This window comes from Phaseolus vulgaris, chromosome 6 (genome assembly GCF_000499845.2).
Source record: "Phaseolus vulgaris cultivar G19833 chromosome 6, P. vulgaris v2.0, whole genome shotgun sequence".
In the NCBI taxonomy this organism is placed as follows: Eukaryota; Viridiplantae; Streptophyta; class Magnoliopsida; order Fabales; family Fabaceae; genus Phaseolus; species Phaseolus vulgaris.
The window spans coordinates 28,054,962-28,110,572 of NC_023754.2; the positions used below are offsets into that span (position 1 = coordinate 28,054,962).

At 31.1% G+C, this 55,611-nt stretch overlaps 10 protein-coding genes and 1 non-coding gene across 13 annotated transcripts; 4 read left to right on the plus strand and 7 right to left on the minus strand.

Annotated features, from left to right (window-relative positions):
- Positions 1–1,194: 1,194 nt before the first annotated feature.
- LOC137833176 (signaling peptide TAXIMIN 1-like) lies at positions 1,195–1,977 on the minus strand. The gene is made up of 2 exons (XM_068641536.1): positions 1,508–1,977; positions 1,195–1,379 (listed from the first exon to the last, which is right to left on the minus strand). The coding sequence occupies exons 1-2, from the start codon at positions 1,621–1,623 to the stop codon at positions 1,256–1,258; spliced, it is 240 nt and encodes a 79-aa protein (XP_068497637.1). The 5' UTR covers positions 1,624–1,977; the 3' UTR covers positions 1,195–1,255.
- Positions 1,978–4,855: 2,878 nt separating this feature from the next.
- Positions 4,856–7,056, minus strand: LOC137832516 (pentatricopeptide repeat-containing protein At1g28690, mitochondrial). Of its 2 annotated transcripts, XM_068640714.1 has the most exons (2): positions 6,452–6,983; positions 4,856–6,367 (listed from the first exon to the last, which is right to left on the minus strand). In XM_068640714.1, the coding sequence occupies exons 1-2, from the start codon at positions 6,843–6,845 to the stop codon at positions 5,268–5,270; spliced, it is 1,494 nt and encodes a 497-aa protein (XP_068496815.1). In that variant the 5' UTR covers positions 6,846–6,983; the 3' UTR covers positions 4,856–5,267. The 2 variants fall into 2 exon arrangements, with proteins under 2 accessions (XP_068496815.1, XP_068496814.1); XM_068640713.1 differs by having other exon boundaries at positions 4,856–7,056.
- Positions 7,057–8,197: 1,141 nt separating this feature from the next.
- LOC137832518 (THO complex subunit 7A-like) lies at positions 8,198–11,444 on the minus strand. The gene is made up of 3 exons (XM_068640716.1): positions 11,367–11,444; positions 10,611–11,212; positions 8,198–8,519 (listed from the first exon to the last, which is right to left on the minus strand). The coding sequence occupies exons 2-3, from the start codon at positions 11,202–11,204 to the stop codon at positions 8,388–8,390; spliced, it is 726 nt and encodes a 241-aa protein (XP_068496817.1). The 5' UTR covers positions 11,205–11,212; positions 11,367–11,444; the 3' UTR covers positions 8,198–8,387.
- A 1,732-nt stretch (positions 11,445–13,176) lies between these two features.
- Positions 13,177–16,506, plus strand: LOC137832517 (GDSL esterase/lipase At5g45920). The gene is made up of 5 exons (XM_068640715.1): positions 13,177–13,424; positions 13,536–13,772; positions 15,377–15,444; positions 15,587–15,742; positions 16,129–16,506. The coding sequence occupies exons 1-5, from the start codon at positions 13,323–13,325 to the stop codon at positions 16,283–16,285; spliced, it is 720 nt and encodes a 239-aa protein (XP_068496816.1). The 5' UTR covers positions 13,177–13,322; the 3' UTR covers positions 16,286–16,506.
- Positions 16,507–22,257: 5,751 nt separating this feature from the next.
- LOC137832519 (tetrahydroanabasine acetyltransferase) lies at positions 22,258–24,422 on the plus strand. Its single transcript, XM_068640717.1, has 2 exons — positions 22,258–23,143; positions 23,803–24,422. Exons 1-2 carry the CDS (start codon positions 22,305–22,307, stop codon positions 24,341–24,343), a joined length of 1,380 nt encoding a protein of 459 aa, XP_068496818.1. The 5' UTR covers positions 22,258–22,304; the 3' UTR covers positions 24,344–24,422.
- Positions 24,423–26,685: 2,263 nt separating this feature from the next.
- LOC137832520 (magnesium-chelatase subunit ChlI, chloroplastic) lies at positions 26,686–29,185 on the plus strand. The gene is made up of 3 exons (XM_068640718.1): positions 26,686–26,990; positions 27,193–27,290; positions 27,923–29,185. Exons 1-3 carry the CDS (start codon positions 26,888–26,890, stop codon positions 28,973–28,975), a joined length of 1,254 nt encoding a protein of 417 aa, XP_068496819.1. The 5' UTR covers positions 26,686–26,887; the 3' UTR covers positions 28,976–29,185.
- An 867-nt stretch (positions 29,186–30,052) lies between these two features.
- LOC137832521 (nudix hydrolase 15, mitochondrial-like) lies at positions 30,053–32,544 on the minus strand. The gene is made up of 4 exons (XM_068640720.1): positions 32,285–32,544; positions 32,061–32,203; positions 30,654–30,773; positions 30,053–30,526 (listed from the first exon to the last, which is right to left on the minus strand). The coding sequence occupies exons 1-4, from the start codon at positions 32,490–32,492 to the stop codon at positions 30,284–30,286; spliced, it is 714 nt and encodes a 237-aa protein (XP_068496821.1). The 5' UTR covers positions 32,493–32,544; the 3' UTR covers positions 30,053–30,283.
- A 2,412-nt stretch (positions 32,545–34,956) lies between these two features.
- LOC137832522 (nudix hydrolase 15, mitochondrial-like) lies at positions 34,957–36,638 on the minus strand. Its single transcript, XM_068640721.1, has 4 exons — positions 36,316–36,638; positions 35,976–36,118; positions 35,447–35,566; positions 34,957–35,375 (listed from the first exon to the last, which is right to left on the minus strand). Exons 1-4 carry the CDS (start codon positions 36,584–36,586, stop codon positions 35,166–35,168), a joined length of 744 nt encoding a protein of 247 aa, XP_068496822.1. The 5' UTR covers positions 36,587–36,638; the 3' UTR covers positions 34,957–35,165.
- A 5,469-nt stretch (positions 36,639–42,107) lies between these two features.
- On the minus strand, positions 42,108–46,686 carry LOC137832523 (protein IQ-DOMAIN 9-like). 2 transcript variants are annotated; one of them, XM_068640722.1, is made up of 6 exons: positions 46,218–46,686; positions 45,509–45,618; positions 44,583–44,750; positions 43,568–43,795; positions 42,934–43,047; positions 42,108–42,840 (listed from the first exon to the last, which is right to left on the minus strand). In XM_068640722.1, exons 2-6 carry the CDS (start codon positions 45,578–45,580, stop codon positions 42,502–42,504), a joined length of 921 nt encoding a protein of 306 aa, XP_068496823.1. In that variant the 5' UTR covers positions 45,581–45,618; positions 46,218–46,686; the 3' UTR covers positions 42,108–42,501. The 2 variants fall into 2 exon arrangements, with proteins under 2 accessions (XP_068496823.1, XP_068496824.1); XM_068640723.1 differs by having other exon boundaries at positions 46,110–46,220.
- A 327-nt stretch (positions 46,687–47,013) lies between these two features.
- TRNAI-UAU (transfer RNA isoleucine (anticodon UAU)) lies at positions 47,014–47,087 on the minus strand. Its single transcript has one exon. It is a non-coding gene; the product is annotated as a tRNA-Ile (tRNA).
- Positions 47,088–48,408: 1,321 nt separating this feature from the next.
- Positions 48,409–49,589, plus strand: LOC137832524 (RING-H2 finger protein ATL39-like). The gene has a single exon (XM_068640724.1). The coding sequence runs from the start codon at positions 48,724–48,726 to the stop codon at positions 49,405–49,407; it is 684 nt and encodes a 227-aa protein (XP_068496825.1). The 5' UTR covers positions 48,409–48,723; the 3' UTR covers positions 49,408–49,589.
- The last annotated feature ends 6,022 nt before the right edge of the window (positions 49,590–55,611 follow it).

Consider the following 55,611-nt stretch of genomic DNA (forward strand, 5'->3'; position numbering starts at 1 on the left):
TATTATGTTTTTTTTATTTGATTATTCTTTTTATATAAATTTGTTTGGTTTGACTCATTTCATATCTATTAAGTTCATTTCGATCTTCATATATTGTTTTCATTTTTCTTTTTATATATTTCTAAAATATATATTTGACCATTTTGTTTATTTTCTAATATTTTATTTATTATAATATCTAGCAATCAGTTTTGAATATCAATTTTTAATGTTAAATCATGTTAACTTATTTATTAGGTCATCTAAAAAAAAATTGTCTTTAGTTCTTAATTTCGTTTTATTTAAAGAAGTTTTTATTATATCAAATGATAATTTTTCTATTACGTTTTATACTTATTTATGATATATATTTTGTACATATACTACCAAGCTAATTAGTCATCTAGTGATTTTATGGTTGGTAATAACTTACACGGTATTGGCTTCAAATCCTAAATTGATGTTTTGTTTTGACTTTTCAAAATACAATACTTGGAGATAAACTATAAAGATCCGAAATTATTGCACGACAAGTAGACCAATTTCAATGCAAATAAAATCTAAATGTTAAGTATTTAAAAGGACTTTTATTTATTAGCAATGTTTAATCTGTTGAAAGTGAATTAATAATTAATGTAGTTTATTTAAATTTAAAAGGTTAGCATATATATATATATATATATATATAGTATATAATCTATAATAATATATAATATGAACTTTCTAATACATAAATTATGTTTTTATTTTATTTGTACTAATAATAATGGTATGAAGATGATGGGTGAAACCCGTCACTGTTATTAGTGTTTTTCATTTATTTTTAATTTGAAAATGTAAATAATTTTATTAAATTCGTTCGTATGTATAGTCTTCCATCATCTAAACCACTAATTTTAGATTGAATAACTACAAAGTTGTTGGCCGACATAACTATTTGATAGAAGAAAAATGTTTGTTTCACACACTATTGCTTACTTTACCCTAAACCTTACTTTACACTCCATTAAATATTAATATTTTAATTTTTTAATTTTAAAAATTATTTTAATATTTATTTATATTTTCATTAAAAATATTTTTTATTTTTTAAAAATATATTTATTATAAATATTAATATTTTATTGTAAGTGTAAAGTGAAGTAAGATATGAAAATATTATCACCCTTAATAAAATTGAATGAGTGTTGCAGGTATTATCTTAAAAAGTACATAAAATGTAGAAGTGGTGTAGAAGAGGAAGAAATGTAACTTATTTAATTGACATACATAATTTTTAACAGGGAATCTTGGAGATGAACCACTCCATAACAACAATTGGAGCCTTGATGAGTGCCAGAGCAAACTCTATTATGATAGTCACGCAAAGGCAACACGGACATATGCATGTCAAAATCAACCTGCCACGGGATCACACACAAAACTTTTGAATCAAAGAACCAAAATTAAGAGGGTATTTAAAACTTCCATTGTAGTCTAATTCAAAATTTAGAAGGAAGTAAAGAAGAAGAGGAAAAAAGAAGTTTACCCAACTATCCAAACAAGCACACCCAGAAGGGAGATGAGAAGAGATAAGAAGGCAAAAGGCAGGCCCAGCAAGAACCCAAGGGGCCTGCATTTACAGTCTTCAGAGCAGCAGCACATGGTTTAATAATATCTTCTTAATTCATCTTCTCATATTGCTTTTTATATATATCTTGAAGCTTTTGTGTTAAGCAGAAGCCAAATGCAACACAAACTCATGCTGTTGCTACAAAGAATAGGGTTGATTACCAATACCAGAACGTGGCACTTTCAAATAGTTGACTGTGTTGAGACCTGTCTGCGTTGCCAACTTCCCATGCTAAGATTCAATCACTCAGTCATGTGTCTACTGGGGGGCTATTATCTGAATCAAACATCTCTGGAATTCGATTCACCAATTTCTTAAAATAATTGTTAGTCAACAATACTAATAAATTACGTCTAATCAATACATAAATTATTGGGATGCACTATTCTAAAATTTAAACCATTACATGAAAGGTACCAGAAATTTAAGTGTGACAATAAATTATTTAGACATGTAAGGTACGGGAAATTTAAGTGTGAAGTTGGGGGTTGTAAAATTTGAGTACTTTCTAGTGTGAATTTAAGTTATCGTGTTAAAAAAGTTTAAGTCTTGTATCGGTATGAGTGGAGATCGACCTGATCGAGATCTGGAAATTCTGGTTGAGATCAGGGAAATCTGACCAAGACCAGGGAAATCACCACGGACGGTTCGGTCGATCGACACATAAATTCATTAACGCTCAAACCAATGTCAGTGATGTTAATCTGTCATTAAGTATTAGGTAATACATTCATAAGTGTGATCCATTCAACTAATCAGGCCCAACAAGCATTAAAATAATATAAATAGCACACATTCCAAAGAGAATGGTACGACATTTATTACTGTGCACCTAACTGGATACCGATCACCCGTTTTACTGACTTAAGCGTCAGAGTGTTTTCCGCACGTACCCCATTCGGTGTTCACCCGAGACCAAGAGCCGAAGGAGAAACATAAATACGAGAAAGATCTCAGTCAAGCACTTAACCACCTGCCGACCAAAGGAGGAGGACGAAGACTTCAATAGTTCTCTAGGTCTCATCTTTCTAATAGGAAAAAATCTTATTTATTAGAAGATTGAATTATAAAAGAAAGATTTATAAATTTATTAGTGTGAAGTTCGAGACGGTGTTATAATTTTTTATAATCTTTTTATAATATAAGAGTTGATTCAACATGCCAAATAAAAAAGTTATAAATTTGTAATTTTCTTAAATAAAAAAGTCTTCTTGATAGAATTTCAACATGCCAAATAAAAATAAAATGACATTATAAATAAAAGTCATCCAGAGATATTCGTGGTTAGGAATACTTTCACTATTCAAGAAAAAATATATCATTGGTGTTGCATATGACTTATTTAACCTCTATTTGAATAGTATTCTTTTAAAAAAAATTTAAAAAATGGTAATTTAGATCAAACTTATTCAATTTCCATATACCTCCTGTAAACTTTTATTTTTGGATAAAGGCGGTGAATAACTCTTATTTTTTTAATATCAAGTTCTTTTTTAAATTAATTCAAATAACCATTTTAATAATTTTCTTTTAAAATATATTACAAAAAGTAATTGAATTTTAAAAAGAGGGGATGTTTTTAACTTTTGTTTGATTTAATTCAACATTATTGTTAAAACATGTGGGTGTCAACTATTGTTTGAATCAATTATTGCCGAAACTGAGAGTTTAACAACAACTGTTCCTTAAGGCAGATTCTTCCTGCATCATATCATTTTGGACTGCACTCAATATACACAAAAAAAAGACTAAAATATGCTTAATGAAAAGAAAATTAGGATTTAGATAATATGTGCACCCAACCCACATCCAACTCACCCAGCAGCCTTGCACCCTTCATTTTTATTCTTGCCGTCACTGTGGCTGCCGGAACTCGGAGCAACATTGAGACACTGCGACGACAGCAAATGAAGCCACCGGAGAAGGAGATGAAGTCACCGGAAAAGGATTGAAGCCACCAGAGAAGGAGACAAATCGCAGTATGTGAGTTTTGAGGTTGCCAGTGAGTTCCGCACTTTTATCTTGAAAGTGTAAAAAGAGAAGAATGTCACAACGATAATCTTTGGGAATGTCAATTGATGTCGTCGCGGTGCCTCTGCTGTTTTCGAGTTCCATTGCTGCAACAGTCACGACAAGAACAAGAATGAGGGTGTTTGGGTTGCTCTATGTTTAAGTTTCAAAGCTTTTGTGCGTTGCCTCACATTGACCACCGAAAAATTAAGGGTGCAAGACTGCTGGGTGGGTCGGGTGGACATTTTACCTAAACACTAATTTTCATTTCATTAAAGATATATTAATCTTTTTCTGGGTGTATATTGAGTGCAGTCCAAAATGATATGGTGCAGGGGAGAATCTGCCGTTCCTTAATTGCCTTCTTCTTCTTATTTTTTTGTGTAGCATATATCGCTTTTTTCTTTTGTTTGACATCAGTGACCTTTTTCTTTTCAAGAGAAAAAAGAAAACTCACATGTCTTTGAATTTTTTTGACTGAAATAATATTATTTTCAAATTTAATACCTCAAATAGCCCCCAAAGAGGAATATTCCCCCAACTACCTAAGGGAATTCGGTCCTAATTTCGGGAAGGGTTTTTTTTTATTTAAATATGGGTAGAGGGAATGTAATTGGAAAAAGAAAAATAAATAAAGGAAATTGAATTTATAGTAGGAAAAAATAGTTAAAAAACATTAATTAAAAATGTTGAGAATAAAATTTGATTGGATTTAGAAAGGGAAATATAAAAAATTATTTAAACGTGAAAAAATGGTTTTTTTAATATTGATTTTGTAGTATTATTTGAAGATTTTTTTTATTAATGTAGTGATTTATAGAAAAAATTAATTAGAAGAAATACCGATAGTTATTTCTGTAACTCATTCCAATGAGTCGTAGGGTAAATTTTCTATCTAGCATCATTTGCATTTTTATTTTTCCATCTAGTTTATATATATTTTTAGAATTAATGTTTTTTATCGTTTTTAAATTTGTGCTTTTTATATTATATTTTAATATTATAACTCTCGATAAAGGAGAAATAAGTAAGGATGAAAAAAAAGAAATAAAATATTAATGAGCACCTTTTCAAGAATTCCCTGTCCGAGTAATAAAACATTGTTTTCAAAATGTTATTATGCTGAAAGAAACCTCTACTGTAGCTACTGTGGCAGAACAAATTTTGCCTTTGCATCCGTGTGTGGCAGAACATTATATATGATGAAAAGAATAGATTCCTCTAAAGTTAACCATCTAATAATAGAGAGTAAAATGAAGAGTTGTGAAATTGATTTTATTGATTGAAAAAATGAAGTTGTGTAAAGTAGGTGAGTCATTCACTTATACTGAGGCAATCTCCCTATATTCTAATCACTCAGCAGGAGATGATAATTGATGAATTCCTACATCCAAGCCAAACAAAAATCACCTTATCTCTTAAGCAGCCGGGCTTGACTTCAACCTTGCTAAAAATAGTTTTTCTTCTTTTTGGTCAATTGGTATTAACCTCCCCCTGACAACACTTTCTGCAACTTCCTCAAAAGCCACCATGGCAAATTCATTTCATCAAACATATTGTTTTATTTTTCTTTAAATGCTTTACATTATTGTCAGAGGCACAAGAAGACATGAGTAGCAATCAAGAGGGATAATCTCGTTTAACAGAAAAATGCCGTTGTGCATCCCTAAAAGACATTATCAGCTCCAACCCAACTCCGGCCAGTGTCCTTGGATATTCCTCTCGCCTTCATTGTTTCTCTAAGCTCAGTTACACTTTCCCATTTGCCAGCATCTGCCAAAGTATTAGATAGTGCAACATATGCCCCTGGTCTTCCAGTAGCATTCAGCTTAAAAAGTTCATTTGCAGCTAATTTTGCCATCTCTATATTACCATGGAGTCTGCAAGAACTAAGTAGAGCAGCCCACACATCCGAATTCGGTCTCTCGGGCATCCTCATGACGAATTCCCAAGCCTGATTCAGCCTCCCTGCTCGTCCTAACAAATCAACCATGCACGCATGATGCTCCATCCCTGGCTTTACCAGGTAATCATTCTCCATCCTCTGAAAGATCTCCCAGCCCTTGTCCACAAGTCCAGCATGTGCACAAGCTGAGAGAGCACTAAGGCATGTCACGTAATTGGGTACAATGCCATATTCTTTTTGCATTTTTCCAAATAGCTCAAGTGCTTCTTCAGGGAACCCATTCTTCCCGTATCCATCAATCATAGATGTCCATGAAAAAACGTTCTTCACACGCATGTGGCAAAAAACTCTCAGAGCATCTGAGACTCTTCCACACTTTGAATACATGTCTATAAGGGCACTTCCCAGTTTAATGTCAGCATAAAAAGGAGTCTTCATAAGCTGATTTTGTACTTGTTGCCCAATTTCGAATGCCGCAAGCATGGAACAGGCACCAATTACACTAGCAAATGTAGAAACGTTTGGCCTAAACTTCAACCTTTGCATATCAATGTAAACTTCAATAGATCTACTCGCATATTCGGATGTCTTGCTGTAACCTTCTATCATGGCATTAAATGCTACCACATCCTTGCCCAATGTTTTCTTAAATATACGTTCAGCATCTTCAAAATACCCTTGATTCATGTAACCAGAGATGAGGGATGTTGAGCATACAACGTTCTTCTCTGACATCACGTCAAACACAGTCCTCGCGTAAGCAATCCTTCCATTCTTTACATAAGAGTCAATCAGTGCAGTACAAAGAACTTCATCTCTCTCAACATCAGATTTGAGGATCTGGGTATGCACCATTCTACCTAGATCACCAAGCAACGCAACATTACACCCAGAAGTAGACGCCTTTAAAATCATAGAAAAAGTAAATCCATCAGGCTTCTCACCAGACACTAAAAGCCTACGCACCAAACCAAGAGACTCTTCAACCTGACATTGTTTGATATAGCCACTAATCATATAATTATAAGCAGATAAACTTCTGTCCCGCAAGTCATCAAACACCTGGCGTGCATATCTCAAACAGTTGCATTTCAGGTACAAAATAAGTAGCTTGATGGAAATATTGGTGTTTGGAACAAACCCAGATTTAAGAATACGAGAATGGATCTTTTGGCCGTGGGTAGGAGTCTGGGAATTAATGTAATGCTGCAGAGCAGTGGATAACAAAGTAGAGGGAGAAGCAAAGTCATTATTTTGAGGAAATGGTCGATGGGGTGAGATGAGCGAAGTGCAGAAGGCACGTGACGAGAAGAAGGGTCTGAATATTTCATTGTTCATCCTCTCATTGACATCGCCAGAGCCAAGTTAAGCAAACTCTCGTTGAAAATACAATGGAACATAGTAAACTATTTCTAGTAGTCGCAGGTGCACGTAAGATCAATTGGCATAGCTTTCGTCTAAAACTATGTTTTTTTTTCAAAGTACGAAAAAAAGAGGGAGAGAGAGAAATTTCTCCTCATTATTGAAAGCATATTAGTTTGAATGAAAATAAATTACAGAGAAAACTTCTACTTTCATTTTTTAGTAATTTCATCATTTAAAACTTAATGAATTATCACATTACTTATCTCAGAAAATAATTATGGAATTAATTCTTTTAAAAACTTAAATTATTATTATATTAAATTTTAAAATTTATTACCATGGCATGACATTTTAGCATATTATTGTTTTTATAATAAATATTAATAATAAAGTTTGAACTTAGAATCTCATACAAATTATTTAAATTTTCACTAATTGACTAATAGTAGTGGATACAATATATTATACTATATATGACAAATCAAATTTTCAAAAAACTATTTTCATGATAAAACCATTTTACATTTTTTAAATAACTAGTTTAATAAACAAACTAAAATACGTATTCGTGTAATTTTAAGCTTATGAGCCAAATGCGAAATTCTAAGTCCAAATTTACCCATACTCCACACCTAGTAAACATCCCTGGATCCCTGCTATGTTTTATGTAGAAATTTGTTTATAAGATTTTGATACCAAACACTTGGTTTGATTTCTAATTCTAAATTTTGTTTTTATCTTTTAAAATACAATTAAACAAGGTTAGTTTGATATTGGGGTTTGGGGGAGGGAGATGATGTAAGCTGCAAAGCGTTTAGGCAGGAACTGTTGAACAATTTGAAAACACGAAATGAAAAGAAAATGAAAAACAATATCTTCCAATTGTCACTGGAGTTTTTTGTTAATTGAGAAAACTAAATACGCAGTTTCAACATTTTCTTTGAAAGTTTAACCGGTTTTTATTATGGTTTAAAATTTATTAAATAAATAAAATCTAAGAAATATATTATTTTCAATATATTTCAGTCTGTAATAAAAAGTTTCTTCAACAGAGTATGCTTCACAAAATTATATTTCTAGCATTGATCAAATTATAACAAACAAATACAAAAAAAAATCAATATTTCATCAGTAATATCTACCATAATTATATTCTTTTTTAATAATTGTCAAATCCCAGTCTGTATGGTTTTGACAGTGGTACGCCATACAAATACCTTACCAGTTACAAGTATACATTACTTTCTTTTGCTAAAAAACAATAAAAAAAATAAAAATATGGAGTGGACAAAACCCCAACTATAACAAAGGAATAGCTACACAAATTTTGATAGAAAAATCCAAACAAAATGCATTTAGTATTACTTTTTTTCATCAAAAATGCATTTAGTATTACTAAGGTCTAAGCATTGGCATAATAGTATTGATGTTTCATTTACATATAGTTCCTAATAACAGAGAAAAAAAAAAAGCAAGACTGAAATGTTACAACAGGAAGATTGAAGTTCGATTTAGTTACTGGTCAATTGCCATTGCTTCCGCCCCACTTGTGTCCTCCAGCCCATTCTTAAGCTCCTCTGTTGCCATTCTCATCTCTTCAACTAGGCTCTTCTGCTCCTCCTCAATTGTGTTTTGCAACTCATCCACCTGCAAGGATAGGAAGCAGAATAAATATTATCCTCAACAGTCAGTCAACATAGCCGATGAAGACCACAACATACAATATCACTAACAATAGCCTTGTGTCAATTTACAGTCAACAATTACAGATACTAAACAAGATATTTCACCTGTCCCAGTTTTAGAAATCGTGATGGTTATATTCATAAGATATATAGGCTGTGAAACACAGAACAGAGTGAAGAACACAGTTCATGTGACATGGGACATTATAACCAAATAGAAAATACACAATAATAACATATGATATGAAGATATCCTTGAACCAAAGAGATATAATAGCACTTGCCATAACAGAGATATAAATATTTCATTACACAAGTCAACAAATAAAAATATGAAAAGCAACACTCTTAGGAAGCTATAAATGGCTACAATATTCTAAAATAGCTAAATTGATATTTTTCATTCCTTTTATAATAGGTAAGAAGGAATACACTTTTATAACCTAAAAGATACCAACAACTGCCCTACATTTATCATCATCTAACTTTGGGGAATTAAAATATATACTTAATATTATAAATATTCTATTTATAACCTACAAAATCTTTTAACCATTTAATTTTCTTTTCCCATCTTATCAAACACAAACCAAAAAGAAGCAAGGATGAGAATGAGAGATTGGAACTCTTTTTTAAAATGCAGCATATGGGTCATTTTTGGAGAAAATCACACGGTCACAATTTAATACCAAGGGCAATTAGGGAAATTGAAATATGTTCACACTGAAGTCCCTAGTAAAACACTCCAAAGAGAAAATACAGCAGAATGGTTTCATTATCAGCACATTTTACAAGACAACTTCATGAGTTTCAAAGCAATTTTACATGATAAATTTTAAAATTGCAACTTTTTTCCAGTCCAGAGCGACTGGTGTATTCATATGATTATACAATTTTCATCCTAATCGCCAATGTAAATGTTGCATGCCTCAATGAAATAACCCCGAAATACAGTTTTGTTAGCTCAAGTTACCCTTTCAAATGTATTCAAACCATGCATTCTCTCGTTTCTCTTTACTTTTCTAAGTTCTAAGGCACACAAATAAGTTCCATGTTTTGGTCATCAGGCTATCATGTCACAACTTCTACTTTTGTTACAGAATGAACTCAACCAATAATATTAGGGGACCAGCTGCTTGAACTGCAGAGGTAGTCCTCTGGTTCATTGAAATTCAAATGCAGAAAACGGTAAGAAAACATAACCCAAACAGAGACACAAAGGCTTCACCAGATACCGGAGAAGTCTTGTCTGTCTACCCTCACTTTCCCCCTCTACTCAATCCCCTCCTCACACCCTCCCTTCAAAAAATCTTCTTCAATTGTTCCTTTTTCGCTCTCATTTTGCCAGCTGTCCATTTGCAAACTAGTTCATCCTTCTTTCCCCAACCATCCATTCCAAACCCAGTCACTAATGGCAAGCCTTTCCCATTTCAGACCTCCTTTTGTATAGATGTCTTAGAGGTCAGCTCAAGGGCATATCACCTTCTTATACCACATTTTTATTTTTCAGTTTATACAATGTTCTCTATATATGTTTTTGCATTCTTTTCTCTTTACTTTTAGGTTTCGTCACTTGCAAAACGAGATCTATCTCTAAAAATAATTAGACCCAAATTAAAAGAGCTACACTATACACGCCCGCTTCTCACCACATAAAACAGCATGCAAGTTCTAAGATACCACTTGCAACTTGTAAGCATGTGATGAGATGTCAATTGAATTGTATGAAAAAGATACATTTTCAGTGTGAGTGCAGTTTTTCATATACATCAGTGGTTGCATCTAAATATTTATATCATTTTAATCAAAATCTAAATATCAGACAAATCTAGAGGGTGTTCGATTTTGTAAAATGGCATGCCATCCACTAAGTTCTATTCCATACTTGTAGCACCACTACTCTCCCTTCTCATTATAAGCACACTATTCATAACATCGGTTGCATTCTATCAATCTACTACACTAGCCCAATAATTCCCGAAGCAAAACTCCTCAACAATCACATTATATAATAACAGCATAAGCATTAAGCGAGCTTCAAAATTACACATACCACATGTAACAACAATGCAAATTGCTTCTTCCTGAGCTCCAACAACCTGGAACCAGCCGTGTTCTCCGTGTCCAGCGCCGCAATTTCCTTCTCCAACTCCGAAATAACCTTCATTGTCTCCGACCTGGGTGGCTGCAGCGCAATCAACTTCCTAATAGCCTCGCACTCCTCCTTGTGCCGCCTCTCGACCTTGCTCTCCTCCAGCTGCTTCTTGAGATCCTCAATGTCGGCCTGCGCCTGCAGGATCTGGCGATTCATCTCCTCCTTCAACTCGTTGAAATTCTCCTTCTCCCTAACGTTGGCCTCCACAATCGCCTTGCTCTTCAGAAGCGGAATCTCGAAGGTCGTCAGCTCCTGCAAGAAGGCTCTGGCGAGTTTTTCGCAGTCGTTGTAGTTACCTTCGTCTTTATCAACTTCCGAGACGAACGAGGTGAACTTCTTTTGGAGCTTCTTCAACGGAGGGTCGCCCCTGGTGGTCGTCGTGCGCGTGAGAAGCCGGTGTTTGATGATTGCGTCATCTTCCGCAGGGCCAAACGCGTAGTTCGCTGCTACGGCCTCGCCACGCGCCGAAACCTTCCTCGTCTTTCCTAGCATAGCGATCCCTGAAATCAATACAGCGATTATTTGCTATAATTGCGCCGAATTGAGAAATTTAAATTAAATTAAATAATTGAGCATGAAATGACTGCTTGTTGATGAGGTTTTGTTCTGTATATGGGGGAAAGTGGAAAAAGGAGTAAGAAGGTTAGAATGAACCTTTGTGGGTGCACGGTGGTGTTCTGATGCCTTCACCTTCGCTGCGGAGAATGGTCAGAGCGGTTTTGCGCTGCTTTGAGTGCGGGAGAAAAAGAAGAAACGGGCCTTTTGTTTAATTTTTACTCGGCCCAATTGTTTAAGGTTGTTTCTTCCTGCACCCTTACAAATTTCTTCCTGCACCCTATCATTTTCGTAGAAGAGTGTTTTATTACACATTTTAAAAATGACTTTCGACCTGTTCTTTCCAAATTATTTTTGGAACATATTCTTTAGAATATATTTTATTAATTCCGTATTTACCAATTCAGAAATTAAAAAAATATATTTTGGAATGATTTTTTTGTCTTCTGGATTTCCTAATTTAGAAACACTATTTGTTTACAGAATCTCTATTCCCGAAACACCTTTTGCTTATGGAACTCTATTCCAAAATCACATAAAAACTGTAAAAAGGGTAATTTCGGTATTTTAATCATGTAAGGTGCAGAAAGAAAAATGTAGGGGTGCAGGAAGAAAGTGCCATTGCATTCTGATTGTTTCTTCCTGTACCTCTATATCTTCTTCTGCCACCTCTACATTTTCTTTTACCACCTCCATACACAACATGAAAATACATTTTTATCCTTTCTTGTGTCATCCCATGGAGTAGTTTCTAGATTATATAATCCAGAAAGTAATCATGCATCTGAAGAAAGGCTTCCGGATTATGTAATTTAGAAGTTAATTACAAATTTAAAAAATAACTTTCAGATTACGTAATCCATAATATTATAGCGAGGCATTGGAAATTCAAAAATTTATGAAAGTGAGATAAGAAGTTACGGAGGTATAGAAAGAAATAGTCTTGCATTCTGCACCCTTATGGATTGAAGTTGCACCCAAAACTTGGTTTTTTATCCCAAAACTATTATCCAAGGGGCTAGGACGGCACAAAAAATGTTGAATGAGCCACGTCATATGTGAATATCTTAAAACAAACATTCAAAAAGGATCGGGGAATTTTAATGGTATCTAAATTATTAACTAAAGTTAGTTAATTAATGACTAATACAAGATAGAAGTCTGTGAATATCATTCAAAATCTATTTGAAACGTTAGTTACAATACTTAAAGGGGTGATTAAAATATAATAAATATTTGTAGTGTAACAGGGATATCTCATAAAATAATTATTACAATAATATATCATCTTACAGAACCTTCTTATTAAAGAATATATTACTTTCAATTATAAGTTATAAATAAATACATTTTTATCGTCATTGGATGTAAATACTTAATTTATTAATACTGAAAAAATTATTAAACTGATTAATAATAGCTAATAATCCCAGATTTTAACTTTATTTTAAAATATCTATATATTTTAAAGAACGGCAGTATATTTTTTATGGTTAAGATAAAAATTTCTTGTACGATGAAAGGTAATATTAAATAAGGAAAAACTACGTTTTTTTGGAAAGAAAAAATAACTATATCTTAAAATATAGAAAACTGTAATATTTATTATACCATAAACCACGTCATTAATGTTAAAACTGTAATATTTATTATACCATAAACCATATCATTAATGTTAGTAAACAAGAACCGGTAATATAACATTCATGTTAGTTAAAAATTAATTAAAAATTATAAAAATTTGAAATAACTAAATAAATGAAATAACGTTAAAAAAGTGAGAAGTGGCGAGCCCCATCTGTCCCTGTCGCTCGCCGCCCCTGGCAGTGTCTCTGTCAGCACATGCCTTTTTAGTGCAATGCAATGAATTGGGTGCATTTAAATATTTGCAGCCTTTTTCCACCCAAACCTAAAAACCATTGTCAGCTTTATTTAATCCCAAATGCATCAACATCGTAGCACCCCAAACGCAATCCAATCTGCATTCTCCACTCGCTACTCTCTTCTTCTTCACCCGCACCTAACAAAACCACTCTTTTCCTCTCACCAAAAAACATGACAAGGCCAAAGATTTACCTCTTCGGTGATTCAATCACCGAAGACTCTTTCTCACCAGGTGGCTGGGGTGCTTCTCTCGCCCACCATTTCTCTCGGACGGTATTCCTTCTGCCCTTAACTAATAACCAACCCTGTTGTTTCATTTTTTGTCAGTTTGAACATTCCATGGTAAAGTTCACTTTTTTTGCAAATGGGGTTGTTGTTGTCCAGGCCGATGTGGTGCTGAGAGGTTACAGCGGGTACAACACGCGGTGGGCGTTGAAGGTGTTGGAGAGGGTTTTCCCGGCGTCACAGGGCGGTGACGGTGGAACTGAAACAGCGCCTATTGCTGTGACTGTTTTCTTTGGGGCCAACGACGCTTGCCTTCCTGATAGATGTTCTGCTTTTCAGCACGTGCCTCTCCATGAATACAAGCGGAACCTTCATTCCATTGTTTCCTTCTTCAAGGTAAATTAGCCTCTGTTGCAGTTAGCAAGTGTTTTAGAATAAATGATCAAGGGAAAAGTTGTATGGTGTTGAAACCCAGAAAAAGTGTCACTAACACAGTGGCACTGTTTTTAAGAGATGTGGAAAGTTTTTATTTATTTATTTTAGAGTTTTGACTATTGCGGGTTGATAAGCGTGGTTTTGTTGTATTATGTTGCATGTCGTAGAGGGGGGTTAATTATTTGAGTTTTGGTGGGGTAGAATGTTATGATGATTTTGTTTGTCTTGGGTGGTCAGAATTGAGAAATGAGAGGTGGTTTCTGGTCTCACACGTGCGACGCCGTGGGAATGGGAAATGTGTTTGGTTTTCTTTGCCACTTGATCATGTTACCCTGTCAAAAGGGGCCCTCCTTTGCTTTTTTATGATTTTTTTTTCTCCCATGGCAGTGGAGTTTGCACGAGACCTTTGTGTAAAGGTCCAATTTTTTATTGGTTTTCTTTTGGGGAAACTGAGAAGTGTTAGTTGAAGGGAGCCTACGCTGTTTTCACGACCAAAACCCTTTCGTGTCTTCTTTCTCGTGTCTTTTCTGTGGCTTCCATGCAATTATATTATTCTGCTCGGTCGACTATGAGCTGTTAGGTATGAATGTTAAATAGGATTACGTGGAAGACCCGCATTTAGGACTGCAAGAATTTGGTGCTTCTCCTTAAGGACCAAGACATCATCATCTCTTACCAAAAGTTACTTGGTACAAACGGTTTCACACTTCAGTTTTCTTAGTGGCTAATGACGTGGCCCACGAAAGAGGAAGGTTATTGAGCCTTGCGCGGGACACGGTGTAATGAATGCTTACACTTGTTGTATGATATGAGTATTTTTTAGTTTAATGGGAAGATACATGTGTAGAATGAACGTATGGACTATATTGATCGCCAAAAGTTTGAAAGGATGTTGTAGAGAAAAGTAGATGCCAGCAATGGAGTACAAGTAATAAGAATTTAATTCCTCTCAAGTGATAAGATGTGTAGATGTGTAAAGCAATAAACTAAATAAGGATGTATCTGTCCTTGCCTACACATTCAACTATAAGAGCCATCTTAATTCAAATTACGTGTGAACATGCCTTTAGTTTTTGTGTTTGCTTTATGCATCTCTCATTTTAAAGGAACAAAACATTGTAACTGCATCATAAAAGGGTTCTTAAATTAGTGGTCGAAATGTAAGCTAAAAATATAAGGCATGTGGAATGCATGCATAATATTTTATTGAAGTCGATAAAAGAATAATTAAAAGAAATTTAATTTCTTTGAGAATTAGATGATCCAGGCATTCAGTCCTCTTGCATGCTTCTGGACTTTACCTCTGTTTCATTTTTTGTACTTGTCTGACTCCATGTTTTTGTCATCCATTATCTGCTGCATTTAGGGTGAAAGTTATCATAAAAGGCATGACCAAGAACCCTGCCTCACTTTTTTTCTACATCATGTGTAGCTTTTTGTTGACCGGGTAGACTAGGACCAACTTATACATTTCAATTCAATGTTGGTAACATCAATATACGTGCATGTTACATCAACACATGTCTGTTTCAATTAAATATTGCAAGTTTTCCTTTCAAATGTAGAAGCGATGGCCCACAACTTCTGTTCTCCTCATAACTCCTCCTCCAATTGATGAGGATCTACGTTGTAGGTAATGTTTTATTGGCCCTTTGTTCTTCATATTGCTACTGATTCTATTGGATTCTCTCCCTTTATATGATACAGGTAGAGATACAGATACAGTAGAATAGAGGTTAAACCTGAATAAATTAATTTCCATAAATGCATTGTAGACATCCGTATGTAGAAAATCCACAGGGTCTTTCTGAAAGGACAAATGAAGCAGCTGGTGAGTATGGTAGAGCATGCATTGCGGTGGCTGGAGAATGTGGGATACCTGTGGTTGATCTATGGAACAAAATGCAACACCGGAAAAGAGATTATCTAAGGTCTCACAAAAGTTTTACCTTTTTGTTTTCTCTTACATCATTTTTTGCATCTTTCTATATCTTGTACTTTTTACTATAGTTTCCACTTAAATTTTTTAAATGCCGACAAAGATGATGATTTTGTCTTGTCATATATGTTGTACACCTTTTGTGTCGTATTTTACTGTTATAAACTATAACTATTATTTCTCTCTCACAATCTTATTTATACTTTCTAAATGTGCTTTGAATTGTCATTACAGCATACATATTTAAGAGAGTTATGAGGTTTTGATTGCTGAGTTGTGTCTTGTTTTTTTCTAAGATTATGAATCGAAGAGTGATATGTGTGATTATTTATATCTTTGATTCGGTATGAATTTATGGTTTTGGTGACTGAAATGTAGTGATGGTTTGCATCTGACTGAAAGTGGCAATGAAGTTGTTTTTGAGGAAGTAATGACAAAGCTGAGAGACGAAGGGTTGAGTCTGGAATCTATAGCAGTTGATCTCCCACTTATTGCTGATATTGACCCTAATGACCCCCTCAAAGCTTTTCTGTAGTAACAGAACGATGCATTACAAAAGGAGTGTCTTTTTGGGGTTATGGTGCTTTTATTGATACAGTATTACCCATAGTATTTTGATCGTCCTTTTGTTTGTAGCTCTATTATGTGGAAAACAATATGTATTTTTTGTAGTAACTTTTCATTTTATCGGCTTGAATGTGAATGACCTAATATATGAAGTGTTTGTATAATGCAAGATACGTTCACATTGGTCAACTTTCTGGTTTTCAGATCATCAAGGTCAAATGAGTCTCATCTGGAATTAGTGCTAATAAAAACACGAAATGTATACTACTTGTTATGCTGAATTAATTAATTACTCTATAATGTATGTTAATAAATAAAAGTAAACTTATATCAATTCTTATTGTGTTTGTAAACCTCAGTTTTATGAGTATTATAGACTTAATTTTGAGTTATTTTTTGGAAAATTTTCCTTACAGAAGTTTTATAATATTTATATATAATTTATTTTTTCAAAATATAAAAAGATTTTTTTTTTTAATTTTTATGATTCAAAATCTTATTTAATCTTATAAGTATGAGATCTAGATTATAAAAAGATAGAAAAAAAAATACCTTGCTTCAATGAGTTGTATATTTTACAATTTACATTAAAAATCCTGTAACTATTGCATAAATATTAAATTACAATATTAAATAGACATAATATTGATGATAAATGTTGATGATACCTAAGAAGATATAACAGTCTAGAAAAATACTTCTTAGTGACTCAACATTTTATCTTTGTTAATTACAATGCTTTATTTTCTTTCAATTTCCGGTATTATTTTTAATGTTCTTTTCTTAAATAAAAAATTATCTAAGAATTTACACAAAATATCCAATTTTGCATCAAATGGTTTCGTTTTCCTTTTTTAAAACATGTATTCTTTTAATGAAACAATAATTAGCATTGTTAAAATTTTGATACTTGAAGACTTAATTATTTAGAAAAAATATATATTAAACTGCACTTCTGTTTTAGTTTATGTTTTAAGAATAATTTTTTTTGTAAATAAAATTGAATTAAAGTATGACTTATAAACAAAGAAACATGTTTTAAAATTATATTTGTATTAATATAATAATAATTTAAATAATTAAAATTGTTCAAAATCAATTTAAAATAGTTTAAATAAATTTAATTCAACTAGACTATGATATAAATCAGTTCGTATAAAACTATTATACGGTTCAATTTTATAAAATTATTTTAAAGTTGAGTTTAGATATAAACTAATTTGATTTAGTTGATATATTTTGTTCACTGCTGGAAGTAGTAGTTTATATCTCCTTCTAGCTCTTTTTAAACTCTCTCAACAATTTTCTTAGCCACAAACAACGTAACATGTAGTTGCAACCCAACCATATACACGTAACTTCACAATTAAAATGTGTAAGCACATGGACCAAATTGATTCAATTATTTTAGGTTAAAGGTTTGTGTTCTAAGAACATTTTCCATGGAAAATTGCTTCCTGGATTTCTGTTTTTTATTTACGCACCTCCTATTTATAATAATATAATAATGAAAATAAATTCACTATAGTCTGAAATATTCACTATAGAAACATAATACTTAAAAATATTCTGAAATGTTTTATTAAAAAAAAATTAAAAACTTTTATGAGATGTTTTATTCTGAATGCTTCTTTGATAGAACAAAAAAATAAGACGTTTTCAGTTATTATTTATTTAGTTGATATCTGCTTTAAAAAATGAAGGGAGGTGAAAATAAAGCAATGCATCACCATCATTCAACTATGCACCTAGTCTAACTTCAATACCAATCAAAATGGCCTTCAATAATATACCAAAATGATAAAGCACCTAACACTGAGAAGGAAATTTACCTCCACTAGTAAGTGGAGTTTTCTTTGCACTTTCTTTTGTTGATTTTTCATGAAAACGGTGCAATTATTTTTAGAATTTACTGGTTTGGGTAATCTTTACAAAAATAAAATTTGATAAGTTGTATTTGGAGGTACAATTTCATTGTGAAGAAAATAAGTTGTTACTAAAATGACTACTTTAGTATTTTTTATTTTCTTCTTATTAAAAAGTTTATATTAATAAAATGATTTTATTTTTATTTTTTAAAATAATCTTCATATGATAATTTTAACTTTTTTTAAAGTGAAGTTTTCACGTATCTAACTACGTGAAGTCTTCATATAAGTCAAGATTCCATTTTTTTTAAGCGGAGTATCAAGAAACTTTTTTTTTACGTTTTTACATTAAACGGTTTTCTTAATACGTTTATAACCCGTTCTGATTAGATTTGAAACCTACTTGGACTACATAATTATCATATATATAATTAAATCCATGCTTTGTCAAAAAGATTGCAAATTAATTAGCATACGACATGTTAAAGAACGAAAGCATATAAAGCCAGCTATCTATCATATGTGCTCGTGCATCATGCAATCATGGTTCTTGTGCTAACGTGGTTTACACGTATCATCATCCATCACTTTGCTAAACACGATTACAAATACTTTAAATTTTCCTTTTCGACAAAAAAACGCTTTGTCGTTTGCAACGTTTGACTAGGCGCTATTTCGATTCCTTCGGCCTTTTGTTTCTGTCGTCATCTTCTGAATATGCATCATGCCTTTTTTAGCCATTTCTTGGGTGCAAAATGGGTTTAATAATTTGGCTTCATTTTTTTAATCTTGGATATTATGAGTCTATACTTTCAGTTTAACAAGTTTAACTACATTAATTTTTGAAGATACCACGTCGAGTAGAGGTAAGAGTGTTTTATTATATATAAGTGCAAATCTCAACCTCATAAACCAGTTTTATAAGATTAAATTAAACTTAAAATCTACTTCATAGTATGATATTAGAACCATTTTGAGTCTATCCAGATGTTTGTTGGACTTACCAGACCACCCGCTATCAGACCGTTATCAGACCACCCATAATTAATTGAATTGTGTGTGTCTCATTATAACTTTATGCAATATTAATAAATTTAATTTACACACCAAAAGATACTCGATATAACAAAGAATAAATATAAAATACTAATATTATCATAGAACGTCATGATTTTATTAAGACATTTAAATTATTGATTTGTAAAGTTTATTATTTGATTGAATTTTAAAAGAAAAGTGATTATAGGTAAATAATTTAGACGAATTTTCTTAATGAATTAAGTGTTGGCGATTTTTTGTATAGAAAAGAGAATATAGTAAAATTTCAATACTCATGTCTTTTTTTAATATATTAGTAAACTTTTTTCACGTATATTCAATCTATACTTTTAACTCAGTTGTATTTCCAACCGTGTGAGTTGAAGTTTTACCATAAATTTTTATCATAATAAAATATACTTACATTCCTAATTCATTTTAACACGTGCATCGATGAAAAATAATGGATTATAATGGCATAAAATATAACTTTAATTGTTGTATTTCCAACAGCAACAGACAATAAAAGAGTTGCATTCATTATGAACAAATCAATATGGTTGACGTTATTGTAAATGATAAGAATACTTGAGGAATTTAATTAACTCAAATTGCAATGTAGAAACCAGAATTATACATTCACCGTACTTACTCAAAGAGCTAAAAATAAAATTATTTAATCAAGTCATATACCTAAATGCACCCATAATTTATTATACATATTGTGTAAATTATTATTTTTAAGGAAAACTTAAATTATTAGTACGTAGAGCAACGAACTAATTTCTCTCCCTTACCAATAGCAAGCAACCCAAACGTTGAGATAATTCCATTTAATATAAGAAAAAGTCAATAAAATATAAGATAATTTGTTATTTTTGAAAGTACAGGGGGTGCAGAAAGAAAATACGAAAGGCGCAGAAAGATTTTGTCTTCTCCAATCGCTAAACTCCTAGAGTTTATCAATGGTGCTTTGGGTCTGGGCCTTGAGGGGCAAGTCTTGCAGGCTTAAGTGGGCTTTCTTGAAATTCGGAGAAGACGAGCCTGACATTAGAACGGGCCTGGGCTCCGTAGCTTGAACGTTGGGGTAGAAAGGTGTTGAAAGTAAGTGGAGTTTGGAGTGGACGAGATTCAGTGGTTAATAAGAGGAGCAGAAACACAAGGCAGAAGAAGAAGAAGGGTTTGGATTTGAACATGTTGACGGAATGAATAATGTGTGTGTGTACGAGAATGTGTGAGACGGTGCAGAGGTAGAAAGTATTTATAGCGAGAGATTAGGAGGTGTGAGAGAAATTGAGAGTTATATTTTAGTATGAGTTTAGGAAAATTCCAAGCTCTCAAACTCATCTAAAATAATTTTGTTGTGTTCCCATCCAGTGATGATGGTTTTTGGTAGTTTGATGACTGGGTGAATACTAGGACAACACCACATTACCAAATTCTACTTCTATTCTTCATTTCTTCACTTCTATTGGCTCCTGCTGACTCCTGCAGACTTCCAAATAATCCCCATACTTTGTCATTTATCACCCTGTCAACTTTCCAGACATGCCTCGGGACATAATCAAAAAGCAACTCAGATACCATAAATCCATAACCCTTCTCATGCTGTCAAGATTTCATCATTCTTTTTTACATGTTCAAAAACTAAAATATTTGCCCTCTTTCGTCATTGCCATTGTTTGAGAAAGAAAGAGACATCAAAAAGCTAGTGACGCGCTACTTTCTTTGCGTCAGTTTTTGTTGATCCCAAAGAGTTGGTTTTACACAGTCAAAGAATTAAATTACTCTTGTTTTTACTGGTTTAAGAAACAATTAGTTTTTTTTTCTCTTCTTGATCTTTCGGATTCTTATTGGGCTTCTAAGTATCAGAACTACTGGAGTTCATTTTCAGTTGTTGTTTGGATGTATTCTCTCACTCAACTCATGACCAATTCTTGACTTCTTGTTCAAAGGTTATTTTTAGCAAGTGCATATCTATAAAGTGTTCCGATGATAAAATTAGAATAATTTGTTTAATGATTAGATAAAATCACTCTTTTGAAAATATCACCTACTTATTATTGAATTTTGATTTGTTTAGACTTTTATCTTTCACCTTGTAAATTTGTTTAGATTTTTACTTTTTCACCTTGTAATTATTAAATATATTTTAAGTATTTTACTATTCTTGTTTATTTGTCTCTTTCTATCAGTTTACTATTTTATTATTTATTTATTTTATTTTAATTTTTATCATGTTGATCACTCTCTTATACATTAAAAATATAAATTACAAAAAGAAATATATTTTTTAGAGGTTTTATAAATATATTTTTTTTTGTTAAATAACACGACCTTTTCAATATTACAATTTTTATTTTATTATAATTTTATCTTTTAACATATTATCATGTAATACTATTAGAATTATAATAATTTTTAATCCGAGTTATTAAATTTTGAATTTGATACACATTATGTCAAAAAGGAACTATAGTTTGATTCAAATATCGTTTTAAATTTTTCCATCAAATTTAAAGTTCTTATATTTTTAATATAACATTATTAGTATCATAACTTTTTTACTATCAATAACAGTATTTACTGTTTTTTATTTATTTTTATCGATACAACTATTTAAATATAAAAACATGTATATGATGAATGGAAATTTGTTAAAAATAATGCATTTTTTTATTAACTTGATTAGAAAAAGTATGAATTAGTTAGTAAGGTGTTATATTTGTGTATCCATGGAACATATTTAAGAGTTTAGAAGAGGTGAATGATCTGATTATGAGTGTGGGGTTGGTGCGTAGTGTGTTTGGTGAGAACATGGGATGCAGCATGCTCCACGTCCCCTATCTTCTTCTACTTCCTCTTGCATGCCTTCCAGCTTTAAAAATTAAATTTTAATTATGGAGGATTTTTAGATTTTAAAATTTCATAAATTTATACCAGTTTCTTATGTCAATTCTATATTTAAAAAATTGAAAAATATAATTATTATATCATTACCTATATCTATTTTTGTTTTTGTTGAGAACAATGAATTAAAACTCCAAAACCTCAACCATAAAAGAAGCAGAAAGAAGAAGAATGGAAGAAGATCAGAGAAAAAACATGGAAAGGGTAAAAAGGTCAGAGCACAGTGTCATAATGCCTTCTCACCCTCCCTTCCTTCAGGATCACTCCCTCCCTCTCTCCCACCTGGACACGGACCCCAACCTCCACCTCACCTTCCGTTACCTCCGCGTCTACACTTCAACCGCTGCACCAACCACCCTCGACCCCTTCCACGTCATCTCCTCCTCCCTCTCCCACGCGCTAACCCAATTCTACCCCCTCGCCGCCATGCTTCGCCGCCGCCCAACCTCCCCCCACCGCCTCGAACTCTGGTGTGCCGCTGGCCAGGGCGTCCCCCTCGTCCGCGCCTCCGCCGACTGCACCCTCCACTCCGTCAACCACCTGGACGACCCGGCCTCGCCTCTCGCGGAGCAGTTGGTGCCCGACCCGGGTCCCGAGGAGGGGCTGGAGCACCCCTGCATACTCCAGGTGACGGTCTTCGCGTGTGGTGGGTTCGTCCTTGGCGCCGCCATTCACCATTCGCTGTGCGACGGCATGGGTGGCACGCTCTTCTTCAACGCGGTGGCGGAGCTGGCGCGTGGGGCCGCGCGGATGACGGTGGAGACGGTGTGGGAGCGTGACAGGTTGTTGGGTCCCAGGGAGCCGCCAAGAGTGGATTCAGCGTTGATCGACGAGTTTCTGCGTTTGGAAAAAGGGGCTTTGCCGTACGAAGAGGGTGTTGGTAGGGTTGCGAGAGAATGCTTTCATGTGAAGGATGAGAGCATGCACATGTTGAAGAGATCCTTGTCGGAGCAATCTGGGTTGAACTTCACCGTTTTTGAGGCTCTTGGAGCCTACATTTGGAGAGCCAAGTAAGTGTCACATTAGTTTAAATTAATTTTTAAGAGTTAACATCTGCATGAGTAAAATTCATTAGAAGGACAAATAACATAGTTTGATATTTTTTAGTAAAGGAGTAGATACTTATATAGTACTATAAGATAAGATTGGCTTTACTCTCAAATTATTTCATAAAGTAACTTAATTTTATAAATCTGGTTCAGTTGCATCCACATCCACTTAAATAGGGCGATCTTAAAAAAATTTCTGGATCTATATATTATATAGTTATAAATTATATAAATTAACAATAAAGATTTATATACGTAATATAATATGTTTCAGATTATTTACAAGAATTTGTTTTTTATTTTTATAATCATAATAATAATTTATAAAAAAAAAATTAAATTTTTAAAAATTAATATATTTTTTTTAAATTGTGTTAGAACGTTATTAAAATTGTTAGAAATCTAACAAATACTTTTTAAATTAGACACTTTATAAATACGTGTCCTACAAGTGTCATACGAATGTCGAAAGTGAGTATCCGAGCTTCATAGATAGATACACAAGTCTTTTTTTGTTCCGTTTGGTTGAATTGTCCCTTGTTTCTAATAACGTGGAGAGATGTGCGAAGTAGTATTAGAATTGAAAGTTTTGACGATGATATGAAGACTGTTGGTGACAGGGTGAGGACCTCTGGAATCCATGGTGAGGAGAAGGTGAAGTTTGCATATTCAATTAACATACGGAGAGTGGTGAAGGCAGCAATCCCTGATGGGTATTGGGGCAATGGTTGTGTTCCAATGTACGTGGTGATGAGTGCGAAGGAGTTGATAGAGAGACCCATTTGGGAAACTGCAGAGCTGATAAAAAAGAGTAAAAGTAATGTGAGTGATGAGTATGTGCAGTCGTACATAGATTATCAGGAGCTGCATTTTGGTGATGGGATAACAGCAGGAAGAGAGGTGAGTGGCTTCACTGATTGGAGGCATTTGGGGCATTCAACTGTGGATTTTGGGTGGGGAGGCCCAGTTACTGTTTTGCCCCTTGGGAGGAACCTGCTTGGGAGTGTTGAGCCTTGTTTCTTTTTGCCTTATTCAACTGCTTCTGCTCACAACAAAGATGGCTTCAAGGTTTTGGTCACTCTCAGAGACTCTGCATTGCCTGCTTTCAGACAAGCCATGCAACTGCTTTCCACTACCCAACACACAAGTCAAGACTTATAAAAATCTTGTTCAAACAAAACTTGTATGTAAGATCAAGGTTTTATATCCAAGAATAAAAAGGTAATCATTATAATAATAATTGTTTAATTATATATAAAGAATTAAAATTCAGATTCTAAAAATTATAAATGATAAATATGAGTAGACTTCATTTAAACAAAACTAAAAAACAGCAGTTTTAGAATAAAAAGAAAGAGTTTTGATAATATAACATAATATGATGGGATTCAATAGTAAAATAAAACTTTGGGTCACTTTGGGTCGATCGAGTCCATATATATATCGAAATGGTCTTAATAAAAGAAAATTATATATTTTTCATAAAGAAGAGTTCACAATATATTATGGAAGGTTTGTTAACATAGATATATAGAATTAATAAAAAAAATCTATTAACTTTTAATAAAGTTGAGATAATAATATATTATGGATGATTCGATAGTTCGTGTGTGAGACAATATATTATAAGTGTTTCGATAATGATTTGATAAATCTAACAAATAATCTTTAGAATATGTTCAAAATGACTATGATGTCATATTAAGAGGTAAACTTTAAATTTAATTCAACCTAAAATCTCATAAAATCGATTTATAATATGAGATTTGCACTCATTTGTATATTATAAAATACTTTAATCTCTAATTGATGCGAGATCTCCAATAAAACAAACAAAAACATTAATTACTAAAATGGTTAAAATACATTAATTACTAAAATAGTTAAAATTGGTTGGAAATACGTGATAGATATTGTAGTTAAGAGACATCTTTGACTAAAAATAAATCTATGTTTTAAAATAAATAATTGATCTCAAAATGTCAAAGTAATTAAAAAAGTAGTAATTATATTGCTTAGACATTCATCATTATGAATGTGTTGACACCAACCATTGATTTTTATTTTATTAACGAATTGATTACTTATTCTATTTTTGTTTAGTTTGAAACAGTCAAATCTGTATAAAAAGCATAAATAGTTTCATACGGTGCAGTGGTGTTATATGATTAAAAACAAGTTATATCGAAAAAAAAAATGGTTCAAAATCTGAGGATCTGTAGATATACTGATGACCGTAATTGTACCTCACTAAAATCTCACTCCTACAAATATCGAATTCACCTTAGTTCATTCTTAGTTTACTTAATTTACTATTGATTTAATCATACGTTTTATTTGTATGTATTTAATACTTTATCCACCGAACCCAATATTACAACACAAGTTTCATATGGATCTGAAATGAAGGAAAGCATAAGTGAAGGTATTGAATATTCGAAAAGAAAAAATAGAAAAGAACCTTACAAGTGATGAAAAATATGCATGATAAAAAGAGAAAAAAGAAATGTGAGAGATCCTTAAAATAACACTTCATTTTTCAACATTGGTATCAAACTTTATTCTTTATTATCACCCATTGTAGTGACATGATTGGAGAACATAAACCCTTTGTCCCTTCTGTAAGCAATTTCTTCCATCTTGCATCTAATCCATTTGAAATTGACTTCCAGGTTTGCTGGGATTGCCTTAGGGTCCATGAATTCAGGTTCAAATGAATGGAAAATAAGAAGGCCATGCAATATATATTATTACGTAAATATATATTTTCATATCATTTTTAGTAAAAAAAGAGAGAGAAGGTCACGTAATTCCAGTGCTTTTGTGCAAGAATATTTAGTGTAATGACCACACAATTTATGTGTCAAGTTTTGAATTTAATTGAATGTACATGTTTATTAAATTTTACCGTATGTATAATGACCCAATGTTCGTAACAGACTCTATTTGCTATTAACAAAAATACATAAGCATTTAATTTAAGAGGAGAATATTAGGAAGTTGATCTAGTTATTTTGGGCCTTAATAAAAATGTAATGCGAGAGCTATCTAGCACAAATACGGATACAGGATACGTATAATCTTTAAAATATAGGCTACGAACAAAAATATATATTTTTATAATTTTAAATTATATAAATTGAAAATAAATATTTATGTGCAAAAGTATGTTTGAGATTCTTTTGGGAGCATGAAGATATTTTCCATGACGAGTTCAAAAGAATTTGTTTCTTATTTTTATAATCATAATAAAAATTTATACAATAAATTTGAGTTTTTAGAAAATTATTTTATTTATACCTTTTAAAATTATGTTAGAACCGTGCTAGAATTTTCAAAAAATCTAACAAATATTTTTTGAATTGAACACTTTATCAGTATCTTACGAGTGTCCTATGAGTGTCGACACCGATACACGTGTCCTACACGGATACACCATTTAAGAGAAAGTGTCTGATATGTGAGATTACATGCTATTTTAAGAAAATATTTGAAAACTTGAAGGAATTATTAATTTAATTGAATTAATTTTGTAAGTAAAAGAAGAAGAAGAAGGAGAGAGAGAAAGAAGAATGAAATCTATCTATCTTCTTATCCAAAGGCTGGGAGGCCAATAGGAGGCATGCCAGCTGCTATGAATGGTCGATAAAGGACAAAACAAACAATCTGCTTCACAGAGCTAACACTCCTTTCTCTTCTCCGTCTATGGCGTCCACCACGTTGGGCACTTCTTCAATTGCTCTTCTGCCTTCTCGCTATTTCTCTTCTTCTTCCAAGCCTTCCGTTCACACTCTCTCTCTAACCTCAGGTACATTGCTTTGCAAGCTCTATGTTTTTTTTTTTTTTCTATTGGAGGGTGTGCGGCAGACCCATTTCATACAAGTTATTTCTCTCTGCCAAATTTGTGAATTTGTTTCTCCTTGGGGAGTTTGTAGCTGGAAATGGATCGCGGGTCCTTGTGGGCATTGTGTGATTGTTAGAATCTAAGTTGAGTTGTTGTGACTTTGCAGGGCGGAAGTTTTATGGAGGAATCGGAATTCACGGAATAAAGGGAAGGTCTCAGTTCTCAGTTTCCAGTGTTGCCACTGAAGTTAACTCTGTAGAACAGGTTGGTAGAATATTCGGTTTTTGAGGTCTGGATGTTCTTTCTGTGTCTTTGTTTGTGTTTTGGATTGCATTATATAGAGATAATGGATGGACTCTAGATTAATTGCTGTAAAGATTTCCATTCGTTTCTGCGTGTGCGTTGAGTCATTGAGACTCTTAATGATTTTTTAACAAATTTTGGGTTGAAGGCACGATTTTCAGACTATATTGTGATAATTTTCTTTAGTTTAACTAGCATGTACTGTGATTGTAAAAGATTTTTTCAAACAGAAATCATCTTTTGTGTGTCACTGTAAAATGTTTTACACTGTTGATCAATTAGATAGATATTAAAAAAGTTAAACTCTACAGGAAATGAATAATAGTATTTACCTGTGAGTGCATACATTATAAAGCCTACATGGTTTCTGTTACACTTGCACATATGCGCATTTAGAGTATGGTTGATTGTGAGAAAATTGCAAGGTGAAAATGAGAGGAATACAAATGAGTTCATATTTGAATGTATATTGGGTTGAACTAGTTTATTTATGTTTTTTAACTTTCAAAATTAGTGCTAGATTTTTGGGAAATTAAGGACTGTGTATGTATGCTTTTTACAATAACCCAACCCGGTAAATTTTTCATTTACAGAATCCGAGAGTTGCTGCTAAAGAAAGCCAAAGACCAGTATACCCGTTTGCTGCCATAGTTGGACAGGATGAGATGAAACTCTGTCTCCTCCTTAATGTGATTGATCCTAAGATTGGAGGCGTCATGATCATGGGGGACAGGGGAACAGGGAAATCCACAACGGTTCGGTCATTGGTTGATTTACTTCCCGAAATCAAGGTTGTTTCTGGTGACCCCTATAACTCAGACCCAGTAGATCCAGAATTCATGGGTGTTGAAGTGAGAGAGCGTGTACTGCAAGGAGAGGAACTTTCTGTGGTCTTGACCAAAATTAACATGGTTGATTTACCATTGGGAGCTACAGAAGATAGAGTGTGCGGCACAATTGACATTGAGAAAGCTCTGACTGAGGGTGTCAAGGCATTTGAGCCTGGACTACTGGCTAAAGCTAATAGGGGAATCCTATATGTTGATGAAGTTAACCTTTTGGATGATCACTTGGTGGATGTGTTGTTAGATTCTGCTGCATCCGGTTGGAACACAGTGGAGAGAGAGGGAATTTCTATCTCACATCCTGCACGGTTTATCCTAATTGGCTCGGGCAACCCTGAAGAAGGGGAACTCCGGCCACAGCTGTTGGATAGGTTTGGAATGCATGCTCAAGTTGGAACTGTTAGGGATGCTGAACTCAGAGTGAAGATTGTGGAGGAGAGAGGTCGATTTGACAAGAACCCAAAGGAGTTTCGTGATACGTACAAAGCTGAGCAAGACAAGCTCCAGGACCAAATTACCTCAGCAAGGAGTATTCTTTCTTCTGTTCAAATTGATCAAGATCTCAAGGTGAAAATCTCCAGGGTGTGTGCAGAATTGAATGTGGATGGACTTAGAGGAGATATTGTAACAAATAGGGCTGCAAAAGCTCTTGCTGCTCTGAAGGGAAGAGACAAAGTAAGTACAGAAGATATTGCTACTGTCATTCCCAACTGCTTGAGACACCGTCTTAGAAAGGATCCCTTGGAATCAATAGACTCAGGTTTACTTGTCACTGAGAAATTTTATGAGGTTTTCAGCTGAGAGTCATAGTTATAACACGGTCTTTATGCTACAGTATTCAGCTACTTTGTTTACATTTTACCTTTCCTGAGAGGATTTTCATTGTCCTTAAACACTAGTAAGATTCATGAATTCCTCCTATACAGGAAATTCCGAGCTTTTTAAGTGTAAGAGTCATTCACTATTTTTCTTCTGTATCTGCAGCCCTTTCACAAGCTTGGGGTTTTCAAACTGTGATTCCTATTTTTTTTCGGCAACTGTGATTCCTATATTAGAATAAATTTGAAAAAAATTTAAAAAGTTACTTTTTTTTTGTTAAAATCTTTTAGGATTCCTACATATTTTGAGTTTCATTGCAAAGGTTATTACATTTATCTTTTAATTTATGAGTAACACCGAATAAATAATTAGGAAGGTATTTTTGCTTATGCGTTCTCTATGCTTATGTGCGTATCGTTTGCCGTTGACTGAAATTCACCCACCGTGCCATATACACGACTGTTGCATTTGAAAATAGGTTGATTCATCACGCAGTGTAACATCTATAATGCTTTGCATTCGCTCAAAATCTCATATATTTATTCACTCACTCTCCCTGAGTGTCTCTCTGAATTCATCTTTCTAATTGTTTCATCGTATGTTTCCATTCAGATCTACATCACGCAGAAGCTAATATGAACAGCTTCTGCGTTTACTTGATTGGTGGATGTGGTTTTACTGAATGAGGCGAGTATAAAATGGGTTAGCAAACAAACTAATTAAAAGCTGGAACTGGTTGCTTCCATGTTGACTAAAAATCCATGTCTTTAACCCAATTCTATACATTTTTATAAGAAAAATCTATATAAAAAAGGCTCAACACACACCAAAATCCACATTAGTTGCGTGAGCAATTTTGCCAAAATGCAGTCTGATGTAACACTGAAAACCAGAAGAAACTACACAAGGTTAACCAACTTTTTCTTTTCAAAGCGAGTATTTAGCAACTATGAAGAGATCGCCTTAAAGCATTCGAGTAGTCGTCAGAATACAACAATTGTCACTGATTTGTAAATACAATTACATCTCCAAGATTCCTTTAGTGTGTAAAATTCAAAGTTTTATCAAAACATGCAACGTATATAAACTGGCTATAAAATTCCCAATGAAACATTATTAAGCATCCATCTAATACACATATTAGTCGTTGTTGTACAAACCTAAAAAAGAGATTTCATTTTTATGGGCCAGTTAATTTTAATTCACAGAGAAGTTTATTTCATATTTTTTTCTTATTTCTCTTTCTCAAGAGTACTTATAAAGAAAATTTTCCAGCCAAACCCAAAATCATTATTTGGACTTGGAAATATTCTGCAGTATGATCTTGTCACCTTCAGTCATCCCTCCCCATATTGCAGGCCTCTGTTCTAGAAAATCAGGGAAGCGCTGAAGTAAAAGAGTAGCCGTCCAAATTAGGATTGAAGCAGTTATAGCCCATATCACATACTTCTTATTCCCAACCTCATAATCAAAATAATGTGAAAGATACTTCTCCTTCATCCATTCTCTTTCCTCAGCTCTTCTGTTATCATTCTGCATTCAACCATGATGTCAGAAATTAAGTTCATTTGTCTTTTTAAGTCAGAAAGTGCCCCAAATTTTCAACAGGGAAAAATAAGTATACAAAATTTTATTTGAGAACAGTAACACTAGAACAAACCTTGAGGAATATCTCCAATGGAACATCAAATATTTCTTCTACTTCAGCTGAATTTAAAATTGGCGAAAATGCATCCTTGTTGGTGAGTACTCCAAGCACAGGTACTATGGTGACACCATACTGTACTTAAAAACTGCTATGTAAGGGTATTGAGTTATGGAAAATTCTAAGGCTCAAAGATATTTTTAATTAATATAAAATAATTAAGATTTTGAGTCTCTGTGTGCCTCTAAATCTGGATTATGTGTTTGCCTATAGTGTCAAAGCTAACAAGATTTCTTTATTTCCAAGGACACGAGTCAGCTTGAATAAATTTGAGTGTTCAGGATAAGAAAATAGAATGAATTAAAAATGTAAAATTGTATCAAACTTCTCACATTAAAACCAACTAACTCATTTCAACTATTTAGAAGCTATCTCATCTATTTTTTTCAGTAAGCACTCACAAACTAATCAAAACTCCGCATTCCTGTTTTAGAAGTCTCAATAATAGAGTTTTATAATTGAAAATATCCCATAAACTAAAAGTCAACCTAAACAGGGCATAATTGAAGAAGCTTTAACCTAAATACTATAAATTTAGTAAGATCCTCCTGATATTAGCTCGGTATATTATAATTACAAAGGCAAGTCTGTGTTTGGATTGAAGAGTGGATTTGTGGGAGAGGAGAGGGAGTGGATTTGTGAGAATATGTGAGGATGTATGAAGTTGTTTGGATTAAGGAATGATAGAGTGCTCTTACCCTCTCCTGCATCCACTTTCCACTCTTAAAACTACTGAAACAAACACAAGAAGTACCTTCTTCCCCCTCCCTCCTCATTGCACACACCTAGAAACAAAATAGTAAAATAATACCATACTCTGGAATTGCAGGACTTAACTTATCTGATTAAGAATCTTGGATTTAAAGGAAGCAAGTTTGTTCCAGAACCAGAACCCTGAGCTCAACAAGGTTCGAACTTGTGGGCAGGCAGGAGGGTGGTTAATAACCTGAATCTAAGAAATGGATTGGTACAATTGGGTTGAAATATTTACTAATAAACCAGGTTACATGTTTTTGAAACATTTAATTACTCATATGATGTAATAGTTACATAAATTGTCTCATCTACTCTCTACACCTAAAAACATTTAATTACATTAAAAATGATGTGTTAGAGATTTAAAAAAGCTTTTTTTAAGTATGAGGACTTAAAAGAATTTTTTTATGAGTGAAGGAAGATGCAGGAACAATTTGAACTGAAAGCATCTAAGTGAAGTTTTAAAGAGGGTTTTGCAGTAGAAAAAGGAATCGGTAACCTAAACCGAAGCAAATGAAGTTAGATGCAGTGAAGATTCGTTGTAGCAGAAGATGTAATTGATAGAAGAAAAGATGAAGAAGAAATTAAAAACAGGAAGAAATGTACCGTAGTATGGAAGGGTTGGAGAGGAGTAATGACAGAAACAAGAGAAGGGTCCAAGCCAATTTCCTCCTTGGCCTCTCTCAACGCTGTTTGTACATCGTCAGCATCGCCTTCTTCCCTCTTGCCACCTGGCAAAGCCACTTCACCTGCTGACGTAACAGTGAGATGAAACTTGAATTGAAATAGAAAAACAGAAGATCATTGAATGCAAAGAGTGAGGGAGAGACCGGAATGGGTGGAGAGAGAGGAAGAGCGCTTGGTGAGGATTACCCGGAGACTCCCATCGCCGCCTTCGAAGACACAGATCAGAACTGCCGCTATCTTCCTCAAAACGACGGGTTTATCCAAAATGTTGGGGTTGGTGGGAGCGGAATACGAACACTGGATGTGATTTATCAAAGCCTGTAATCTCGATGAAGCTCTGTTTGCACTCATTCTCCTCCTCCCCACCCACCCCCAAACTCCTCTCTTTCACAATTATAATAACACTTTTTTAATGTTAATAAAAAATGTTATAATAAAAAATTAATTACAACACGTTTTTAAAATTTATTTTGAATTTATAAGTAAGTGTAACTACCCCTCATAAAAAAATAATTTTGTTATTAGTTTTTGTAATTTAAAGTTATAGAGACTATAGAGTATCGGTTATCGGTTATTGTTCGGGAATGATATTTTTGAGTTATGAGTAGAATGATTAATTCAATAAATTTTAATTATTAAGCAGTTATTTATGATTATAAGTGATAATAATTGTTATAGTCAACTTAAGGTCGGTCGGTCTGGATGAATTTTTTGTAGTCTCCATTCAAAAGTCTTTTGGAAACGAGGGTTCCTCCTGTGATGATACTTTAACGCTCAAGTCACTAAGAGCATAAATATGAGTATAATATGAAATAAGAGTTGAGAGCACTCCCTGTGTTGTTTATTAGATGTTTAGGTGATGTCTTTCTGTAGAGCATAATCAGGTATATATAGACTGAATTGTAACCTCTTCACCTTTAGTCATGATTCTATCTTAATTGAGTCATTAAAGATGATTAAGTCTAATTGATTGAGATCCCTTTACTTGTACTCCCTCATAATATTAGATACACAAGTCGAAAACGACCCATAAATGACCAAACATCGGGTTAGGTCCATAACCTAACAATAACTATTGTAAAATCAGTGTAATGGTCACAATTTACAAAAATTTACACATGACTATTATTATCTTACATTACTACTATTATCTTGTATCTTTATATGACTACTATTATCTTGTGTCTTTATTGTTTATTGATTTAAATATGGGAGAGTTTTTTATCAACATACTTTTTCATGCTGTACTAACTCATCTTTGGAGAGTATTTGAATTTTTCAAGTATATAAAATGCATTAAACAAAAAAATTACATAAGAAAAACAATAGAGGCACTTTAAATATGAAAAATCATTAAAATAATTAAAAGACTGAGTACCATAGTCGTGACATTATAACTAAGAATTAAAAATGGATGAACCGTGAGTGATATTGTCTACCTTTTGGGATCAGATCTAATTTGCTTTGATTTATTTTGTTTAAATCTATGTGTATATTTTTAATCTTATATTTTAATAAATATTAACAATAATGGTAATTTTTCAGCATAAGCAATATCCAAATGCAATCTTCAAACGTCCCCACATGTTGAAGTAAGGTCCATAAAACTTTTCCACATAAAATCATGTTTGTACAAGTAGTGCAAAAGCTTGAGGGAGAATACACTTAAATGTATATAACTTATATTACTTTTTTATAGATTATGATAAATTAGGTGATGATATGAAAATGACTAATAATTTCAATAGAAATATGTTATGTCTAACAACTCTAATATTTGATTTGGTATTTTGTGATTGTGTTTAGGTTCGTGTCGTCGTAAAATGTTTTTGACGAGTTAACAATTAGTTATCTGATAAGATTAGGTGAGCAAACTGAATTAATTTGTCATTATAGATTCAAAGTTGATATTCATAAATTTAAACTTTGCTTAATTCTTTTTGCTATTGATACCAATAATGTCATCTAATGTTAATGGAGAGGATCGCATGGTTTAAAAAAAATATTATATTTGTAAATATAAATGTGAGTAATATTTTTTAGGATATAGCTCGAATCCTAATTTAATAATTATATAAAATATTATTTAAAAACTTTAAATATTATAAAATTAATAAAAATGTTTATTATAAATATTAAGAAATTGAATTTTTCATTATTTTACTTCACACGTCATTTTTTGCATTCCGACTTCAGTTAAACCATACAAATTACTTTTATTTTTTTAAGTTATCCTGTTATTTTGTTTAATCATAAAACTAAATGACACATGAAATACATACCAAATATAATTTTTAAAGTAATATGCATCCAATGAAAATACACTATTTCGATTACTAATTATATATATTAGCTTTAAACTCAGGACAAGAGCGTAGTTATAAATTCATAAATAGTTGCATTTATTTAAAATAATTATAAAATTGTAAGAGAATTTTATGTTATGGAAATAAAAAATGTTAACTTAAAAATATTTTATAATTTAGAAAAGTAATTAAAATGATAAAGACTTCAAATGTAATTTGCTTTAATTTTATAATATTTAAAATCTTAAATAATGTTTTAAATAATTTAAATGAAAATTTGAATTAAATTAAGATGCAAACTATATACTAAAAGTATTACTCCAATTTACATTCATCAATGTAAGTTTTTTTAATTATAAGTTAATCAGTGAAACAAATCAAGGAAATACTAAAATTTCACTGTCTTATACCATATGAGTTGTCAAATTTTATTTAATGATTTTCATTTAACTTTATAGCTTTCAATAAAAAAAATGGTACAGAGAATATTCGTACTACTGCTGAACAAGTTTTTACTCAGCAAATGTTTCTAAATATTATTGATACATTTTTTGAAGTAAACAGATTCTGCAAGTAGGAAAACGAATTCCAAGTTCTGAGATAGTTTTCCTTCTGAGTACATGTAAACACTTAATCTTGAAATCTATAGTAGTGATGAATATTATTGTAGGATGAAGAATTGTTAAGGGCTAAAATATTAAATGTCAAATTAAATGAGTTACACAGTTGAATCCCGAGGAAGCTTGAACTTAGGATTCTGCTCCATGAAAGCTGGTGGTCGTTGGTACACAAGTGATGCTGCTCTTATTAAGATCCCAGCAGTTAAACCCCATATTAGGAATTTCTTATGCTCCATTTCATAGTCAAACAAATGTATCAGATAATTCTCTCCCATCCATTGCATCTTCTTCTCGCTCCTGTTTTCATCCTGATTAATATATACAATGACATTAACTTCTACATGAATACAAACTAAAACATACATAAAACTAAGTCAACCTTGAGAAACATTTCTAAAGGTGCATCAAATACAGCTTCTACTTCAGCAGGATTCAGAACAGCTTTGAATGCCTTCTTGTCATGAAGAATGCCAATCACAGGAACCACTCTCATGAGGTACTACAAAAGGGAAACAAAATGCAATAGATTAACTTTCACTTGGAGGAAACTTTTATCAATAGTTTTCAAGTTAATCATTATTCATTTGTCAAGCAAGAAATACATAACCACCCAAGATCATGTGATATGATGCTTCAAAATTCTGCATCCCTCTAGAAGCATATATATATATATATATATATATATATATATATATATATATATATATATATATATATATATATATATATATATATATATATATATATATATATATATATAACTGAAGTATGTTAGACATAAATGTTTCTTCGTAAATATCTATGATATAATGTTCACGGATCCATAAAATGTAAACCAAAATTCCTAAGGACCCGAAATGTGTATATCAGTTACTCCAACAAGTAGATGTGTAAAAAAGAGTGTATACCTTAGAGAAAAATGGTTCAAGAACAGTAACAACATCGACAAGTTCAGGGTCCAACCCAATTTCCTCCATTGCCTCTCTTTTTGCTGTGTCCTTATCATCCTTGTCCCCTTCCTCCGCTTTCCCGCCAGGCAAGGCCACTTCACCTGCAAAACAAGGTCAACAACATGCAATAGACACAAGATTTTTGTTACATTGCAAATGTAGTTACAATAGTTTGTCTCTTGAAACATTATATATAATGATAATCTATCTTTTTTTTTTAAAAAAAGGACAAAACCATGGTCACATGTATTGGCCGACATTTAAAATCTTAAAAACACTTGTATGAAATTGAACTGACCCGAGTAAGTGGAGAGCTTGGAAGAGCGTTTGGTGAGTAGCACTCTGAGATCCCCAGCATCTCCTTCAAAGATGCAGATCAAAACAGCAGCTCTCTTGTATCTGAGTTCTTCTGTGTTTTGAGCAATTGAGGTGATTGATTCTGATACAACCTTCTCTTCCATGACGCCATCCAAAATATCTTCAGGTAGTAGTGGGGGCTTGTAAAGGCGGAGCCGTTGGGCCAAGTCCAGAAGCCTCTTTGATCCTCCATTGGAGTTTGAACAATCCATGAACTTGTGGAGAAAAACTATGTTCTCACAATACAAGCCATACTACATATATATAATGTTGTAATGCTATTTGAACTTGTAGAAGTTAATGAAAAGGGGTAGATGGTAGAATAGTATAGGTTTTATGATTGAATGACGTGAAAGAATACCTGTTTTTGGCAACAAATATTAATGTCCTTGAAATGGAAAAGCTTCCATATATGAATGGTTGCATCTTTTTCGTCCTACTCCTACCACATTATAATCATCTTCATTCTTTATCACTAACAACCAACATTGAATAACGTGTCTCCCTCCAGTTTCCTGTAAAAACAAATACAGCTTCAAGGTTTATGTTCTCCTACACATACAATGCATATATTTCTATATTTAACATACTTGCATGGTTATTGTAGTTTTATTAGATATAAACGTTTTAACGATCAGACACTTCACTAACCTGTATTAGATACTTGATGTTTTGGCTTTAAAATAATGATTATTTTATAAAGAGTCTATAAGATTTGCATTAGGATGTATTTAGTGGTGCGAACATTAAATGATTGTGGGTTTAACGTGCTTATTTCATTATTATGCGTGTCGAGTGGCTAAACCATCTACTTCTTATAAATTTTTATACATGTTTATTTTAACTGTTTCACCGGTTTTCTTTTGTTCCAGTTTCATATTCAGTCGTATTAAACTTTTGGTATGTGTTTTAGTGTATGTATTTTCGGTGCATATTGATTCTGTTTTCTTTTCTACCTTGTTGGAACCCATAAGTAGTAGACAAGTAAAATATATAAGATTACTAGTATTTCATAAATCTACATTCATATATATGTATATATATATATAAATATTTTTCAATATTATTGTTGGAGATCCTACATCGACTAGAGATTAGAACCTTTCATAGTATATAAGTGGGTGCAAACCTCATCCCATGAATCGGTTTTATGAGTTGAGTTAGGCTTAAAGTATCATAGTCATTTTAAGTTTATCCTAGCGAGTGTTTGTGTTGGACCTATCGTGTCATCCGCTATCAAACCGTTATTGGACCACCCATAATATATAGTTTCACGCACGAGTTGGTAGTCTCGGCGTGGGAGGTGTATTGGAGATCTGCACAATAATTATTACAATGTTTTCCTTTTCAATATTTTTTTTATTTTCCAATTAATTGATGACAGAGGATTGCACAACCTAAGTAAAATATTTTGACTATACAAATCATAAAGATTCTCGAAACACAAATTGTGAAATAAGAAAATCTAAAAGATAAGAAAATAATAATCAGGAGTGCGTGATTTATTTATCCATTCTTTTAACCTAAGTTCGAGAGTGAGAGTTTATAATGTTATGGTTCAAACACGATCTTTTTAGATTCAATCTCAATAATATTTTTAACAGATAGTGGATTAACTTTAAGAATAAAATACGATAATTAAATTTATTTAATAAGGAAATAATTAAAAAAAAAACAAAAGGAAAGAGGGCTAGAAAGTGTAGAGTTTCTTGCTTGAACAAATATAGATTAAACATTAATATGAATATGTATCGGACACAGACATGTAAAAGAAACATGTGAAGTATCTGAAAATGTAAAGTAAGTGAAAGTATCCGGTTTTCTATAATCCTAAAATGACATTTAAGACACGTGACAGTGGAATTCGTGAAACTATATATGGAATATCAGAAATTGAAAAATGTTTAATGCAACAAGTTGACAGCTAGTGAAGGAATTAGAAATGTAGTGAATATTTATTCATCTTGTTAGGTATTAAGATTGTGTTGTTCCTCTTCTGGAGTTTGGACCTTCTTTTTGCTACCCACTCACATTAAGGCCCACTTATCAGTCCATATCCAAAATACCGGTTTTTAATGCAAAACTCCTTGGATTCCATTTCATTATTTTATACTATTTACATAATATTATTTTTTTTAATTTTTCGTGCATTTGAGTCGTCTTTTAGCATTATAACTACTAATGCAGATCTAGAAACATTGATGATAAAAGTATTCTATTTAATGAGATTAAAGTGGATAAGTCTAATGACGAGTTTCAAAGGATAAATAAAAGAATTAGGATTTTTTACGCAATTTATTTTTAAAATCTCTTCAACATTCTAATGGAAAACTAAAGGTGAAATAAAAAAATATTTTAAGAAAGATCTGTTGGGGTGGTAGAACGAAAAGTCTGACCTTAATATTATTTCAGTGTGTAAAAAGATATGAAAAAAAAAACACTTTTCAATTTCATAATCTGGAAAACTTGTGTTGTATCATATTGAAAAATTAAGAAGTTGTGACTATTAAATGTTATTGTTAGTTTTGTTCTGTGATTTTGTTGCTTGCATTAGGTTTTTATTTTTGTTTAGAAAAGTATGACGACAAAAAGAATTATTTTTTCGAACTCAAATTGGTGGCGACAATGGAAGAAGATGAGGATTACGAGAATTATGTGTCTGTGGCTAAGTATAGTAGAAAACCATTATTGCTGCTGAAGATGATTTCTAGAAATTGAGTGGTTGAATCTAAGTCTAGTCTACTGTTTAAAGTATCACATATGATAAAAAAATAACTCAAAATTAGTGTGGCAAAGTAGATTGTTCAACAATATTTTATATTTTATTTTTTTTGGTAGTGTTATAGATCTCTTTCAACTAATGCATTTAGTTAGTGAAAAATCATAATTTTCAGTTAAATGGTTATTATTTCAGGTCATATTCTTTTTCTTATATTCTTTCTCAAATTAATTACAATATCACATACTTAGTTCATCATTACCATAATTAATATAATTAATGTCATCTCTTTATCAGAAGTAAAGTAAATAATATTTTTTTTTTGTCATTTTCAGATATTGATATCGGATTTGCTTTTATCCTATTATTAAGCTCGATATGAACTCATAGATAGTCTTGGAAGCATTTCTCTAATTATTTTCTTTTCTCTTTAGTTTTTTAAATTATTTTTATAGTGTTAAATGAATTGACTAACATTTAACATAAACTTAAACATTTAGCTATATATTGAAACCAGAACGTATAGTTTTAAAATTACAAAAAAAAAAACTTAGATGCAGAACCACACAAAGTAAGTTAAACTCTATAAAAGGTCTACTTGAATATAACTACCAACAGAGTATGAGATTATATTAATTAGAGATATTTTGAGTAAGAGATTAATTTAATTAGACTTATACTTGCATACAAAAGGGACACCAAATATTTCAGATTAATTCGTTTTCAGTTATAAATCACAATAATTAATTAATTTGTCTTCTGTCATAATGTAAATCATATTTTAAAATTTTAATTTAACCTTTAAATTCAACTGTCATTTTAATTTGTTTCTCTTGTGTTTAATTTTGTTTAGTTAGTAATGGTTTAAAAAATAAGATGTTGAGTCTATTTGAAAGAATGACATTATTACTTTATGATACTCTATACTTGTGATTTTTGTGTACATGAAAAAAAGTTAGCTTCGTTTTATTTGTTATTATAAAAATAATTCATAAATAAGAACTACCATAAGAGTTATAAATAAAATTATTGTTTTAATATAATTTCATGAACATAAGTTATATAAAAAAAACATTAAACATGAATTCCTAAATTAAAATAATATTTTTTATTCATAAACAGCACTCATGAAACAAATTCTAAGTATTTATTTGATAATCTCTTATATAACACATGCTTAATGCTGAGCCATAATCAATTCGTGTGAATAAACTTTGCGGTATGAAATGGGCCATAAGAAAAAAATTTAAATTTGGAAAATTAAAGAGAAAAAGGAAAAGAACCTTTCCTGGGCCCTAGGCTATTCCCTCTTCGGCCCTATGGCTGTAGCATTAGTTTACGTGTTGGTATTTTTTCATGATTTTATAAAACAATCACTTTAATCTTTAATTTTATTTAAAATGTTATTTTTTTGTAAAATATGTATTCAATATTTAAAAAATAAAAATAAAAATAAATTTAACATACTATTAGAATTGAATACTTTATCCAAAAAATATTGAAATCATTTTATTTTAAAAAAATGACAATTGAAATTATTAAAATTTTGATGTATTTGAAATATTTAAATTTTTTGAAAATTTCCATTTAAACACTAAGCTTTGTTCGTGTTGAAAAAGTGACTTCAGCAAATAATTATGATAAAAAGTAAATTTGGCAGTGAAATTAATACATTTTAGGGATAGGGTTACTTCTTACTTAGGGTGTTTTGAAAGTTGTTTTAAGAAAAAGAAACATTTAAGAGTAGTTTGATAGAAGATTATTGGTTCATAATTAGACATTAAGATAGACCGATGAAGTTGGTGATGAGAATTATCAAGCATAATTGATCACCTACTAATTAGGTACTCTTTCCACCCACCACTATCATCTACCACTTCTTCTGCAATTATTTTCCACCCTCCATTACTAAATCTAATTACTTCTTTTATAACCTTCTCAGACAATTTCAAAAAGTACCCATTTCTTAGGTTGCACCAAACCCAAAATTTACAATTTGCATACTTTGGGTGAGTTTCAAAGCATGTAAATGAAATTATTCAACTAGTGGTATTGCACCTGATTTTTCACTAAATATCATTTGCTAAACTCTCATAAAATAAAATGCATGATTACTAATACTCTTTCCGTTCCGAAGTTATAGTTATTTTAACTATTTAGTTTTGTTCCAAAACTATAATTATTTTATAAATTCAAAATAACATTTATAAAGTTTTTTTTTTCATTATACCCTTATTTATATTATATCTATCAGAATAAGTTTTACAGAACTATTACATTAAATTATGATATTTTACTCTACAATCTTAGTAATTAATGTTTTCTGAATGATGGTGTGCTAATATAAAACAACTACTCCCGCTAAACCAAAATACAAACAAAAAGAAGTAATATTTGGTAGAGTTAAATATAAACAAATTTTAGTTTCCTAAACTCTACTTCAAATTATTATTTCAAAAATATTTTTATCTTTAAACCTAATCACCATTCTCAATAAATATATTTGAGATTAGTTTATGAAAAATATCACCTTATTGAACAAAAACAAAAATATTAAATGAACTTGTAAGGCCATAGACCTAACCCGATTGTTGGTAATTTATGGTCGTTATCCGACCTTCATATTTAGTGTAATGTCATAGTCATGAGATCTCAATCAATTAATTTTAATCACTCAATTAAAATAAAATCAAGACCATAAAGATAGAGGGTAGAGTTTTGTCCATATATACCATGTAACACTCTACCAGAAAGATCATATAATACATACCGGTAAAAGATACACTTATCATCACTGTTTCAAATGTTTTAGGTCAGAGATCGCCTACATTTTGTCTGAAACAGAACTTAACTAACATTCTTAATCAATGTGAAAATATTCAAGTTTGCTTATAAGAGTCCGGTAGTAATATAGTATTGGAAGGGAGAGCAAGTATTCTGGTAAAAACATACAAATGTTTCTGTGTATTACTTTTGTAACATATAATTCTAAATGGAACAGAAACAATAGCAAGTTGCAAAAGCCATCTGAAAATGGTAACTATAAACCATGCGGAAGTCAACAGCATGATCACATCTTGGAAATTTTCTATTACAACATATAAGGAAAAAGAATAGATATATTGTTCTATCTACAATCTGTCTCTTCCTTGAATATACAAGATTGAAAAGAAGAAAATAAACAGAAGCAATCAACAAATCACACCCACAACAGGTCTTTGACACATTCTCTGCAGTGGTTTGAATTTCAGTCACACTCGTATGCACAATTGGAAGCAATCCAATAAATAAATAAGTTGGCTTTTTGGTTGACCTTTTATGGATTGTAACCAATTCAGTTCCACACAAGTTATCAAAAAAGCTTGATACTTAAAAATTGTGCTCTACCTTTGTCACCATATCGAGAACTCATTGCACTCCTTGAACCACAGTTTTCTGGGCAGTTGGTGGATAAGATAATCTCCTAGCTTTTGAATTGCCTTTTGCATTGGCAGAAGGAGGAGGCCCTTTTGCAATGGCTAAAGGAGGTTTAACTGAGACTGGAGTTTTTGGTGTTGATGCGTTCTTATCCTTCTCAACCTTGTTTGGTTGCTTATGTTGAGCTTTCTCTGGGGTGACAGATAAACTGGAGATACGGCTTTCCCAAGGTCGAGCAGCAATCCACCGTTCCTTCCAGCTCCAACCCCAATTAGCCTTGCTAACTTCATAACTACCAAGCACTTGGCTCTGACTAGAGTTGGCCCTCCACTGATATGATTCATAATATATGCATGCAATGTGATTATCAGTTGGATAAGGTAATAAAAGATATTGAGACATTCCTAAGACTAACAAACCTACCTGATGGGAAAAGGCATATGCCATGGCTCTTTCGCGCTTAACTGCTGCTTCTTCCCTCTGATGTATCTTTCCAAGGATTTCCTCCATGGTTTCAGAACCACCAGACCATTCAACCTGCAATTTATGCTATCTAGTGCTCAGAACAAGACTAACTGAATTATGTTCAAAGAATATTATGTATCTAGTGAAATAGAGAAGGCAATATTCCAGGAAGACCATAAATTTCCCAGAAAAATATAAACACTACTAATAATTTCTCACCACTATGAAATAACTGAGACAACTAAAATACATCAATAGGCTCTTCATCAAATAGACAGATGAAAATTTAGATTCAGTTAGTGATAGCATTGGAAGAAGATACGACATTTTTTTAAGCAACAGGATGTCACAGTTGACATGTAACCTTTTCCCTTAAACATTAAGTTAGAAGTTCGATCTAAGCTCTGTGCGTATGAGAAGACTTTTGTTAGTAGATGTCATCCCCCCTTAGATAGATCTTAGTACCTCGAGATATATTAGTCTTGCCTCTCGGCCTAGGGATACTCCAGGTTCACAAAAAAATGGTCTTTTAAAAAAATTTAAGACTGGAACAAGCTTAAAGAAAATGAGGGCAAAGCAAACTCAAGATTACCTCCAGATCATGAAGTTTTGCTTCCAGTTTTAATTGAGACTCTAGTTTCTTCCTCCTGATCCTGTCTTCTGTTACCATACATATTCGACGATCTCTGATCTCACCTTGTATCTTGCTCCATGAGTGAAGATATGTTATAGCTGCACTGGCTTGCTTTGTAACAGTGAAACCTTCTGTTAGGATCTTCAGTTTTGAAAATCCTTTCATGCGACGTAAAGCCTTTCTAGCCTGGACAGTTTAAAAGTCAGAGTTACAAAATAAACACCAGTCAAAGATATTAAGACATGTTTGGACTATAATAAATAAGTAACACAAATCTACATCTGAATGCCTCTAATACTAATCATCAGCAAGCATAAATCAAGAGTTGATTAGTAAAAAATTTACCAATTCATGTTTGTTTTGAAGAATTATAGCATGCAATTATAATTAATGAAAAGGAAAAAGGTGTCAAGATAGAGAGATAAAATATCACTCTTCGCTCAAAAAACAATAGGAGAATTTAAAAATCCACTTTGCACGTAACAATATGAAAAAGAATGAATCTCCAATCCCACGAACATTATGAAAAACAAGGGTCAATTGAACCCTTGCCGTCCTAATGTATTAGTCAAATTCAGCACTTAATTCATAAAATTAAGAACACAGCAGATTTGATTTAATGACATTTTGCAATGCCCTTCGCATCATGCAATGCAGTAGATATAGCTTGAATAATACCACTAGTGTGTGTAAACATAGTAATTTAATTCCACAGTATTATGTCTACTCTGCAATATTTTTAGTTTTTCTGTAAACAAAAACTCAGCAATCATACATCCCTCTAAAATGAAATCAGAAATCTGGCATACAAGCAATAACGGTACAGTACTACATAAACATTGACAATGGAAAAATGAAATAATATATACAGAATTATGATTGCTAAAGATGCTCAATAAAAAATGTCAGACTAGAGTTATCATACACATATATTATAAAAGAACCTCTCTGCACATTTTTCAACTGAACACACCTTATAAGCTCGGAATGCAGTCTGGATCCTTGTTGCAGCAATAGTTTCAACTGACACCCCAGGTGAGACAAGGTTTTCACTTTTAATACCATTTGCTAAATCACTAGACTCTTTTCCAGTATAATTGTCTGACTTTGATGCATTTAGTTTCTCTTGAGCTAAGATACCCTGTCTCAAAATGTGGCCAGACAGAGATAGAAATATTCTGGTTACAAGGGCTCATGAAAAATATATTGAAATACTTGATAAAAATGGTATTTCTGCAGCCTAACATAAACAAAGCAATTAAGTTTTTGTAAACAACATTACTGTGCATCATCATATGCATGATCATTCCAAACTCAGTTAAAATACGGTTTAAAAAATAGCTACATTCATTTAGAGGTGTATTGCAGTCAGAAATATTGAATGACCTTATAGTTTATAGAGGGCTTCTAAACTAACTTTGCTCTTCATTTTATAGCAACAACGTACTGGACAGTATGTTAGTCTTTTAAATTATAGAAAAGAACTTAAGATTCATTTTCGTAACAACTTAATAATAATAATAATAATAATAATAATAATAAGTTATTTTCATAAGCACTCCTGACGAGTTATACTTATCCAAGTACTTATATCATAAAATAAATCCAAATAAGTAGTAAATAAGTTCTTCCAATCAGACCCTGGGTATGGGTCTAGAGCCAACTTACTACAGTTTTGTCCTTTATTGGAAATGAGAACTGCAATTATATAAAGGCTTTTATCTCTATATCACGACGTAAATAATTTAAGATAAAGGGGCATCAAAACTCAAGTTAATTCAATAGTTTAGGAGAATAATGGAGGTATAGAGGTTTAAAAACAACAGATTGACATTTCTGCAATTTAATCCATGCAAGGATTAGAAAAAAAGACTACAAATGATAGGAAGTACATTGTACCTTTGCTTTCTTTGATCGGCCTTTCTTTGATTTTCTTAAGCTAATTATTGTCTTAAACCAATGTGAACCCATTCTTGATGCGAAGTAACTTCTTTCAAAATAACATAGCCCTGGAAATATACCAAACATTAGCATCTTATCTCACTCTTCATTAATACACATTCAGGCCTTAGAAAGTTAGACACTTAGACTTCTAAACATTAGTCTATGTAGAAATACATGATTTTAAAGCTTGATAAGGGAATTTCGTGTGTACATTGTTTTATAAAAAAAGTCCAATGCATATACTATATTCAACCAATGAAAAATTCTGTCCCAAATATACATAGTATGGATCCTATCAGAAATCACACTAGGATCAGAAAAGCTTACACACAATTTCAGACACTACAAAAAGAAAGCAGCAAATTTAACATATTGAAGCTAAATGTAATGAAAATATAGGACATGCTGTTATAGTTGATAAAAAAAAAACGACTATTTGTTGTCTTCCCAGAAATAATAACAGCCAAGTCAGCGAAACTTCCAAGAGAAAACAAAACAAACTCATAATGTGATCTACCAAAAACAGCACATCAAAAACATGGATCAAGAACTCAACCTCTGGAAAAGAAACGATGAATATGTCCAAAATGAACATTAAAATGGGTTTCCCAGCATCACAAAAAAAGAAAGAAAAATGCAAGTGGGGTGAGAAAGACAGGCATACCAGAGAAGTTCCAAAGGAGACCCCTTTTCTTTCCTGAACTGGCAACGTAGCAATGGGGTGTGGGGAAAATGATATATTAGTGTAGAAGTAAAGAGGAAGAAAAGTAGAGAACGAAGAGAGAGAGAGAGAAAGAGTGAGGAAAAGAATAAAAGGTGGGTGTGAAATGTGGATTGCCATGGCCCAATACCAGCCATAGTTCTATAAGTTGAAGGAAAGATGAATGTAAGTCCAAAAATGAAATAAATATAAAAGGAAAAGACTTTATGTATGTGAAAGCGACGACCGACGAATACATGATAAGATGGGGTGAGGGTAGTCTTGCGCTGTTGCCCTGAACGGACCCACATAGATATTATCGTAATATGGCATACATAGTTGGTTGGATTTTTGGAGAACTCGACAAGGAACCCTAAAATGACACCACAACAAATTCTATTCTACCAATCTTTTCATCTTCACGCTTTGCTTTATCTCCTCTGCTATTTTTACATATTCTTTGAAGGGAGTTTCTTACAATTTTTAATATTTTCTATTTGTAGTAAAATGATAACCAACAAAAATTATACATTTGCAAAAGGGGATTTATTTTATATTATTGAAGATTATTAGTATATATATATATGGTAGAGACAAAACAGATAGATGGGTATAATTTGTTGTGGGATCATCTGGTGCAGGCAAGTGTATTAGATCCTTAAATTAAGGTTCCGACGTGGAAGGTTGTCGGCCGTTGGTGAAAAATCAACTCATGACAGATAGGAACATAAATTAAAAAAAATAATAATAATATAAAAACTGGTCCCGACGAGGCTCGAACTCGCGACCTCCGACTCATAAGACCAGCGCTCTAACCAACTGAGCTACGGGACAACTTTAAAATCGTGTTTTATGAAATTTAATTTAATTTTTTATTAGATTATGTTTTTTGTGTAAATATTAGTTTTATAGTCCAGTCACATATTTATTTGAATTTTAAGGTCTCATTCTTCATTCAAAACTTTTATTCTATAATAGAAATTTTATACAATTTTTATATTATTATTTGTTAATTATGTTCATATATCTTAAATTTTGTAAGAATTCATCTTAATTCATTATTAGTTGTGTTATATTTACTTTTTTTATTCTCATTTCCCCCCTCTTTTAGTTTTTATTTTATTTCATTTTCTGGTATTTGATAATATCAATTCCAATCAAATAATAAATTTATAGGAAAATTAAATTGATACAACACATTAAATAACATTGCCGATTATAAAACATTAAATAATATTACAATTCCGTATCATTGTTAAATAAAAGTTATCGAATTAATCTTACATATAAAACAAAAAAAATTACATATCAATTTGCAAATTGATATAAATAAATCAAGTAAATATAAATAAGTGCCTCATGTTCAACAAAATAAAATATGATGATCCAATTTATTTTGTGGTCGCTAATTAATATCAATTAAAATGAAGATTAAACACAACAACATAAAGTAATTCATATAAAAAATAATGTTTTCATATATATTTCTTATCCATGTTTAACTGAACACTTAATTATAAGATAAAATTTTAATTACATTCGTGAATAAGTAAAATGACATTTAATGAATATTATATTCATACATATTTTAAAATCAGTATATGCATTTATCAATTTGCTTTTTATTTCCAGAATAAATCATTGGGCAACAAATTGAGCAGAAATTTCAATGACATAAGAAACTCATACCAACTTTCGTTCTGGTTGGAAATTGGAGCATGAGGAGTCTCCTTCAAACACTTGTAATGGCATACTATTAATTTTTTTCAACTTAAAATACTTTATGCACTACTTTCTTAAGAAGGTTATTTCTTATAAACCTCTCACTTTGAAAATTCTTGAAAATTCTTTGCTTTTTGTATTGCTTAAGTGGCACCAAAAATAGACATCACATTTCACCCTTCCATTCATAAACTATTTCATTTTTTATCTTTCTATTCGGAAATATTATATTTGTCCTTTAATTTTTTTTGCCTCATTAAGTTTCTTTATTTAAATTTATTTTTTTGGTTTTTTTTCTAGAACTTCAAGTTTCCATTTTCTACCCAAAATTTATACAAATGAAATTAACTGATTAAATTATACCCAAAATAAAAACCCAATCCCTCTTTCTTTAAATCTTAAGAGTAATATATATTTAAAATTAAAAATTAAAAAAAGGATATTTTTTACTCAATAAAATGATAACAACTAAAACACTAAATAAATTTCTCCATTGAAATTTAGTCTGTAATGTAGCTAGAAGTCTTTGTCCCTAAACATCAATTGCTCCAAACACCCAACAAAACAATTTGTTGCGCCAAAGTCAACAATATTGACGGAAACAAATTTAAGATTGAAAGTAAATGGTTCCATTTTGCGTGTTTCAAAGTTTGTTTTCCTCAGCAATAATTTCCATTTGAAGCCGTGGAATATGTTCCGTATAAACACAATCAATCTCCATAGTAGATTCCATTGAAATCAAATAAGCATGGGCTCTAAGGAAAAGCATGACGAGGAATCACTTAGTGTAGGCCTGAAGTTGATGCTAGCAGCAGCTCTCTCTTTACTTAGTATGATCTTGTTCATCATCATCTTCCATTTCAGTGTCAAATATTTCATCAGACGCCAACAGAGGAGACGCCAAAACGACCTTCTTTACCAGATCACCACTCAAATAACACCAATTGATGTGAGTTCTGTGGAGCCATGCAACTCTGGACTGGAACCTTCGATCATAGCCTCTCTGCCTAAACTTTTGTACAGCCAAACGGAACAGTTCAAGAAAGGTGAAGTCATAGAGTGTTCGGTTTGCCTTGCCACTATTACAGAGGATGCAGTTACTAGAGTGCTACCAAATTGTAAGCACATTTTTCATGTTGATTGTGTCGATAAATGGTTTAGTTCTAACACCACATGCCCAATTTGCCGCACTGTGGCTGACCCAAAGGTGGCACCAGAAGAACATGATCATTTGGCCACAAGGGTCCACCAAGTGCAACCCACAGCACCACCTGCTGTGAGTGGTGATGAGGTAGAAGATGGTGATGAAATGGAGAAGGTGGGGTGTTCTGGTTTGAGAATAGGATCTTTCCATAGGATGGTCAGTAACAGGGAAAGATCAGGGAGGACTCAAAGTTGTGATGAATCTACAATAGATATAGGAAGACACTGAATTAAGTAGTGATTGTATTGTTATTTGCTAATTTTCTCCTTTCTTTAGTTTGGATGGGCATTTATATGTTTTTATATGGGGTGTTGGAACTGTTTATGCCACAATTTTCCTGTATTTGTGATTGCTTTGTATTTCTGTTCATTGTATCAGGGATAAACTGAATAAATAATATTATTTCCCTATTTTTAACTGTTTGTAGGAATAACATTAATGGCCAATCTAAATTTCTTTTTGTTACGAGAAGTTCAGATAAAATAAAGAACCCAAGATAAGAAGATTAATACCCAACGATTCTTCTGCAATTCTTATCATTAAACATTTCATTTTGCTTCAGCCGAGCTTTGCCCAAGACTAACGAGGGTTGAGGCAAGAAAAACTTACCGGAATAAAAAGTTGACATAATTTTTTTAATATAATTAAAATGTCAACAAAAATCAACGGATTAGGGTCGACCCATGACCATTTTTTAAATAATTTTAAAAAAAAGTTATTTAAATAAATTTGTATTCCTGTGAAAAACATTTATTCAATTCAAATCCAAACTTAATATTGATAAATTTCGTGTCGAATTGAAGTTAAATTAGGATAGTCCACACCATGTAAAGCTGGTTAATATAGTCAAGGTGACATGGATAGAAAAAAAGTACAAGAAAGAAGATTACAAGTGTAACATCCTAAATTTTTAACAACAAAATAATAATAATTTTGAAAAAAAATATAACTTTTTAAATCAACATCTGATATAAATATAATACGAACATAACATCAACAACTAAGTTTTGATTATTCTAAGTTTTGATTATAATAATACATATAAAAAATGAGTGAAGAGGATATTTAGTCATTAACATACACAAATGTATATGTCATAAAGCACCAACTTAGTTTCCAAGTCTTGCAAAAAAAGGCAAATGGAAAATTGTGTCCAAAGAATTTTTCACAAAGGATTACAAAGAATTGTGTACAAAGTCTTGCATCCAATAGGATTGATCTAATGTGCGGAAGAAAACTGTTACGTAAGTTTGGTGGCATACACCGATTGAAGGTCAAAGGTTGGTCACTTAGTCTGATGTTAAGATAATAAATTAAATATAATATATATACAAAAAATTAATAATAAAATTAATTAAATTGGGTTAAATATTTAGTCCATTTATATAAACACGTTATTATTTTTATAAATATATATTAAAAAATGTAATCAGAATCCTATCTTTAATTGAAAATGTGTGTCATCTTTTATTCATTAGACTTAATCACTTTTAATGACTCAATAAAGAAAGAATCTTATTAAGTTACATAGGATATGATCAATATATATAAGAGAGAACAACAACAATGAAAACTATCTTTTATACACTTATCTTAACAACAATGAGAGAACTATCTTTTACATAGGATATGGTCAATATATATCGCAGTAAGAATTCTCGTTTCCCGAAAATTGAATCACTTGAAGGAATATCACCATTAGAATTTCATCTAGATTCCGTTTTACAAATACCTTGATATGAATAATCCTAGTCGAAGACTTAAACCATTGACAATTATTTGTGTAAATTTCTCATCTCCGACCCTTGTAACAAAAACTATAACTTAAAATAATTTTATTTTATACTGATATATTTCAAAAGAAAATGTTTTAAGTATCCATTTCTTCACGGTCCTTTATGTTATATATGTTTTTTATATTTGTTGTGTATATTTTTATATCTCTTGTAGCAGAAACAAAGTATCAACTGCAACGAAACCTTGATTCCTCTGCAAAAGTGATGTCGGCTCTGTCGGCTCTGGCATGGCAGATGCAGTACCAAGTACACAAATTGTGGTCGTTTTAGAAGTCAACACGCAAAGCTGCTCTTTCTTATGTGCAAGATGTCACACCAAAAACACTTTTATCCTTTTGAGACAAGTGAAACACTTATCCCAACAATCCTTTTTTTACTACGTCTCATAACATTAGGTGGTAGATTGTCACAAGAGCAATGTTATTATTTTTCATTATAAATTAATTGAAGATAGAGTGAAATATTATAAGAAAATTATTAAATAAAAACTAATTTTAAAAATAAAAAATAATTAATTATTATATTAATTAAATTAAATATTATTTTAAAAATGATAAAAATTATTTTTCATTTTTTAATAAATATTATTTTTATCATTCTTATTATCTACTGACATTTATGTTAATTAATTGGACATTATGTTTTTTTATCAATAAAAAATAAATAAATAAAAATAAATATTCTAATTTTTTAAAAAGATACATACAAACCTACCACCAAACTTACACATCAAACATTACTATCAAATCAATTCATAAGCTAATGCTTCCTAACAATTTATTAATTTACAAGATAAAACTTCTGTAAAATAATTATATATAAAAATAAAGATATGTAAAATGTTTAAAAAGTAATTAATGCGTTATGTTTTATTTTAGAAAATCTATAATTTATACGATGAATTATTAAATCAGTAAAAACAAAATAAAAATTTAATTATAATTTATTAATTACAAATCGATGTAATTAATACGTTACACCTTAGATATATTTTTGTATTCTAATTAAATGGGGGATGTTACGATAAACAAGTCAGAAAAGGATTTTTATTTATTTATTTATATATTTCAATGAAAATTTAAATTTATTTGCATTTTAGAAAACTACAAAATTTAGTAAAATAAACTAAGATATAAATATTCTTATTTGTTTGGATTCTACTCTCTCAATGCTATAAAAAAAAGGTTGTTGAAACAAACTTAAAACATAAAAAAAAATATCATTGATACCAAAACGAAGTATCTTTAGTACTCATTTTCTTATTTAACCTTCATTTGACTCTTCCATTTTATTATCACATGTGTTACACATACATGAGGAGATAACGAAAATGACAATTCCCTAACTTACACATTAGCTTTAGACCACAAACTTAATTTGGGTTATCAAAGGATACCATTTTAATATTTTGTTCAAAGAGAATTTCATTCATAATTTGAATTGAGCTTGTAGCTGTTTGTTTTACAAATAAATAAGAATTATTAATTATCACTACAAGAAAATTATTCAATAAAAAATAATTTTAGAGATAAAAAACAATTAGTTGTTATATTGACAAAATTATATACTATTTTAGAGAATAAAAAAATTATTGATATCTAAATTAGTTTCTATTATTGATAAATAATTTATAAATTTATATATAATTAGATACGCACATTAGAATCTAAATAATTGGTTGTTAAAACTTAGGTAGCTAATTAGATACCAATTTAAAAACTATTTATCAATAATAGAAATTTATTTATACACCAATAATTTTTTTAGTCTTTAAAATAATATCTAATTTAATCACTATATAAATTAATAATTTTTTATCTCTAAAATTAGTCTCTATTTAATGATTTTCTAGTAATGTACTATAAAACGATAATGATATTTAAATAATGAGTAAAGATTGCATCCATATCAAATTTTTTTCTTGCAAAAATTCTGAAATTACCTACATATGTATCATTCTTAGAATGTATTTTTTTATAAGTTTTTGTCTTAAATAGAAAAATGCATCACTGTTAAGTTTATTTAAAGATGGTTTTGTGACATAAATGTGTTACTTTGTGTGGTATGTACAACTGTTATTACTTTAAAGATGCAAGATTTTAAGGCTACGAGATCGAAGATTACACAACTTTCTTAATGAAGTTAATGAATTATAACCTAGCCCCTGACCACGAATGAGAGATGAAAAATAACAAATGATGGATTAAAAAAATAAATAGGTAAAAAATCAAATATACACAAAGATAAGAAAGAGTTTGGTCCGAAGTAGTTGATAAAGAAATTTTTTAACCAGTTGTTAAATTTAAATCAAGAAATATATTTGAATAAAAGAAAAAATAAAGAAGAAATTTAAATTATTAGTACACAATATTAGGTTAATATGTGGTTTAGCCCATTTAAATTAGAATTGGAAAAAAAAAATGCATATAAGTTAACCTTTGTAGAAACTTTTAGGTATAATTTTTTTTTAAAATATTTCTTTATTTGTATATATATTAATTTTAACTTGTAGTATCAAGAAATGAACCAATATAATTTAATCTTGTAACATCAGTTTGTAAGGTGAGATTGTACCAATCTATATATTATGAAATGTTCTTATCTATAATTGATATGTGAGATTTTCAATATACATCTCCTCATGTCGAAGTTGTCAACTTGTGCCAACTCGTGCGTATGACTATATAATGGATAATCCAATAACGAATGATCTAATCAATCTAACAAACTTTCGTTATGATAAATTTCATTTTAATATCATATTAAGAGGTGAACTTTAAAAATAATTCAATCTTACAAAATCAATTCATAGGTGAGGTTTGTACTCACTTATATAATATGAAATGTCTTTATTTTTAGTGAACATGAGATCTCCAACATATAAAAAAATATTTTTATTTTATTTTCTAAAATTAATAAAAATTATAGCAACTCCTAAAATAATATTTTTCATAATAACTTTTTTAAAAACACTCTGAAATAATGACATCTAAATATATTATTGTTTAAAATATTTATTCTAATTATATAGAGTGATAGTTAAGATCTTTCATTATTAATTTTTCCATCATTGTTTTTTATTTATATTTTGCTTTAGATATAGTTTTCATGAGTCAAATCTAGAATGATATAAGTAAAATATATTTTTTTTCACATAACTTTTATTATCTGATTACGTGAAATCTATTAAATAAAAATGAAACTAAAATAATCTAGAAAAAATGTCAATAAATTGATTTAAATATTGATACTTGAAATTATAATAAATATATCCTCATATAAATTATATAAAGTGATTGCTAGGATTTTAACTATTACATCACTTGAATCAATTATTTTTTTTTTTAAAATAAAAGCTTTCATGTTAGGTATCACTATGTCACTTAAGATCTCAGCTAGGCTGACACCTAAAGTAACAACAATCATTTACCATCATATGAAAAAAAAATATTATTAAACAAAAGAAAAAAAGAAAAGAAAAAAAAATACAAAAATACCAATTATTATTATTTATATATTTTGTTCTGAAGATATATTTCTTAAAGAACCATTCTAGAGAGATACCAATAATGTTTTTAAATATATTTTTCCACTTAAATGAATTATTTTGTTAACTAGATTAAAACACAACTCTGAATTTGGAAAACCAATATCACAGAATTTAGAAAACCATAATCAAAGAATTTAGAAAAAAAAAGTAATAATAACGTTTGATTTAAATATCAACAGTTAAAATTATAATTAATTATATTCACCTATATCATATATTATAAGATTTTTAAGATCTTAACTATTATTTTATAATCAATTATTATTATTATTTATACTTTACCATTCAAAAAAAATATTTTCTTGAGACAAATTTAGAAAGATATTAGCGAACCTTCAGTAGTTTGATAGTTAAAACCTTAATAGTTAATTATATATCAATTTAGAAACTATTTAATAATAATATAAATTAATTTATAAATTAAATTGTTTTTAGTTTATAAAATATCATTAGTAACTAATTATTTTTTTTCTTTAAATTATTTTATGATTTTTTTTAATGATATATATATATATATATATATATATATTTTTGGAAATATGTAACTTCCAAAAACTATACATATTATTTCCAACATATAAAGAAGATAAAAAAATCCTAGTCCTATTTGGAATTGCTATATACATACTTAGAGAATCATTTATTTCCAAATCAAATACATTCACAGTTAAACTAAGATGCAAGAAGTACAACATAATTAAAATAATAAATTATATAAAGTAATATATCAAATTTATTCATCACGACATCTTTCAATATAAATAATTCATATATTAATTTACATATTTAATTCATATTAGATACACATTATATTTGAATCATTATTCGAGTCATTATGAATTTTAAATATGAACTTATAAGAAAATATTTTTCAAAAGGTTTATATTAATATAGATTTCATCCATTAGAAACACTAAGATTATAAATAAATATCAACTTCCTATATTAGGTGGTTCCTTAAGCTATTATAAAAAAAAATGTCAATTTTTTTAAAACTTTTCATTACTTATTATTTTAATTTATATAATTTAAATTATAATGTTTTTCAATAAATTTAACTGCTTAATACCACAACCATAAGTTAAT

Bases quoted from the DNA above. Each gene is read 5' to 3' on its own strand.
- LOC137832523 (XM_068640722.1), bottom strand. From the start codon at position 45,580: ATGGGTTCACATTGGTTTAAGACAATAATTAGCTTAAGAAAATCAAAG. The intron at 43,796-44,582 runs GTGTGTTCAGTT...TAAACTGTCCAG, and splicing joins CTGCATTCCGAGCTTATAAG to GCTAGAAAGGCTTTACGTCG. The intron at 42,841-42,933 runs GTAGGTTTGTTA...GAATCATATCAG, and splicing joins CATATGCCTTTTCCCATCAG to TGGAGGGCCAACTCTAGTCA.
- LOC137832518 (XM_068640716.1), bottom strand. From the start codon at position 11,204: ATGCTAGGAAAGACGAGGAAGGTTTCGGCGCGTGGCGAGGCCGTAGCA. The intron at 8,520-10,610 runs GTATGTGTAATT...CTATCCTTGCAG, and splicing joins TTGCATTGTTGTTACATGTG to GTGGATGAGTTGCAAAACAC.
- LOC137832521 (XM_068640720.1), bottom strand. From the start codon at position 32,492: ATGAGTGCAAACAGAGCTTCATCGAGATTACAGGCTTTGATAAATCAC. The intron at 32,204-32,284 runs GTCTCTCCCTCA...TTACGTCAGCAG, and splicing joins CTCTCTCTCCACCCATTCCG to GTGAAGTGGCTTTGCCAGGT. The intron at 30,527-30,653 runs GTTTGTTCTAGT...GGTTGAATGCAG, and splicing joins CATTGGAGATATTCCTCAAG to AATGATAACAGAAGAGCTGA.
- LOC137832517 (XM_068640715.1), top strand. From the start codon at position 13,323: ATGACAAGGCCAAAGATTTACCTCTTCGGTGATTCAATCACCGAAGAC. The intron at 13,773-15,376 runs GTAAATTAGCCT...TTTCAAATGTAG, and splicing joins CCATTGTTTCCTTCTTCAAG to AAGCGATGGCCCACAACTTC. The intron at 15,445-15,586 runs GTAATGTTTTAT...AATGCATTGTAG, and splicing joins GATGAGGATCTACGTTGTAG to ACATCCGTATGTAGAAAATC.
- LOC137832522 (XM_068640721.1), bottom strand. From the start codon at position 36,586: ATGGATTGTTCAAACTCCAATGGAGGATCAAAGAGGCTTCTGGACTTG. The intron at 36,119-36,315 runs GTCAGTTCAATT...CTTGTTTTGCAG, and splicing joins CAAGCTCTCCACTTACTCGG to GTGAAGTGGCCTTGCCTGGC. The intron at 35,567-35,975 runs GTATACACTCTT...TCCCTTTTGTAG, and splicing joins TTGAACCATTTTTCTCTAAG to TACCTCATGAGAGTGGTTCC.
- LOC137832516 (XM_068640713.1), bottom strand. From the start codon at position 6,845: ATGAACAATGAAATATTCAGACCCTTCTTCTCGTCACGTGCCTTCTGC.
- LOC137832519 (XM_068640717.1), top strand. From the start codon at position 22,305: ATGGAAGAAGATCAGAGAAAAAACATGGAAAGGGTAAAAAGGTCAGAG. The intron at 23,144-23,802 runs GTAAGTGTCACA...TGTTGGTGACAG, and splicing joins GCCTACATTTGGAGAGCCAA to GGTGAGGACCTCTGGAATCC.
- LOC137832524 (XM_068640724.1), top strand. From the start codon at position 48,724: ATGGGCTCTAAGGAAAAGCATGACGAGGAATCACTTAGTGTAGGCCTG.
- LOC137833176 (XM_068641536.1), bottom strand. From the start codon at position 1,623: ATGTGCTGCTGCTCTGAAGACTGTAAATGCAGGCCCCTTGGGTTCTTG. The intron at 1,380-1,507 runs GTAAACTTCTTT...ATCCCGTGGCAG, and splicing joins GTGCTTGTTTGGATAGTTGG to GTTGATTTTGACATGCATAT.
- LOC137832520 (XM_068640718.1), top strand. From the start codon at position 26,888: ATGGCGTCCACCACGTTGGGCACTTCTTCAATTGCTCTTCTGCCTTCT. The intron at 26,991-27,192 runs GTACATTGCTTT...GTGACTTTGCAG, and splicing joins CACTCTCTCTCTAACCTCAG to GGCGGAAGTTTTATGGAGGA. The intron at 27,291-27,922 runs GTTGGTAGAATA...TTTCATTTACAG, and splicing joins AAGTTAACTCTGTAGAACAG to AATCCGAGAGTTGCTGCTAA.